Raw genomic sequence first — 71235 nt, 5'->3', positions numbered from 1 at the left:
ACTCGCTTCCCCTCACGCTGCACCAGGACTCACTTCCTCTCACGCTGCTCCAGGTCTCGTTCTGCCCACACTGCAGCGGGATTTGCTTCCCCTCGCACTGTTCCAGGTCTTGTTCCCCTCATGCTGCACCGGGGCTGGCTTCCCCTCGTGCTGCACTGGGGCTTGATTCCCCTTGCGCTGCACTGGGCCTCCCTTCCCCTTGCGCTGCACTGGTGCTCGCTTCCCCTCGCACTGCACTGGTGCTCGCTACCCCTCGTTTTGCACCGGGGCTGGCTTCCCCTCGCGCTGCACTGGGGCTCGCTTCCCCTCGTGCTGCACTGGTGCTCTCTGCCCCTCACGCTGCACCAGGACTCGCTTCCTCTCACATTGCACCACGACTCGGTTCCCCTCACACTGCACCAGGATTCACTTCCCCTCGCGCTGCTCCAGGTCTCGTTTCCCTTGCACTGCAGCGGGACTCACTTCTTCTCACCCTGGTCCAGGTCTCGATCTCCCCACACTGCAGCGGGATTTGCTTCCCCTCGCACTGTTCCAGGTCTTGTTCCTGTCACGCTGCACCGGGATTCGCTTCCCCTCGCGCTGCACTGGTGCTCGCTTCCCCTCACGCTGCACTGGGACTCGCTGCCCGTTGCGCTGCACTGGGACTCGCTTCCCTTGTGGTGCACTGGTGTTCTCTGCCGCTTGCGCTGCACTGGGACTTGCTTCCCCTCACATTGCACCACGACTCGCTTCCCCTCACGCTGCACCAGGACTCACTTCCCCTCACGTTGCACCTGGACTCGCTTCCCTTCACGCTGCACCAGGACTCAATTCCCCTCACGCTGCTCCAGGTCTCGTTTCCCTTGCACTGCAGCGGGACTCACTTCCTCTCACACTGCTCCAGGTCTCGTTCTCCCCACACTGCAGCGGGATTTGCTTCCCCTCGCACTGTTCCAGGTCTTGTTCCCCTCACACTGCATCGGGGTTCGCTTCCCCTCCTGCTGCACTGGGGCTCGATTCCCTTCGTGCTGCATTGGGACTCGCTTCCCCTCATGCTGCACTGGGACTCGCTTCCCTCGTCCTGCACTGGTGCTCTCTGCCCCTCGCGCTGCACCGGGACTCGCTTCCCCTCACAGTGCACCACGACTCGCTTCCCCTCACGCTGCACCAGGACTCACTTCCCCTCACATTGCACCAGGACTCGCTTCCCCTCACGCTGCACCAGGACTCATTTCCCCTCACGCTGCACCAGGACTCACTTCCTCTCACGCTGCTCCAGGTCTCGTTCTGCCCACATTGCAGCGGGATTTGCTTCCCCTCGCACTGTTCCAGGTCTTGTTCCCCTCATGCTGCACCGGGGCTGGCTTCCCCTCGTGCTGCACTGGGGCTTGATTCCCCTTGCGCTGCACTGGGCCTCCCTTCCCCTTGCGCTGCACTGGTGCTCGCTTCCCCTCGCACTGCACTGGTGCTCGCTACCCCTCGTTTTGCACCGGGGCTGGCTTCCCCTCGCGCTGCACTGGGGCTCGCTTCCCCTCGTGCTGCACTGGTGCTCTCTGCCCCTCACGCTGCACCAGGACTCGCTTCCTCTCACATTGCACCACGACTCGGTTCCCCTCACACTGCACCAGGATTCACTTCCCCTCGCGCTGCTCCAGGTCTCGTTTCCCTTGCACTGCAGCGGGACTCACTTCTTCTCACCCTGCTCCAGGTCTCGATCTCCCCACACTGCAGCGGGATTTGCTTCCCCTCGTACTGTTCCAGGTCTTGTTCCCGTCACGCTGCACCGGGATTCGCTTCCCCTCGCGCTGCACTGGTGCTCGCTTCCCCTCACGCTGCACTGGGACTCGCTGCCCGTTGCGCTGCACTGGGACTCGCTTCCCTTGTGGTGCACTGGTGTTCTCTGCCGCTCGCGCTGCACTGGGACTTGCTTCCCCTCACATTGCACCACGACTCGCTTCCCCTCACGCTGCACCTGGACGCGCTTCCCCTCACGCTGCACCAGGACTCAATTCCCCTCACGCTGCTCCAGGTCTCGTTTCCCTTGCACTGCAGCGGGACTCACTTCCTCTCACACTGCTCCAGGTCTCGTTCTCCCCACACTGCAGCGGGATTTGCTTCCCCTCGCACTGTTCCAGGTCTTGTTCCCCTCACACTGCATCGGGGTTCGCTTCCCCTCCTGCTGCACTGGGGCTCGATTCCCTTCGTGCTGCATTGGGACTCGCTTCCCCTCATGCTGCACTGGGACTCGCTTCCCTCGTCCTGCACTGGTGCTCTCTGCCCCTCGCGCTGCACCGGGACTCGCTTCCCCTCACATTGCACCACGACTCGCTTCCCCTCACGCTGCACCAGGACTCACTTCCCCTCACATTGCACCAGAACTCGCTTCCCCTCACGCTGCACCAGGACTCATTTCCCCACACGTTGCACCTGGACTCGGTTCCCCTCACGCTGCACCAGGACTCACTTCCCCTCAGGCTGCTCCAGGTCTCGTTTCCCTCGCACTGCAGCGGGACTCACTTCCTCTCACACTGCTCCAGGTCTCGTTCTCCCCACACTGCAGCGGGTTGTGCTTCCCCTCGCACTGTTCCAGGTCTTGTTCCACTCACGCTGCACCAGGGCTGGCTTACCCTCGTGCTGCACTGGGGCTCGATTCCCCTTGCACTGCACTGGGACTCCCTTCCCCTTGCTCTGCACTGAGGCTCGCTTCCCCTCGCGCTGCACTGGTGCTCGCTAACCCTCGTTTTGCACCGGGGCTGGCTTCCCCTTGCGCTGCACCAGTGCTCGCTCCCCCTCACGTTGCAGCGGGACTCACTTCTCTCACACTGCTCCAGGTCTCGTTCTCCCTACACTGCAGCGGGATTTGCTTCCCCTCGCACTGTTCCAGGTCTTATTCCCCTCACACTGCACAGGGGCTCACTTCCCCTCGTGCTGCACTGGGGCTCGATTCCCCTCGTGCTGCACCAGTGCTCGCTACCCCTCGCACTGCAGCAGGATTCGCTTCCCTCGTGCTGCTCCAGGTCTCGTTCCCCTCGCACTGCAGCGGGACTCACTTCCTCTCACACTGCTCCAGATCTCGTTCTCCCCTTACATTGCACCAGGACTCTCTCCCCGTCACGCTGCACCAGGACTCACTCCCCTCACCTTGCACCAGGACTCACTCCCCTCACCTTGCACCTGAACTCGCTTCCCCTCACCCTGCACCAGCACTCACTTCCTCTCACACTGCTCCAGGTCTCGTTCTGCCCACACTGCAGCGGGATTTACTTCCCCTCGCACTGTTCCAGGTCTTGTTCCCCTCGCGCTGCACCGGGACTCGCTTTCCCTCACATTGCACCACGACTCGCTTCCCCTCTCGCTGCACCAGGACTCACTTCCCCTCACCTTGCACCTGGACTCACTTCCCCTCACACTGCACCAGGACTCACTTCCCCTCACGTTGCACCTGGACTCGGTTCCCCTCACACTGCACCAGGACTCACTTCCCCTCACCTTGCACCTGGACTCGGTTCCCCTCACACTGCACCAGGACTCACTTCCCCTCACCTTGCACCTGGACTCGCTTCCCCTCACACTGCACCTGGACTCGCTTCCCCTCACACTGCTCCAGGACTCACTTCCCCTCACCTTGCACCTGGACTCGCTTCCCCTCACACTGCACCAGGACTCACTTCCCCTCGCGCTGCTCCAGGTCTCGTTCCCCTCGCACTGCAGCGGGACTCACTTCCTCTCACACTGCTCCAGGTCTCGTTCTCCCCACACTGCAGCGGGATTTGCTTCCCCTCGCACTGTTCCAGGTCTTGTTCCCCTCGTGCTGCACCGGGGCTGGCTTACTCTCGTGCTGAACTGGGACTCCCTTCCCCTTGCGCTGCACTCGGGCTCGCTTCCCCTTGCGCTGCACTGGGGCTCGCGACCCCTCGTTTTGCACCGGGGCTGGCTTCCCCTTGCGCTGCACCAGTGGCCGCTACCCCTAATGCTGTACCGGGAAATGCTTCCCCTCGCGCTGCACCGGAACCCGCTTCACTTCACACTACACTGGAGCTCGCTTCCCCTCGTGCTGCACTGGGGCTCGATTCCCCTCGTGCTGCATTGGGACTCGATTCCCCTCATGCTGCATTGGGACTCGATTCCCCTCATGCTGCACAGGGACTCACTTCCCCTTGCACTGCACAGGGACTCGCTTCTCTCGCGCTGCACCAGTGCTCGCTGCCCCTCGCGCTGCACCGGTGCTCATTACCACTCGCGCTGCACCAGTGCTTGCTACCCCTATTACTGTACCGGGATTCACTTCCCCTCGCGCTGCACTGGGACTTGCTTCCCCCTCGTGCTGCACTGGGACTCCCTATCCTTCGCGTTGCAGCGGTGCTTGCTACCCCACACGGTGCAGCAGGATTCACTTCCCTCGCGCTGGTCCAGGTCTCGTTCCCCTTGCACTGCAGCGGGACTCACTTCCTCTCACACTGCTCCAGGTCTCGTTCTCCCCACACTGCAGCGGGATTTGCTTCCCCTCGCACTGTTCCAGGTCTTGTTCCCCTCAAGCTGCACCGGGGTTCGCTTCCCCTCGTGCTGCACTGGGGCTCGATTCCCCTCATGCTGCATTGAGCTCACTTCCCCTCATGCTGCACAGGGACTCGCTTCGCCTTGCGCTGCACAGGGACTCGCTTCCATCGTGCTGCACTGGTGCTCGCCGCCCCTCGCGCTGCACCGGCACTCGCTTCCCCTCACGCTGCACCAGGTCTCACTTCTTCTCACGCTGCTCCAGGTCTCGTTCTGCCCACACTGCAGCGGGATTTGCTTCCCCTCGCACTGTTCCAGGTCTTGTTCCCCTCATGCTGCACCGGGGCTGGCTTCCCCTCGTGCTGCACTGGGGCTTGATTCCCCTTGCGCTGCACTGGGCCTCCCTTCCCCTTGCGCTGCACTGGTGCTCGCTTCCCCTCGCACTGCACTGGTGCTCGCTACCCCTCGTTTTGCACCGGGGCTGGCTTCCCCTCGCACTGCACCAGTGCTCGCTACCCCTCGCGCTGCAATGGTGCTCATTACCACTCGCGCTGCACCAGTGCTCGCTTCCCCTAATGCTGTACCGGGATTCACTTTCCCTCGCGCTGCACTGGGACTTGCTTCCCCCTCGTGCAGGACTGGGACTCGCTATCCTTCGCGCTGCAGCAGTGCTTGCTACCCCTCACACTGCAGCAGGATTCGCTTCCCTCGCGCTGCTCCAGGTCTCGTTCCCCTCGCACTGCAGCGGGACTCACTTCCTCTCACACTGCTCCAGGTCTCGTTCTCCCCACACTGCAGCAGGATTTGCTTCCCCTCGCACTGTTCCAGGTCTTGTTCCCCTCACACTGCACCAGGGCTCGCTTCCCCTCGTGCTGCACTGGGGCTCGATTCCCCTCGTGCTGCATTGGGACACAATTCCCCTCATGTTGCACAGGGACTCGCTTCCCCTTGCGCTGCACAGGGACTCGCTTCCCTCGCGCTGCACCAGTGCTTGCTACCTCTCGCACTGCACCAGGACTCACTTCCTCTCACGCTGCTCCAGGTCTCGTTTCCCTTGCACTGCAGCACGACTCACTTCCTCTCACACTGCTCCAAGTCTCGTTCTCCCCACACTGTAGTGGGATTTGCTTCCCCTCGCACTGTTCCAGGTCTTGTTCCCCTCACTCTGCACCGGGGCTCGCTTCCCGTCGTGCTGCACTGGGGCTCGATACCCCTCGCGCTGCACTGGGACTCGCTTCCCTCGTGCTGCACTGGTGCTCTCTGCCCCTCGCGCTGCACCAGGACTCGCTTCCCCTCACATTGCACCACGACTCGCTTCCCCTCACGCTGCACCAGGACTCACTTCCCCTCACGTTGCACCAGGACTCACTTCCCCTCACGCTGCACCAGGACTCACTTCCTCTCACGCTGCTCCAGGTCTCGTTTCCCTTGCACTGCAGCAGGACTCACTTCCTCTCACACTGCTCCAGGTCTCGTTCTCCCCACACTGCACGGGATTTGCTTCCCCTCGCACTGTTCCAGGTCTTGTTCCCCTCACGCTGCACCGGGGCTCGCTTCCCCTTGTGCTGCACTGGGGCTCGCTTCCCCTTGTGCTGCACTGGGGCTCGATGCCCCTCGCACTGCACAGGGACTCGCTTCCCCTCACACTGCTGTGGAGCTTGCTTCCCCTCACGCTGCACCGGGACCGCTTCCCCTCACACTGCTGTGGAGCTTGCTTCCCCTCGCGCTGCACTGGGGCTCGCTACCCCTCGCGCTGCAATGGTGCTCACTACCACTCACGATGCACCAGTGCTCGCTTCCCCTCATGCTGCATCTGGACTCGCTTCCCCTCGCGCTGCACCGGGACCCGCTTCCCCTCACACTGCAGTGGAGCTTGCTTCCCCCCGCGCAGCACTAGGGCTCGCTAACCCTCATGCTGCAGCGGGATTTGCTTCCCCCCGTGCTGCACTGGGACTCGCTTTCCCTCATGCTGCAGCGGTGCTTGCTACCACTCACGCTGCAGCGGGATTCGCTTCTCCTCGTGCTGCTCCAGGTCTCGTTTCCCTCCCACTGCAGCAGGATTCACTTCCCCTCGCACTGTTCCAGGTCTTATTCCCCTCACGCTGCACAGGGGCTTGCTTCCCCTCGTGCTGCATTGGGGCTCGATTCCCCTTGCGCTGCACTGGGGTTCGCTATCCCTCGTTTTGCACCGGGGCTGGCTTCCCCTCGCGCTGCACCAGTGCTTGCTACCCCTCGCACTGCAACGGTGCTCATTACCATTCGCGCTGCACCAGTGCTCGCTACCCCTATTGCTGTACCGGGATTCTCTTCCCCTCGCGCTGCACTGGGACTTGCTTCTCCCTCGTGCTGCACTGGGACCCGCTATCCTTCGCGTTGCAGCGGTGCTTGCTACCCCTCACGCTGCAGCAGGATTCGCTTCCCTCGCGCTGCTCCAAGTCTCGTTCCCCTTGCACTGCAGCGGGACTCACTTCCTCTCACACTGCTCCAGGTCTCGTTCTCACCACACTGCAGCGGGATTTGCTTCCCCTCGCACTGTTCCAGGTCTTGTTCCCCTCATGCTGCACCGGGGCCCGCTTCCCCTCGTGCTACACTGGGGCTCGATTCCCCTCGTGCTGCATTGGGACTCGATTCCCCTCATGCTGCACAGCGACTCGCTTCCCCTTGCACTGCACAGGGACTCGCAGCCCCCCGCGCTGCACCGGCACTCGCTTCCCCTCACGCTGCTCTGGGACTCGCTTCCCTCGTGGTGCACTGGTGCTCTCTGCCGCTCGCGCTGCACCGGGACTGGCTTCCCCTTGCGCTGCACTGGGGCTCGCTTCCCCTCACGCTGCACTAGTGCTCGCTACCCCTCGTTTTGCACCAGGGCTGGCTTCCCCTCGCTCTGCACCAGTGCACGCTACCCCTCGCGCTGCAACGGTGCTCACCACCACTCGCGCTGCACCAGTGCTGGCTTCCCCTAATGCTGTACTGGGACTCGCTTCCCCTCGCGCTGCACCGGGACTCGCTTCCCCTCACACTGCACTGGAGCTCGCTTCCCCTCATGCTGCACAGGGACTTGCTTCCCCTAAGGCTGCAGCAGTGCTCGCTACCCCTCGCGCTGCATTGGGACTCGCTTCCCCTCACGCTGCACTGGGGCTTGCTTCCTCTCGCGCTGCACCAGGACTCGCTTCCCCTCACGCTGCACCGAGACTCGCTTCGCCTCACGCTGCACCGGGACTCACTTCCCCTCATGCTGCACCAGGACTCTCTTCCCCTCGCGTTGCACCGGGACTCACTTCCCCTCACACTGCACTGGAGCTCGATTCCCCTCGCACTGCAACCGGGCTCGCTTCCCCTCGCTCTGCACTGTGGCTTGCTTCCCCTTATGCTGCACCGGTGCTCACTTCCCCTCACGCTGCACCGGTGTTCGCTTCCCCTCGCGCTGCAGCAGTGCTTGCTACCCCTCACGTTGCAGCGGGATTCGCTTCCCCACGCGTTGATCCAGGTCTTGTTCCCCTCGCACTGCAGCGGGACTCACTTCATCTAACACTGCTCCAGGTCTCGTTCTCCCCACACTGCAGCGTGATTCACTTCCCCTCGCACTGTTCCAGGTCTTGTTCCCCTCGTGCTGCACTGGGGCTCACTTCCCCTCGTGCTGCACTGGGACTCACTTCCCCTCGCACTGCACCGGGACTCACTTCCTCTCGCACTGCACCGGGACTCACTTCCTCTCACACTGCACCAGGTCTTGTTCTCCCTAAACTGCAGTGGGATTTGCTTCCCCTCGCACTGTTCCAGGTCTTGTTCCCCTCACGCTGCACCGGGGCTCGCTTCCCCTCGCGCTGCACTGGGGCTCGATTCCCCTAGCGCTGCACTGGGACTTGCTTCCCCTCGCGCTGCATTAGTGCTCACTACCCCTCGTTTTGCACCGGGGCTGGCTTCCCCTCGTGCTGCAGCAGTGCTCGTTACCATTCGCGCTGCAACGGTGCTCACTCCCACTCGCGCTGCACCAGTTCTAGCTTCCCCTAATACTGTACCGGGACTTGCTTCCCCTTGCGCTGCACCGGGACTCGCTTCCACTCACACTGCACTGGAGCTCGCTTCCCCTCGCACAGCATCGGGGCTCGCTTCTCCTCGCGGTTCACTGGGGCTTGCTTCCCCTCATGCTGCACAAGGACTTGCATCCCCTCGCTCTGCACTGTGGCTCGCTTCCCTTCACTCTGCACCGGTGCTCGCTTCCCCCCGCGCTGCACAGGGGCTCGCTTTCCCTCACGCTGCACTGGTGCTCGCTTCCCCTCGCGCTGACCGGGGCTCGCTTCCCCTCGTGCTGCAGTGAGGCTCACTTCCCCTCACGCTGCACCGGTGCTTGTTTCCCTCGCACTGCACCGGGGCTCGCTTCCCCTCGCGCTGCACCAGTGCTCGCTTCCCTCCGCACTGCACCGGGGCTCGCTTCCCCTCACGCTGCACCAGGGCTCGCTTTCCCTCGCGCTGCACCGGTGCTCGCTTCCCTCCACGCTGCAACGGTGCTCACTACCCCTCGCGCTGCACCCGTGCTTGCTATCGCTCGCGCCATACCGGGTCTCGCTTCCCCTCGCGCTGCAATGGCGTTCGCTACCCCTCGCGCTGCACTGGGATTTGCTTCCCCTAAGGCTGCAGCTGTGCTCGCTACCCCTCACGCTGCAATGGGACTCGCTTCCCCTCCGCTGCACTGGGGCTTGCTTCCCGCCGCGCTGCACTGGGGCTTGCTTCCCCTCGCGCTGCACCAGGACTCACTTCCCCTCACGCTGCACAGGGACTCACTTCCCCTCGTGCTGCACCAGGACTCACTTCCCCTCGCGCTCCACCGGGACTCACTTCCCCTCGCGCTGCACCGGGACTCACTTCCCCTCGCGCTGCACCGGGACTCACTTCCCCTCGCACTGCACCGGGACTTACTTCCCCTCGCGCTGCACCGGGACTCACTTTCTCTCACGCTGCACCGGGACTCACTTCCCCTCGCGCTGACCGGGGCTCGCTTCCCCTCGTGCTGCAGTGAGGCTCACTTCCCCTCACGCTGCACCGGTGCTTGTTTCCCTCGCACTGCACCGGGGCTCGCTTCCCCTCGCGCTGCACCAGTGCTCGCTTCCCTCCGCACTGCACCGGGGCTCGCTTCCCCTCACGCTGCACCAGGGCTCGCTTTCCCTCGCGCTGCACCGGTGCTCGCTTCCCTCCACGCTGCAACGGTGCTCACTACCCCTCGCGCTGCACCCGTGCTTGCTATCGCTCGCGCCATACCGGGTCTCGCTTCCCCTCGCGCTGCAATGGCGTTCGCTACCCCTCGCGCTGCACTGGGATTTGCTTCCCCTAAGGCTGCAGCTGTGCTCGCTACCCCTCACGCTGCAATGGGACTCGCTTCCCCTCCGCTGCACTGGGGCTTGCTTCCCGCCGCGCTGCACTGGGGCTTGCTTCCCCTCGCGCTGCACCAGGACTCACTTCCCCTCACGCTGCACAGGGACTCACTTCCCCTCGTGCTGCACCAGGACTCACTTCCCCTCGCGCTCCACCGGGACTCACTTCCCCTCGCGCTGCACCGGGACTCACTTCCCCTCGCGCTGCACCGGGACTCACTTCCCCTCGCACTGCACCGGGACTTACTTCCCCTCGCGCTGCACCGGGACTCACTTTCTCTCACGCTGCACCGGGACTCACTTCCCCTCGCGCTATACCGGGGCTCGCTTCCCCACTCGCTGCACCAAGTCTCATTCCCCTCGATTTGCTCTGGGTTTTAATTCCCCTTGCACTGCACCATGTCTCATTCCCCTTGCGCTGTACCGGGGCCGCTTCCCCTTACATTGCACTCGGGCTCAGCTCCTCTCGCGCTATTCCAAGGTCTCATCACCTTGTGCTGGACCAGGTCTCTTTCCCCTTGCGCTGCACCTGGTTTCATTCCCCTCACACTGCACCAGGGTCTCATTGACCTTGTGCTGGATCAGATCTCATTCCCCTTGCGCTGCTCCATGTCTCATTCCCCTTGCGCTGCGCTGGGGCTTACCTTGTCTCACACTGCTCCAGGTCTCATTCCCCTCATGCCGCACCAGGTCTCGTATTGCACTGGGACTCGCTACTCCTTGTGTTGCTCAGGGACTGCTTCCCTGCACGTTATTCCAGGACTTGTTTCCCCTCATGCTGCCCAGGGACTAGAAACAGAGAGAAACAAAGGAAAAGTACAGGCGGAGTAGAGGAGCTCCGAATGGAACATTCTAGTCTGCTGCCACTTTGCCAGAAGAGGTCCTTGTCGAGGATTTTATAAAATCATGAGGGACATAGATAAGGTGAATAGCAAAGACCTTTTCCCAAGGGAAGGAGAATTCAAAACTGGAGGGGATAGTGTCAAGGTGAGAGATATAAATGGGACCTGAGCATGTGGAATGAACTGGCAGAGTAAGTGGCAGTTGCAGGTACACTTTCAACATTTAGAAGACATTTAGACACATACACAAATAGGAAAGCTTTAGAGGGATATGGACCAAACTAGAAAAATGGGATTAGTTTAGATTGGGAAACCTGCTGGCATTGATGAGTTGGACTGGGGTCTCTTTTCATGCTGTATGACTCTATAAGTCAAGAAATCTCCAGATTTGCCACACTGACTTGGGAAAAGCGCCTTTTGCTTTGGGACTGGGACAGGAGGCTGCAGCCCTAGGTGCAGGCTTGAATTGTCTTTTTCTATGCCATAACATTTCTATGATTCTGTGGAAATGTCCACAAGAGTTGCAGGGTGGTGTGCGCCAATGGTTTCATTCCCTTTACTTCTTTGACTTCCTCTACACATTCACAATGCCCCATCTATTGCAGTTCATTCACCCCACAATTCTCCATGCCCCACCGAATACGCCATGATCCTTTATAGTCTCAAGAAATATAGTTGAAAAGTGTAGTGCTGGGAAAAGTACAGGTCAGGCACCATCCGAGGAGCAGGAGAGTTGACATTTTGGGCATAAGCCCTTCTTCGAGAATGTCATCACGAAACATAGTGCCAATTTGCACCTCTACAAACCCCATCCCCCCATTTCCCTCTACCCTTCATACCGACTTGAGCTCCCACACAGCCCTCTAGCCTTTTACACAGCAATGCAGAAGATAGGAGCAGGAGGAGACCATTCGGCCCTTCGAGCCTGCTCTGCCATTCATCACAGTCATGGCTGATCGTCCAACTCAATAGCCTTACCCTATTCTCCTTATAACCTTTAATCCCATTCACCCAAGTGCTCTATCTAGCCGCACCTTGAATATATTAAATATTTTGGCATCAACTATTTGCTGTGCTAATCAATTCTGCAGGCTTGTTAGAATATTTTCCTTAGATTCTTACGCACTTGATGCAACTACAATACACCAACTTTTGTGAACAGCCAAAATTTGTTAAGCAAGTACAAGCTTTGGAGGATCACTTAAGTCTCTTCGCAATGATTGCGAAGCGTGTCAAGAGAAGCTCTCTGAACAAGGCACCAGTTCTTCCTTTGTACAAAATTCTTACATCACAGTCAGTACTGCCCACCAGACAACACCCAGCCACTCCCCCACAGTCACATTTACCATAAGACCATAAGACATAGGAGCGGAAGTAAGGCCATTTGGCCCATCGAGTCCACTCCGCCATTCAATCATGGCTGATGGGCATTTCAACTCCACTTACCCGCATTCTCCCCGTAGCCCTTAATTCCTTGTGACATCAAGAATTTATCAATTTCTGCCTTGAAGACATTTAGTGTCCCAGCCTCCACTGCACTCTGTGGCAATAAATTCCACAGGCCCACCACTCTCTGGCTGAAGAAATGTCTCCGCATTTCTGTTCTGAATTTACCCCCTCTAATTCTAAGGCTGTGTCCACGGGTCCTAGTCTCCTCGCCTAACGGAAACAATTTCCTAGCGTCCACCCTCTCCAAGCCATGTATTATCTTGTAAGTTTCTATTGGATCTCCCCTTAATCTTCTAAACTCCAATGAATACAATCCCAGGATCTTCAGCCGTTCCTCATATGTTAGACCTACCATTCCAGGATCATCCGTGTGAATCTCCGCTGGACATGCTCCAGTGCCAGTATGTCCTTCTTGAGGTGTGGGGACCAAAACTGGACACAGTACTCCAAATGGGGCCTAACCAGAGCTTTATAAAGTCTCAGTGGCACAACAGTGCTTTTATATTCCAACCCTCTTGAGATAATTGACAACATTGCATTCACTTTCTTAATCACGGACTCAACCTGCATGTTTACCTTCAGCGAATCCTCAACTAGCACTCCCAGATCCCTCTGTACTATGGCTTTACGAACTTTCTCACCATTTAGAAAGTAATCCATGCTTCTATTCTTTTTTCCAAAGTGCAAGACCTCGCATTTGCTTACATTGAATTCCATCAGCCATTTCCTGGACCACTCCTCCAAACTGTCTAGATCCTTCTGCAGCCTCCCCACTTCCTCAGTACTACCTGCCTGTCCACCTAACTTTGTATCATCGGCAAACTTCGCTAGAATGCCCCCAGTCCCTTCATCCAGATCATTAATATATAATGTGAACAGCTGCGGCCCCAACACTGAATTCTGTGGGACACCGCTTGTCACCGGCTGCCATTCCGAAAAAGAACCTTTTATCCCAACTCTCTGCCTTCTGTCAGACAGCCAATCCTCAATCCATACCAGTAGCTCACCTCTATTACCATGGGCCCTCACCTTGCTCAGCAGCCTCCCGTGTGGCACCTTATCAAAGGCCTTTTGGAAGTCTAGGAAGACCACATCCACTGGGTTTCCCCGGTCTAACCTACTTGTCACCTCTTCAAAGAACTCCAACAGGTTTGTCAGGCACGACCTCCCCTTATTAAATCCATGTTGACTTGTTCTAATCCGACCCTGCTCTTCCAAGAATTTAGAAACCTCATCCTTAATGATGGATTCTAGAATTTTACCAACAACCGAGGTTAGGCTAATTGGCCTATAATTTTCCATCTTTTGCCTTGATCCTTTCTTGAACAAGGGGGTTACAACAGCGATCTTCCTATCATCCGGGACTTTCCCCGACTCCAGTGACTTTTGAAAGATCTCAACCAACGCTTCCGCTATTTCGTCAGCCACCTCCCTCAGAATTCTAGGATGTAACCCATCAGGGCCAGGAGATTTATCAATTTTAAGACCTTTTAGCTTTTCTAGCACTTTCTCTTTTGTAATGGCAACCATACTCAACTCAGCCCCCAGACTCCCTTTAATTGTTGGGATATTACTCATGTCTTCCACTGTGAAGACTGACGCAAAGTACTTATTAAGTTCTCCTGCTATTTCCTTATCTCCCATCACTAGGCTTCCAGCATCAGTTTGAAGTGGCCCAATGTCTACTCTTGCCTGTCGTTTGTTTCTTATGTATTGAAAGAAACTTTTACTATCACTTCTAATAGTACTGGCTAGCCTACCTTCATATTTGATCCTCTCCTTCCTTATTTCTCTCTTTGTTATCCTCTGTTTGTTTTTGTAGCCTTCCCAATCTTCTGATTAAACTCAAGACACAATGCAGTGACCTGATTATCTCCAGAAACAGTAATTTGTTAATGGCAAGATCTGGTGTAAATCGCTTTTTTAAGCTGCAGGGTGTAGTCAGACTTTTAACTGCAATGTTCTTACTGACTCTGAATAGGAGATGATAATTTAAATTTACTCTGAATAGTAGAAGATGATAATGTAAATTTCTGCTGGATAATAGGAGATGGCAGTGTAATTTTTTTTACACTGTACCTGTAATACCACCCTACCCCCCCAAATACATCCAATTTCCTAAAGGTCAGCTGAGCAAATTAACCCCTTAACATCTCAGGCTCACCAATCTTTGGGTGAAGAAATGTCTAAACTCCATCCTATGTGGCCCACATTGAATCCTCAGATTGTTAGCAGAGATGTGATATTCCTGATGGTGGTGTGTCCAGACTTATAACCTTTTACACCACTTTTCTCTATTTCTCCACCACTAACAACAGTCTTCTCTTCGGTCAACAGTGTACATTAAAAAATTAACATCTTTCAATTCTGAAGTGTCATACTGGACTCGAAATGTTAACTCTGTTTCTCTCTCCAAAGATGCTTACAGACCTAATGAATTTCTCCAGCACCCTGTTTGTTCTGATTAAGATATCTTTCACACAATATCTATCCAAAAATAAAAACAAACATTCACCAAGGTCCAGTTTCTCCAACCCACATTCAGGGATGGAGAAGGCGGGACGTTGTTTCACCTCCCAGGCTGTGGTAAGAGGGGTGGCGCTGTTTCACCTCCTGGACTGAGCGTAGCGTGGTGACGCTATTTCACCTCCCAGGCTGTGATAATAGGGGTGGTGCTGCTTCACCTCCAGGACTGGGCGGAGCGTGGTGACGCTATTTCACCTCCCAGGCTGTGATAATAGGGGTGGTGCTGCTTCACCTCCAGGACTGGGCGGAGCGTGGTGACGCTATTTCACCTCCCAGGCTGTGGTCAGCGGGGTGGCGCATGTTTCACCTCCAGGACTGGGCGGAGCGTGGTGACGTTTTTTCTCCTCCCAGGCTGTGGTCAGCGGGGTGGCGCATGTTTCACCTCCAGGACTGGGCGGAGCGTGGTGACGTTTTTTCTCCTCCCAGGCTGAGGTGAAGTGGGGTGGCGCTGTTTCATCTTCCAGTTGGGAGGACTGAACAATCTGGACCATCTTGTCGCCATTGCTCATGGGCTCCTCCTCCTCGTCCTCTCTCCCGGTGCGGAGTGGCGGGTCGCAATGGCGCTTTACAACTTCAAGAAGATCACGGTGGTGCCGTCCTCCAAGGCAGGTCGTGGCGGTTCGGGGGGCTGCGAGCGACCGGGTGACTGGCTTGTCAGACGCTACACATTGAAAGGCCGGGTTTGCGTCCGAGTGGCGAGTAACTGGGCTGAGGGCCCTCGGGCACGTGTTCCCCCGTCAATCCCACATTCCCTCCCCTTTCCTTAGGGCTGAGTGTCACCCCTGGGCCCGCGGTGGATTTGGTCATTATTAATATGTTTGATGTTTATTATTATGTTAATTATTATGTCTGAACCCTCCATTCCCCCTTTTTAAAAATCTTCCCCAGAGGAACCGGTTTGTCAGTCTTGCACTGGCCAGCTTTGGGACAGTGGTTTAAAATGTCACCGTGTTACTGATTACAGTCGTGAAGGGAGTGGAGAATTTCCCAGGACTGCAGCAGAACTTTCTCCTCTTCTCCCCTTTCTTCCCCCCCGCCGCCCCAGTTACGTGGAAGCGATGAGTTTTGTCGAAGGCTCCTCCTCCTCCTCCATCTCACTTGCTCCCTCCGCCTCCTGCGGATCATCTCCACTTTGGTGTCGCCAGCTGCTGATTTGTGGGATTTTGATTTGGTCTCACTCCTTTTCAAAACCTAAGTTTGGAACTTGACACTGATGTGTTGTTTTTCCGGCAGAAGGCAAGTCATTTGGGACCGAGATGAGCAAAATGATTTCGCTCAAAAGGTTGCAAATCCTTAGATTCTTCTCGTCCACTGCATAATTGAGTGTACTTCAACTGTACTTGAGAATGCACCTGGAGTAGATAAACTTTTGCATTCTCGTAGAATCATGGAATATGAGGAATAGGTAGAAAACTGGAGTTAAAGCCAAAGGTTAGCCATGAGTAAATTCAGTAGACAGCGTTCAAAGTCCTTAAGAAACAGAAGTCGATCGTATGTTGCGTCTTCATTATTCAAGCAAAGAGCTTAAGCTTGTCAGTGATTTTCTGTCTTGAGAATTTTATGCTGTGTATTTCCCTCAAGTGATGTTGAAGTCATTAGTTTAATATACTTATCAATTCAAGTATTGCTAAAACACACGTATTCAAAGCCTTTTATCTTGTACTCATTGGGATAATTCACAGAAATACCAATGGGAGACGTGGGAGGGGAGGAATTGACTGATTGCAAGATGAGAAGGTTTAATAAAATTTCTCTTACTCAGCAATAATCAATTTCACAGTTCACTTGTACAATGCTATTAACCCAAAAATGTCCTGAGTGCTAAATATGAAAATTATAAGACACACAGATTTTGTGTGTCTGTCAAACCTGGAAAATAATTATGGTGATGGATGTCTATTATATCTAAACTGCTGAAATGTAAATTTTACTTTGCTTTTATGAATTTATAAATCAAGGGCAACTTTCATTGTCACAGGCACACAATGTAGTTTGTAACTCCAGTTAGGAATGATTCAGTGATGAAAATCTGAGGAGAGAGTTTCACACTTGGATTTTTGGAGACAGGTAAAGGAAGTTGGGTGTAGTTTAGTGGCACTCGGTTAAAGAACTGGAGGTCAAGGTGTGAGGAGTGTGCTAAGATTGGAAAGACCATGCAGGAAGATGTAAGAGAAACTGGAGAAATACTTCCAAAAAATGCTCCACAAACTTCATCTCATCCAAGGTCCTGATAACCGGGTATTGTACAGCAGCAAGATTTTCTCACCCATCACCCTATGTAGAGGCTCTGTAACACTACCTTAAATTTAAAAAAAACTTATCTTTATTTTTTAAAATGCCTGTCTCCGATCTCTTAAAAGATTGTGTTTCATTTCTATAGCAACATTAGACGAAGTATTGAATATACATGCGCAGATATAGCATCTTTTAAAGTGAGTTCTGTTTAACGTCATTGAATAGTGCAAATGGTTAATTTACAATAGTCTCCTTTACAACAAAATCAGTTCCCAAAAACAAAAGTTGCATCTAATCAGAGAGCAATCATTTTAACTGTCATTTTGTTCACAATGACTTCTAGATTCTTCTGCAATCTATCAACATTTAACTAATAAGCTTATTTTCTATTCTTTCTGCCAAAATAAACAATTTTATGTTTTTTCACTGTACACTCCATTTGCCACGTACTTAATCTGTCTGTTCCTTTTTGTCACCTCCTTGTTTCCTCTTTACAACTTAATTTCCTACCTATCTTTGTGTCATTGGCAAATTTTGCAACCATATCTTCCTGTCCCATCATCCAGTTCATTAATATAAGTTGTAAACTGTTGTGGAACCAACATTAATCCCTCTGGCACGATATTCGTTACACTTTGCCAATCTGAAGATGAGCCATTTGTATCTACTGTCTGCTTCCTTTTGGCAACCCAACCTTCTGTCCCCACGAATGTGCTATGTGCTTTGCTGAGAGCTTTATTTTCTGCAAGGAGAAAGTGAGGACTGCAGATGCTGGAGATCAAAGTTGAAACTTTATTGCTGGAACAGCACAGCAGGTCAGGCAGCATCCAGGGAACAGGAGATTCGACGTTTCGGGCACAGGCCCTTCTTCAGGAATGAGCAGAGAGTGTTCAGCAGGAGAAGATAAAAGGTAGGGAGGAGGGACTTGGAGGAGGGGCGTTGGAAATGTGATAGGAGGAAAGAGGTCAAGGTGAGGGTGATAGGTCGGAGTAGGATGGAGGCGGAGAGGTCAAGAAGAAGACTGCAGGTCAGGAAGGCGGTGCCGGGCTGGAGGGATCCGGCTGAGACAAGGTGGGGGGAGGGGGGATGAAGAAACTGGTGAAGTCCAAGTTCATCCCCTGCGGTTGGAGGGTTCCCAGTCGGAAGATAAGACGCTCCTCCTCCGACCGTCGGGTTGTTGTGGTTTGGCGGTGGATGAGTCCAATGACCTGCATATCCTCGGTGGAGTGGGAGGGGGAGTTGAAATGCTGTGCTACAGGTTGGTTGGGTTGGTTCGTCCGGGTGGCCCAGAGGTGCTCTCTGAATCGCTCCGCAAGTAGGCGGCCTGTCTCCCCAATATAGAGGAGGCCACACCGGCTGCAGCGGATGCAGTAGATGATGTGGGTGGAGGTGCAGGTGAATCTGTGGCGGATATGGAATTTTCCTTTGGGCCTTGGAGAGAAGTGAGGGGGGAGGTGTGGGCGCAAGTGTTGCACCTCCTGCGGTTGCAAGGGAAGGTGCCGGGAGTCGAGGTTGGGTCGGTGGGGGGTGTGGATCTGACAAGGGAGTCGCGGAGGGAGTGGTCTCTACGGAAAGCTGATAGGGGAGGGGAGGGAAATATATCCTTGGTGCTGGGGTCTGTTTGGAGGTGGCGGAAGTGACGGCGGATGATGCGCTGTACATGGAGATTGGTGGGGTGGTAGGTGAGGACCAGTGGGGTTCTGTCCTGGTGGCGGTTGGAGGGGCGGGGCTCAAGGGCGGAGGAGCGGGAAGTGGAGGAGATGCGGTGGAGGGCCTCCTTCTTCAAGGACCGCAATTTCCCCCCCGACGTGGTCGACAGTGCCCTCCACCGCATCTCCTCCACTTCCCGCTCCTCCGCCCTTGAGCCCCGCCCCTCCAACCGCCACCAGGACAGAACCCCACTGGTCCTCACCTACCACCCCACCAATCTCCATGTACAGCGCATCATCCGCCGTCACTTCCGCCACCTCCAAACAGACCCCAGCACCAAGGATATATTTCCCTCCCCTCCCCTATCAGCTTTCCGTAGAGACCACTCCCTCCGCGACTCCCTTGTCAGATCCACACCCCCCACCGACCCAACCTCCACTCCCGGCACCTTCCCTTGCAACCGCAGGAGGTGCAACACTTGCGCCCACACCTCCCCCCTCACTTCTCTCCAAGGCCCCAAAGGAAAATTCCATATCCGCCACAGATTCACCTGCACCTCCACCCACATCATCTACTGCATCCGCTGCAGCCGGTGTGGCCTCCTCTATATTGGGGAGACAGGCCGCCTACTTGCGGAGCGATTCAGAGAGCACCTCTGGGCCACCCGGACGAACCAACCCAACCAACCTGTAGCACAGCATTTCAACTCCCCCTCCCACTCCACCGAGGATATGCAGGTCATTGGACTCATCCACCGCCAAACCACAACAACCCGACGGTCGGAGGAGGAGCGTCTTATCTTCCGACTGGGAACCCTCCAACCGCAGGGGATGAACTTGGACTTCACCAGTTTCTTCATCCCCCCTCCCCCCACCTTGTCTCAGCCGGATCCCTCCAGCCCGGCACCGCCTTCCTGACCTGCAGTCGTCTTCTTGACCTCTCCGCCTCCATCCTACTCCGACCTATCACCCTCACCTTGACCTCTTTCCACCTATCAAATTTCCAACGCCCCTCCTCCAAGTCCCTTCTCCTGCTGAACACTCTCTGCTCATTCCTGAAGAAGGGCCTGTGCCCGAAACGTCGAATCTCCTGTTCCCTGGATGCTGCCTGACCTGCTGTGCTGTTCCAGCAATAAAGTTTCAACTTTATTTTCTGCAGTAACCTTTGGTGTGGCACTGGATCAAATTCCTTCCAGCAGTTTAAGTACAGTACATCCAATGGTTCCCCCTTAGCCACAGCGCATATTACTTCCTGAAAGAACTCCAGTAAGTTGGTTAAACATGATCTCATATTCACTAAAACTGTGTTGATGTCTGATTACCTTGAATTTATTGAACTAACCTATAATGATTTATTTAAAATTTTCTTCAAACATTTTCTTGTGAAAGATGTTGAGCCAGCTGGAGTATAGTTTCTTTCTTTCTATACCCCTCCGTCTTTCAATGAAGAAGTTACATTTGCTATCCTCCATTCCATTTGGACTGTCCCAAATCTTGGGGTTTTTGGAAAATTAAAACCAGAGTGTCAACTATCTCACGAGCCATATCTTTTAAGTCCTGAGATTGAAGTCTATATCAATTTCCACGCACTTGTCACCCAGCATCTCGAGCAATTTACTTCGTAGTTTGTCAAGTAATTTAAAAGAGAAATATTGTTTAGTCATTGAAGTTGCAGTGTTAAATTGGGGCCTCGGAGCAAAATGACATGCACGGAAATTTGTGCATGCACCAGACATACGTTCTGTTCACTCATGTTGCAGATTCACTTCTAGTCAGCAATGGAAGAAACCGTGCTCCTAAACGTCCATGTCTCAAACTTGTTCCCCTGACTTTGGACTCCTTTTGTTTCAACCCACCAAATGTCCCAATTTCAGCTGCCAAATTTCCACTCATGACAATGAATTGTGTAAATTCTGCCACCTCTCCTCCTCAAAACATACAGTGCTTCTAATATGGTTTTGATCACCAACTTCTAATTTTTGCTTTGGTATCTTTTTTCCTGATTTCACATCTGAAGGTCTTGGGATGGTTTGCTATATTAAAACATTGAATACAATATAAAGCTTTCTGTATGTGACCATCGTTGGGTGTTCAGTTTTAATATCATAGTCATGGTATTCCCTGCTGTCACTCCAATAGTAGCTGAACATGTCAGTATCAGGTGATTTTTTTTTTTCTCTCTCTTCTCACATAGGACTTAACAGATGAGTTGCCTTTGGCGACATCTGATACAAAGCATACAGCATTGGCTGTTGCAAAATGATAAGGCCATATATGAAAACGTATATAGCACACATTGAGTTGTTTTCATCCTGTTTCAGAGATGGAACTTTACATTCCATGTTAGAAGTGATAGTAGTGGATTTCAAACCGAGCATCCATAACTCCAGAAGGTACTGACATCAAGTTAATGAGACAATTTTATGAACCAATATACCTTGCCCTAGTGTGTTGATTTAAACAAAAGAGCATTATAAAATTAAATCAAAAGACCATAAGAGATAGGAGCAAAATTAGGCCATTCAGCTCATTGAGTCTACTCTACCATTTGATCATGGCTGATAATGTTTCTCAGCCCCATTCTCTTGCTTTCTCCCTGTAACTCATATTTGCCCCAAGAAAGAACTTTTGCAGATGTGGTAAAACCAAATGATTTAAGATTTACAAAAATATGGCTTGTTGTTTGGTCAGAAACTCTACAGATCAAAACTTCTGTCTGTTTCTTTTAGGATTTCATTGACTTGACCTTGTCAAAAACTCAACGGAAGACACCAACAGTGATTCATAAAAACTATCAGATCAGCCGAATTCGTCACTTTTATATGCGCAAGATCAAATTTACCCAACAAAACTATCATGATCGTCTCAGCTTGATTCTAACTGATTTTCCAAAACTTGACGTAAGTTGCTGTGTGGCAGATTTCTTAAAAACTGCAAATCTCATCATATTTCAGTTTAACGTAAATTATTTATATTTACTATACACAGCATTTGCTGCTGAAATTGATGTATTGGTATTTAGGTTTTCATTCAGTCAAGAGAAACTAAACATTCAAGAACTGGCTGAAGAGGTTTGTGTTAATCTTTGAAATAAAATGGCTTACTTTTGGGAATCTTAAAATCTTGCACATTCTTCTGTTCCATATAATCAAAATATTTTGTGCAAGTCCTTGCAAATGTTTGCATAGTCATGCTTAATCTTGTACTAGCATGAATGTGATGGGGTGAAAGGATTCCTGCTGTGTTGTTTGAGTATAATATAATGATATGGAATGAATAAATAAATAGATTTAATTTTGATTCCATTAACTCTTCAGCCATTTCCTGTTTAAGTAGTTTTTCAAGTCTTGTTCACAGTGTTTACTCTTCACATTTGATGGTTTCTCCTAAATGCAGCTTTAAACAAAATAAATGTCATTGCATTGTCAGTTAATGATCATCAGTTGGTACTGATGCACAGCCTAGACACAATACAAGTGATTTCCAAAATCTGTTTCAAAATTTTGTTTAAATACAGGAATATGTTAAATGCATTGTTCTTGGATGGAGCAGGCATGCATCTTATGCAAAACGTGTCAGCATGAAAGATGCTTAATTCTACTTTTAAATCATGTATGTAATTTTATGATGCTTATTAAACCTTTCACCAGTGAATGATATGACGAGCAGTGTCAGTGATGAGAATACGTTTTGCTTAGTCATGATGATAAATTTCAACATAACTCAAATCGGTTCTTGAAACTAGCAATGAAGGAAAATCTCCGGTCTTTCAAAACATGCATCAGCTAATACCAATTGAAAATTATCTTTTAAATAAGTGTAAAATATTGGAAGTGAATTGGACTATAAAGAAATGACAAACCTTTTGTTTTTGTAGGACATACACCCTTTTTATGCTGATTTGATGAATGTGCTTTACGATAAAGATCACTACAAGCTGGCATTGGGGCAAATTAACATTGCAAAGAACCTCATTGACAAGTAAGATTGGTACTAACTTCTGTTTATTTAATGCAAATACTATGTCAAAACTTAGTATTGAAAATATTTGAATTGCTGTGATGAGTACCACAGAACCTGGACTGAAATAAATGTAGAATAATATGGTGCAGGGCTTCAATCTTGAGCACTCAAGATTAATTTCTTGAGTCATGATGCTTGAAATCTCTGTCCCTGAAAAATGGATAGCAACATCATCAGTATTCCATCTCAACAAAGCAATTGCTGAGTTTTCCTGCTGGTCGATTTATTTTTGAGGGGAGCTAGCGGTAACAAGGGTATAAAATCAAAGTAATTTTGAAACCTCAGTTCTTCCAGTGCTTGAGATCAGATGCCCCATCTCATGTTTGAATAAATTATGTCCAAAAACTGATTTGCTTGCATCTGTGATGCAGTTTTTTCCCCTTTTCTGTTCTGCTCTGTCAGAAAAGGTTTTTTTTTGCTGAAAAGAGGCTTTTTGGAAATTTTGCCTCACTCCAAAATGGACTGTAGTAACAAGCAAGAAGAAAAATATATACAAATTAACGTTGCAGATGTATGGTCTCTCAAGCTAGATAGAAAACAAGTATAGAAATTAGTTTTGTACATACATAAGCATTAAGCATAAATGACAATTGGTTATTTTTGCTTACGCTGATCAAAACCACTGAACCGAAAATTGAGTAATTATGCTGCATTTGTGTTAAGGTAACAAAATTACATGAAGGTATGATGTAATGCAAGATGCTGTAAGCAATACAGTTATGCGTTTGTTTTTAAATGTCAGCTTTTTGCTCCATGTCTAGATGAATTGTATTTCACAACGACCAACTCCAAAGATTGCCTTTATTCCATCTTCGATATTTTTCTCGAGACTTTTTCTAAGTATTGTTATGCCTAATGTTCAGTAGAACCTAAACAAAACTGTAATTTTCAACCAGTGTTGCCAAGGACTATGTGCGTCTGATGAAATATGGTGATTCTCTGTACCGTTGCAAACAACTGAAACGTGCAGCACTTGGCCGCATGTGTACTATTCTCAAACGACAGAAACAAAGTTTGGAGTATTTGGAGCAAGGTAAGTGATAGTTTCATAAATTTGTGAAAGTTTAGGAGTAGTTTGTCAGATTTTTGAGAGGACTTTCAAAATCCATGAGATCTGTATCTCAACATTTCTTTCTCTTTCAGTTCGGCAACATCTTTCTCGTCTGCCATCTATTGATCCCAACACAAGGACGTTGTTGCTTTGTGGTTACCCTAATGTTGGAAAATCCAGCTTTATTAACAAGGTGTCTTTTTATTATTTAAAATAATATGTAATAAAGGTGTATATAACTTGCAATGAAATAATTAAGTAAATGATTATAATCATCGTTCAGAAGATCCTGTCTTCTTGCTAAGTTAATTTGTCTTTCAGGGATTGTTTATTGTCCATGGAGTTTTGGTTATATTGTAATCATACTGCACTCACTGGATGAAGTGCTATTATTACAAATATTACATATTTTGTTTGCTTGGCAGGTAGATTTACTTGAATGTTATGCATTGTTTGATGGGACTGTCAACCTCTTGTTCCAATGACATTATCACAAAAACAAAGTGCTGAAAGCAGATCTGGCAGCACGTGGAGAGTAAAAAACAGTTAATGCTGTGAATCCAGTGACCCATTGCTGGAACATCCATTAGTATCATTCTGTCTTACTGTGTGTATTCATTTGTAGCTCTTTGACTCAGCATATAATCTTTTCCTCCGTATGTTTGCTAGTTTCCAGTCATAAGTTTGATTTAGGTTGTGCGATTTCAATCCAAGTGAGAAAGTTGAGTGGTCAAATTCCATTTCTAGGCTTTAATGTATTTACTTGGTCTGGCACTTGGCTGCAGAACCGAAGGAGTATATTAAGCAGCTGTTAAGTTCGACAGGTGGGTCAATCAACCAAGATTCTATCTGCCTTGTTGTGGTTCTGTTCACCGAGCTGGAAGTTTTTGTTGCAAACGTTTCGTCCCCTGGCTAGGCGACATCATCAGTGCTTGGGAGCCTCCTGCGAAGCGCTTCTTTGATGTTTCCTCCAGTGTTTATAGTGGTCTGTCCCTGCCGCTTCCGGTCGTCAGTTTCAGCTGTCCGCTGTAGTGGTTGGTATATTGGGTCCAGGTCGATGTGTTTGTTGATGGAGTTTGTGGATGAATGCCATGTCTCTAGGAATTCCGCATACATGAACATCAACTAGCCACAAAACGACACGACCAGCTATCCTTGGTAGCCACACACACACAGACAACAAGCAACATGAATTCGACTGGGACAACACTACTATCATAGGTCAAGCCAGACAGAGAACAGCCAGGGAATTCCTAGAGGCATGGCATTCATCCACAAACTCCATCAACAAACACATCGACCTGGACCCAATATACCAACCACTACAGCGGACAGCTGAAACTGACAACCGGAAGCGGCAGGGGCAGACCACTATAAACACCGGAGGAAACATCAAAGAAGCGCTTCGCAGGAGGCTCCCAAGCACTGATGATGTCGCCTAGCCAGGGGACGAAACGTTTGCAACAAAAACTTCCAGCTCGGCGAACAGAACCACAACAATGAGCACCCGAGCTACAAATCTTCACACAAACTCTATCTGCCTTTTCAGGTACTTCTGGCAAACCACCAGAAAAGTGACCAGATGTTCCTCCTTTATTTTCTGTTTGTGGCAAGTGCTATTTCACTTAGCCATCCAATTTTTGAATCGAAAGCTTAACTGCGCTTTGAAAGACTTTCGTTCTTTTTAATCTTGGGTCACCTCAAAGGCACTGAGGCGAAAATATTTATTTGTATTACTACAGACTTTCTTTTATTCCAGGTTCTTGTACTAAAATGTTGTATTAAAATCGTAGATTCATTATTTTGTTGCTTGTTTACAGATTACTCGGGCAGATGTTGAAGTGCAACCCTATGCTTTTACCACAAAATCATTGTTTGTGGGACATATGGATTACAGGTACCTGCGCTGGCAGGTTAGTGTCACCAACTTTTACATTTTTATTTGTAATGAATCTTGTGTTAGAAGCAGGTAGACCTAGTCTTTACACAAATTGAGCTCACCAGTCATTTTCTGATCTCGAGAAGGAGCTAGTCATATGTAAAAGCTGCCAATCTGAAGAGAAACAACATCCCTCTCTTTGATTTTGGACTGTGGCTCTTTACAGAAAATCAACCTTGAGGCCTCAAAGAGGCAGAACTCTGTCTCAACTGCAGCAGAAGTCATTGGTCTGAATTTAGGAAATGACATTGCAATAATACAAGAGCATTGATCACACTATAAAATTGGAAGATTCTAATGTTTCCCAGGTTGACAGATGTATTGGACCAGTTATCAGTGGGCAAGAATGGTCAGATGTGAAAATATCCAACTGAAGAAGAACTCATTTTAATGAATTGAGAAGGCATGTCTGACAGGTGATTTGTTATCTAAGAATGATGGGTAAAACAGCTGCCATGCAATGGGAGACCCATCAAAGATGAGATATTTCGGATAAAGACAAATTTCCACCAATGGGAAAGGAAATGCATCCTAGCATAGAGCTCACAGATTATAAAAGCTATGAAGATTAAAATGAAAGAGGAAAAATAAGCCTATGAAAATGGAGCATACTGCAGTAGAGTCATAGAGATGTACAGCACGAAACAGACCCTTTGGTTCAACTCACTTATGCTGACCAGATATCGTAAATTAATCTAGTCCCATTTGCGAGCACTTGACCCATATTCCTCTTAAACCCTTCCTATTCATACGCCCATCCAGATACCTTTTTAAATGTTACAATTGTACCAGCCTCCAACACTTTCTGTGGCAGCTAAGGAACATAGCTAAATGTGGAAAGTACAAAAGAGAATTAAGGAAGGAAATAAATGGGGGGGGAAAGAATGTGAGTGAGAATAGATTACTGGATAATATTTTAAAAATCCTTTTTTTTTTAATGAGCATATAAATAATAAAAGGCTAGTCAAAGGAAAATGAGCTGCTTTAGGGACCAAAAAGAAACTTGAGTTTTAAAACAGGGAAAGAAGCCTATCACATCCAGGCTAGTTTTTTATAACTATTTAGATATTCTAATCTCATTTAAATGTCTTGACCTGGAGGCTTATATTTTATGATATTTAAAAAGTTAATTTAAATGCACCTTAAATGTTGAGAGAATTCCAGTGTCTTAACACCCTTTCAGGAAGTAACTTCCAGATCTCCTCCTGCACCACCCACCCAAATTGAATGGGTGAAAAAAAATTTCCTCATTCTCACTGAGCCTCCTGGCTCTTATTTAAATACATGTTTTGGTTTACTGACCCCTCTAGTAAGGGAAAAGTTATTCCTATCTTCCCTAATTGTGCACCTCTATTTTATGCACCTAAATCAGGTCATCTCTCAGCCTTACTTCTTCTTACCTGAAACGTTGCAGCTCTGGGAATATCCTTTGAATGGAGAGGTGATAGTCTAGTGATATTGTCACTGGTCTCACATCTCAGACCCTGGTAATATTTTGTCCTAGGTTTTAACTTCATCCTGACAGATGACAGAATTTGAATTCATTTAAATGTCTGAAAGTAATGAAGAGGTGACAAGGTTGATTTGATGAGGGAAGGAATGTAGATGTCATATACATGGACTTCAGTGAGGCATTTGATAAGGTTCCCAATGGTAGGCTGATGAAGAAGGTGAAGTTGTATGGGGTCCAGGGTGTTCTTGCTAGATGGATAGAGAACTAATTGGGCAACAGGTGACAAAATAGTAGTGGAAGGGAGCTTCTCAAAATGGAGACCTGTGACCAGTGGTGCCCCACAGAGTTCCGTGCTGGGTCCACTTGTTTGTGATATACCAAATGATTTGGAGGAAGGTGCAGGTTGCCTCATTAGCAAGTTTGCAGATGACACTAAGATGGGTGGAGTAGCAGGTAGTGTAGGGTACTGTCAGAGAATACAGCAGATTGGAGAAATGGAAGATGGAGTTCAATCTGGACAAATGCAAGGTGATGCATTTTGGAAGATGCAATTCCAGATGCAATATGGTAAATGGAAAGGTCCTGGGGAAAATTGATGTACAAAGAGATCTGGGTGTTCAGGTCAATTGTCCCCTGAAGATGGCAACGCCGGTCAGTAGAGTGGTCATCAAGATATACGGCATGTTTTCATTCATTGGACGGAGTATTGAGTACAAGAGTTGCCAGATCATGTTACAATTGTACAAGACTTTGGTTCAGCCACATTTGGAATACTGCGTCCAGTTCTGGTCACACATTACCAAAAGAATGTGGATGCTTTGGAGAGGGTGCTGAGGAGGTTCACCAGGATGTTACCTGGTATGGAGGGTGCTAGCTATGAGGAGAGGTTGAGTAGATTAGGATTATTTTCATTAGAAAGACGGAGGTTGAGGGAGGACCTCATTGAGACCTACAAAATCATGAGAGGTGTAGACAGGATGGATAGCAAAAACGTTTTCCCAGAGTTGGGGACTCAGTTACTAAGGGTCACAAATTCAAAGTGAGAGGGGAAAAATTTAGAGGAGATATATGTGGAAAGGGTGGTTGCTGCCTGGAATGTGTTGCCAGCAGAGGTGGTAGGGGCAGGAATGATGGTTTCATTAAAGATGTATCTAGACAGATACACAATGGGCAGGGAGCAAAGGGATACAGATCCTTAAAAAAATAGATGGCAGATTGAGATAGAAGATATAGATCAGCGCAGGCTTGGAGGGCTGAAGAGCCTGTTCCTGCGCTGTAATTTTCTATGTTCTTTGTAATCATAATGCCATTTTTGATTGTCATAAAAATCCATAAGACCATAGATATAGGAGCAGAATTAAGACATTTGGTCCATCAAGTCTGCTGTATCATTCAATTATGTCTGAGACGTTTCTCAACCTCATTCTCCTACCTTCTCACGGTAACCCTTAATTCCCTTACTGATCAAAGATCTATCTATCTCTGTCTTTAAAATACTTAATGACTTGGTCTCCACAGTCTTCTGTGGCAATGACTTCCATCTGGCTGAAGAAATGCCTCCTCATCTCAGTTTTAAAAGGGCCATCACTTTACTCTGAGGCTGTGACATTGGATCCTAGTTTCTCCTAGTATGAAAACATCTTTTCCACGTCCACTCTATCCCAGCATCTCCCTATCCTTCTATTGAATTCAACATTGACTCAGGAGGAAACAATGGTATTGGTGAACAGAAATTTTGTTACTGGAAGGCTGGTTCCATTGGATTTCTGCAGGATAGAATACCATTTCATATGCTCTAAATTTTTGTTCTGTATATCAATGCTTTAGTTTTTAGTGTAAGGTGTTTTACAGATGAGACAAGAATTTGTATTTGATACTGAGGAGGAAAACTGTTGCAACCAAAACAAATCAGTGAAGTGGTTATGTGGATAGAAACATGAGAAGTGAGTTGCCGAGGAGTCTTCCACATGGAGTCTGGACCCATGAAGCCTCATGGTGTCAGGTCAGGTGACGGCAAGGAGAACTCATGCTGATCACCATGTACTCCCTCCCTCGCATAAGTTGCTAAATCAGTAACCTTCCATGCTGAAGACTACTTGGAGGGCACAGTGACGGTTGCAAGATGCAGAATGTTCTCTGGGTGGAGAGACTTCAATGTCTCGTGACTTTGGCAGCACCACTGCTCAAGTGCTAAAGGACTCCTGTTGGACTGGGTCTGTGGCAGATCATGAGGAAACCAGAGAGAGGGAAAAGCATACTTGATGTCATCTTTATCAGTCTACTTGGAGCAGATACAGCTTCACATTCCTTTAGAGTTAAGTTTTGCCTTCACATCATCAGTCCCGTTCATCATGTTGTATGGCACTGTCACCATGATAGATTCAAAACAGATCTAGCACCTTGAGCTTGGGCTTTTATGAGGCTACAATTCATCAGCAAAATTGTATTCAAACACAATTTGTAACTTCATGGCTTGGCATATCTGCCACTCCACCATTACCGCCAAGTCAGAGTATCACCTGGGTTTGAAGAATTCAAGAGGGCATGCTAGGGTCACCAGGCGTACTTAAAAATAGGTTTTGAAACTCAAAGCTATAATACAGGGCTTCTTGCATGTCAAGCAAGCATGTAGCATGCAACTGATAAAGCTAAGCAATCCCACTATCAATGGATGAGACCTAAACTCTGCAGTCCTTCCACAACCAGTCTTGAATTGTACAATCAAACAATTCTGCAGAGGAGGATGACTCACAAACAGCACCATTCTTGATGAGGAAGCCCAGTGTATCAGTGCAAAACAAGTATTTGCAGACATCTTCAGCTGGAAATGTGGAGAGGATGATCTGTCTCAGTCTCTCCCTGTGGTTCGCAGCATCACCGATGCCAGCCTTCAACCAATTCGACTACCTCAACATGGTATTGAGAAACAGCTGAAGGCTGCAAAGGGCCTGAGCTCTGAAAACATTACAGCAATAATACACAAGACCTACTCCAGAACTATTCACACCTCGAATCAAGCTATTCCAATTCAGTTACAATGCTGGCATCTTCCTGAGAATGTGGAAAATTTATTTAGCTATGTCCTGTGTTTAAAATGTAGGCCAAATCCAACCCAGCCTGTTCTAACCCCAAAAGTCTAACTTTTGGTTATCAGTAAAGTATTAGTAGGTGTTGCCAATTGTGTTATCAAACAGCACTTGCTCAGCAATAATTTGCTCACTGTTGCTCAGTTTGGGTTCTGACACATGGCATCTAACCTCATTTACAGCCTTGGTCCAAATACAGACAAAAGAGTTGAACTTGAGAGGGGCAGTGAGAACTAAAAGTGCTATCAAGGTGTATGAACAAAACTGGAACCAATGGGAACTGGGAGGAAACTGTATTTGCTGGTTGGAGTTGTGCCGAGCACAAAGGACGATGGTTGTGGTTGTTGAAAGTCAATCATGTCAGACCCAGGATATGACTGCAGGAGTTCTTGGCATTGTGTCCTCAGCTGTTTCATCATTGACCTTGCACCCTTGTCAGGTCAAAAGTGGGAACGTTTGCGATGGTTATGCAATGTTCAGTGCAATTGTTTCTCCTCTGACATTAAAATGCTAACAATATCCAGGTTTTGGGTTGATATTCTGCTTGTTCTGGTTCACAATGATCAATCCTGACAATACTCTGTATAAGTCAGTGTGAAGCTTAGACATTTTCCTGACATCATCCTTTTCTAAAGGGCCAGAATCTTATTTTCTTAACTAATTTCGTGTTCTTTGTGGTGTCTGTCTTAAGTGTCTTTACTGGCTAGTGTAGCATCAGTGTTCAATGCTTTATTCAATTCTTAAATGAAAAATATAAAATTGAAGAAAAGGCTAAACTGAAGGTGATGATTTTTCTGCATTAGGTAGTTGATACGCCTGGAATTTTGGATCATCCATTGGAGGAGCGGAATACCATTGAGATGCAGGCAATCACTGCACTGGCTCATCTCCGTGCTGCTGTTCTATATGTGATGGATGTGTCAGAGCAGTGTGGCCACACTGTGGAAGCACAGCTGGAACTCTTCAAAAATATTCAACCTCTTTTTGCAAATAAGGTAAAATTTTGTGTTTTGAACATGGGAAAATTTTATTTTAACTTTTTAATAGTAATGTCATTGCTGTTTAGATAACTTTGCTGTTTTCAAATTGGTTGCCTATTTCCTACATTACACCAAAGACACTATTTATGAAGTAATTCATTGGCAGTAAAGTTATCAGGATTATGGAGTTGCGAAGACGCTATATAATACAAGCCTACCTTTCCTTTTAATCTTATTCTCATTTGAATTTTCACTTTATCACAACACCTATGATATGCTTAGTTTTGAGTCAGTTTGGTGCGATAGCATTTTGATGATAGACAGTTCTGTGGTTGAAGGCATAATTATGTTTAAATGAAAGATTTAGAATGGCTAACTTAGTTTTGATGTTGTGGAATACACAACCATAATTAGTGATTTGTTAACTTTGATTTGTTAAAATTAATACCGTAGTGGTTGAAGAAAAGAGGATTAAAATTATTTGCAGGGGAATAGGGTTAAGACTAACACTCCCAATGAGGTTAAGTATGGTCACCACCATTCATACCACTTAGAGTGCAGTGCATTAGTGGTTATATTACTGAACTAGTAATTTGAAGACCTGAACAATTAATCCAGAGTCATGAGATAAATCCTACCAGGAGGCTGGGGAATTTAAATTCTGTTAATAAATTAATTGGATTTAAAAGGTTGGGAGAGAGAGAGAGAGAGAACCTGCATAGTTACTGACTTTGCTGTTTTTGAATTCGTGTGGTCGCTGGACATTGGAGTGCATCTGAGAAAATTAACAAACAGTGAGTTTCACAACTAATCTTGGAGGAACAGGTTTGAGCGAAGTTCACAACACAGAATCAGATAAGTTAATTGTTTTAAGTCTGTCCAAGAGAGAGGCTGTATTAGTGAGTACTGTGGGTTCTTCCTTGATTATGTTTTTGGAGATAAGACTCTTGATTAAACTTAAATGTAAGCCATAGCTATTAATTTAACCTGGTGCAGTGTTTTATAGAGGAACAGGACGGTATTATTTTCTGAGTCTGTAGATTGTGAAGGAGCAAAAATGGCCTTTAATAGAGTGATATGTACTTCTTATCAGATGTGGGAGTTTAAAGATTACTGCGGATTATATCTGCCATAAATGCTGTTGGATGCGAATCTTATCAGATCGAGTGGATCGGTTGGAGAGACAGAAGCCGTGAGGAATTTGCAACAGTAACAGTATGTGATGGATGGCAGTTATAGGAAGGGGGGAATCGTCTCAGATACAGTCACATTGATGGGTTAACTCCAGGAAGGGTAAGAGGTAGGCACCTAGGGCAGGAGTCTTTTGTGGATATATCCATTTTAAACAGGTATGCTGTTTTGGAAAATGTAGGGGGTGATGGATTCTCAGGGGAATGTAGCACAAACAGCCAAGTTTCTGGTATTGAGACTGCTGTAATGCAACGAGGGGTACATCGGCTTCCAAGAGATCAATTGTATTAGGGATTCTGTAGTCTGAGGTACAGACAGATGTTTCTCTGGCCAGCCAAGAAAAAGCAGAATGGTGTGTTGTTTCCCTGGTGCCAGGATCAAGGATGTCTCAGAGGGTGCAGAATGTTCTAACGGGGGTAGAGGGGCCAGCAAGAGGATATTGTCCACATTGGAACCAACAACATAGGAAAGGAAAAGGTTGAGATTCTGAAGGGAGATTACAGAGTTAGGCAGAAATTCATAAAGGAGGTCCTCAAGGGTAGTAATATCTGGATTACTCCTAGTGCTACGAGCTAGTGAGAGCAGATGAATGCATGGCTGCAGAGCTGGTGTATGGGAGAAGGATTCACATTTTTGGATAAAAGCAAATTACTGCGGATGCTGGAATCTGAAACCAAAAGAGAAAATGCTGGAAAATCTCAGCAGGTCTGGCAGGGAGATAGTGAGGAAAGAGATCAATCTGAGACTGGTATAGTTGAGAACAAAGACGAGTCAAACAATCAGGGCAGGCAGGGACAAGGTAGGACTAATAAATTAAACTGCATTTATTTCAATGCAAGGGGCCTAACAGGGAAGGCAGATGCACTCAGGGCATGGTAAGGAACATGGGACTCGGATATCATAGCAATTACAGAAACATGGCTCAGGGGTGGGCAGGACTTGCAGCTTAATGTTCCAGGATACAAATGCTACAGAAAGGATAGAAAGGAAGGCAAAAGAGGAGGGGGAGTGGCATTTTTGATAAGGGATAGCATTACAGCTGTGCTGAGGGAGGATATTCCTGGAAATACATCCAGGGAAGTTATTTGGGTGGAACTGAGAAATAAGAAAGGGACGATCACCTTGTTGGAATTGTATTATAGATCCCCTAATAGTCAGAGGGAAATTGAGAAACAAACTTGTAAGGAGATCTCAGCTATCTGTAAGAATAATAGGGTGGTTATGTTAGGGGATTTTAACTTTCCAAACATAGACTGGGACTGCTATAGTGTTAAGGGTTTAGATGGAGAGGAATTTGTTAAGTGTGTACAAGAAAATTTTCTGATTCTCTAGTAGGTACATCCACATACTGAAGGTGCAAAACTTGACCTGCTCTTGAGAAATAAGGCAGGGCAGGTGACTGAGGTGTCAGTGGGGGGGCACTTTGGGGCCAGTGACCATAATTCCATTAGATTCAAAATAGTGATGGAAAAGGATAGACCGGATCTAAAAGTTGAAGTTCTAAATTGGAGAAAGGCTAATTCTGACGGTATTAGGCAAGAACTTTCAAAAGCTGATTGGAGGCAGATGTTCGCAGGTAAAGGGGCGGCTGAAAAATGGAAAGCCTTCAGAAATGAGATGATAAGAATCCAGAGAAAGAATATCCTTGTCAGGGTGAAAGGGAAGGCTGGTAGCTATAGGGAATGCTGGATGACTAAAGAAATTGAGGGTTTGGTTAAGAAAAAGAAGCAAGCATATGTCAGGTATAGACAGGATGGATCGAGTGAATCTTTAGAGTATAAAGGAAGTAGGAGTATACTGAAGAGGGAAATCAGGAGGGCAAAAAGGGGACATGAGATAGCTTTGGCAAATAGAATTAAGGAGAATCCAAAGGGTTTTTACAAATATATTAAGGACAAAAAGATAACTAGGGAGGGAATAGGACCCCTCAAAGGTCAGCAAGGCGGCCATTGTGTGGAGCCACAGAAAAAGGGGGCAATACTAAATGAATATTTTGCATCAGTATTGACTGTGGAAAAGGATAGGGAAGATATAGACTGTAGGGAAATAGATGGTGACATCTTGCAAATTGACCAGATTACAGAGGAGGAAATGCTGGATGCTTTGAAATGGTTAAAGGTGGATAAATCCCCAGGACTTGATCAGGTGTACCCAAGAACTCTGTGGGAAGCTAGAGAAATGATTGCTGGGCCTCTTGCTGAGATATTTGTATCATCGATAGTCACAGGTGAGGTGCCGGAAGACTGGAGGTTGGCAAACGTGGGTGCCACTGTTTAAGAAGGGGGGGTAAAGACAAGCTAGGGAACTATAGACAGGTGAGCCTGACCTCCGTGCTGGGCAAGTTGTTGCAGGGAGTCCTGAGGGACAGGATGTACATGTATTTGGAAAGGCAAGGACTGATCCGGGATAGTCAACATGGCTTTGTGCGTGGGAAATCATGTCTCACAAACTTGATTGAGTTTTTTGATGAAGTAACAAAGAAGATTGATGAGGGCAGAGCAGTAGATGTGATCTATATGGACTTCAGTAAGGCATCTGACACGCTTCCCCATGGGAGACTGATTAGTTAGATCCCATGGAATACAGGGATAATTAGCCATGTTAGTAGCCACACACGCAGATGACAAGCAACATGAATTCGACTGGGACAACACTACTATTATAGGACAAGCCAAACAGAGCAGCCAGGGAATTCCTAGAGGCATGGCACTCATCCACAGATTCAATCAATAAGCACATGGACCTGGACCCAACATACCGGCCATTGCAGCGGACAGCTGGAACTGACAACCGGAAGCGGCAGGTACAAATCACTATAAATGCCGGAGGAAAGATCACAGAAGCGCTTCACAGAAGGCTCCCAAGCACTGAGGATGTCACCTAGACAGGGGACGAAACATCTGCAACACAAATTCCCAGCTCAGAGAACAGAACCACAACATATCTGGTCGGCATGGACGGGTTGGACTGAAGGGTCTGTTTCCATGCTGTACATCTCTATGACTCTATGACTAAGTAATGACAGCGATGCAAATATCTTACGGTCATAAAGACCCACCTAATTTGCTAATATCTTCTAAGGAAACATTCCATCCTTATTGGTCTGGCTTGTGTGTGACTCCCAACCTTCACATTCTGGTTGACTCTTAACTGCCTTAAAATGGTCTTGTGAGACATTTAGTTGGGCCGAATTATTATAACAAAGAAAACAACGCACCATATCATCTGCAGTTGGTCAAGACGGTGGCTGACCACCTGCTTCCCAAATTATGAATGGGTATTAAGTGGTGACCTTTGTAGTGCATATTGTGTGGATGAATTAAAAATAAACAAATGATTCATTCTTTGTTCTAAATCATTGCAGTTCTATACGTGATCTTTCAATCAATGTATCTGTATCCAAGAAAGATCGTTTACTTTGTTTCACTAACTTGCTTTATTGTTTCAGCCCCTTATTATCGTTGCAAATAAATGTGATGTAAAGAAGATGGACGAACTTACAGAAGAACAGAAGGTCAGTATCTGATAGTGTGCAACATGTACAATTAATAAATTAACTGGATTTAAAGCCACTGTCAAAATCAACATTTGCTCCATATTTGCATCTTTTCTGGATAGGAGAAAGTGAGGACTGGAGATCAGAGCTGAAAATGTGTTGCTGTAAAAGCGCAGCAGGTCAGGCAGCATCCAAGGAGCAGGAGAATCGACGTTTCGGGCATGAGCCCGAAGAAGGGCTCATGCCTGAAACCTCGATTCTCCTGCTCCTTGAATGCTGCCTGACCTGCTGCGCTTTTACAGCAACGCCATTTTCAGCTCTTTTCGGGATAGCAAATTTCAATCATCAAAAGTAAATTCTTTTAAAATAAAAACACCTTTGTAAAGGTCTTGTCCATCCTTAGATAATATTTATGTCAGCCCGTTTATTTCAACAGATCTAATTTTCTAAGAAAGCTTTTTGATTAAAATTCATCTTTTTAAAAGTTGGAAATAAGTGGCTGTCAATCATGTTGATGTAAATGAATTGGCATAAAAATTGAACTAGTTCTGTCATGTTCTTTAAGAAATTAAATTAGTCCTGCATTAGTCTGGTTTATATGTGACCTTGGACCTCAGCTGGGGTGTGCCATATATGACGTACACTAGAAATTCAACAGACTCCATAGTATTTTCCAAACTGATAACTGCTACCACTAGAAGGACAAGGGCAGCAGAATACACCACTTGGAAGTTCCTCTCCAAGTCATACACCACCTTGAGTTGAAAATATGTCACTGCTCCTTCAGTACTACTGGGTCAAAATCCCTGAATAATGTCTGTAATGGCAATTGTGAGTTTGCCTGTACCAAATGGACTGCATCTGTTCAAGAAGGCTGCTCACTAATACCTTCTCCAGGGCAGTTAAAGGTGGGCAATAGATGCTGGCCTGGTCAGTGATGTCCACAACACTGGAGTGAATAATAAGCAAAGTCAGTAAGTAGCACCTTCCAGATTTGAGACCGTTTCTAAGATGTGTTTGTCTGGTATTTATTATGGGATCTTTTGAATGTTTTTTCAACATTTGTGAAGCTGTCACACGCTTTTGTGTCCAGTTTCTACTTAAATGTGCCTCAGGCCTCTTGAGTTGATGAGGCATGGTGTGAGATCTCACTGAAGTACTGTGACTATTCAATCACAATTATGCTTTATCTTTTCTTACAGAAAAGCTTTGCAGATTTAATGGCAGAAGGAATCATTGTAACAGAAACAAGTACTTTGACAGAGGAGGGGATCATTAAAGTTAAAACTGAGGTGTGTTTTTTCTTTTGTTTGAATTTCTGTTTTAGGGGTATAACGTATACACACAGAGCAGAAAGATTAGCTTCATCGTTTATTTTCTACAAGAATGATACATTCAACCTTGTTACTGTATGCTAATTTACTGAATGAAGCTGAAGGGACATTTCCAAGCAATTCTAATTGAGTACTCTGTTTGGTAACTTGTTCTGCTTGGTCTTATCCATAGTTATTGCAAACTAAAGAAAGTGACTTGCTACCCTCCTATCTTTATTGTGAGGAGGGTAAAATGAACAAACCTGGGAGGTGAATAGAAGTTAGGTCTGTTAAACTTGACTAGGTTGGATAGAGGCAGTAGAATTGGAAGAAGCAGTTTCAGGAGTTCCTTTTTTGGGAAACTGTATTTGATATTTTTAATCAACCTGTTTAGACAGTTTTCGACACACCTCTGGAGCAGATGGGACTTTGCAAGCAGACCTTTTGGTCCAGAGGTTGGGGGCCACTACACTTCACCACAATAACCCTTGGATACTGGATTAAGCTACATTCAAATATCTGATCTATCCAGTTATTTCAAATTATTCGTCCAAAGGTTTGCTACATTGAGGATTGAGTTAACATGTGTTTATTTAGGTTTCCTTTGAAGACTTGGCTTTTGAAAGAGCAGCCTTCGTAAATCAGTTTTAACAAACCTATTTACTTCATGTTATTAGGCATGTGACAGCCTCCTTGCTCATCGTGTTGATAGCAAAATGAAAGGCAAGAAGGTGAATGATTTACTGAACAGACTCCATCTAGCTGTTCCATCAAAGAGAGATGAAAAGGTGAGATAACATAGCTTATTTTTTGTTTATGTTGCAATCAATAAAGATTTCTTAATCATGTGTTGGGCAACAGCCATTCAACATGACTTTTTAAACAAATGGTTTGATCTCCAAGACATGACTTGTGATTCCTCCCCTCCCCTCCCTTTGTCCTGATTGATATTTGGATTATTCAAGTTTTTCATCTTGTTGATTATAAAAGTGGGATTTTTGATGTTTGCATGATTGAAAATGGAATGCCAAAGCAAAACCAAGTTAATTTGTCCATTCAACACTTTTTTCCTGTCTGAGCTTGAATGGTGAATGGAATGCAGTGTCCTTGTTCTCATTTGTGTCTTAATTTAATGTTCACTCTTGGGTCTTTCTAACAGGGATTACTTTAGAACAAACTGTAGGAGATAAGTCGTAGGAGCCAAAGTAAGCCATTCAGCTTATCAAGTTTGCTCTGCCATACAGTGAGATCATGTCAACCCCAGTATCCTGCCTTTTCCCATTATCCCTTCCTGATTAAAAATCAGTTTATCTAAATCTTAAGAATACTTAATGACCCATCCTTGATAGCCCTCTGTGGTAAAGAACTGCACAGATTCACAACTTTCAAGAGAAGAAATTCCTCCGAGTCTCTATATTAAATGCTTAACCTGAGATCATGCCCTCTGGCCCTGGATTCTCCTGTGAAGAGAAACAACTTTTTAAAAGTCCCTTAAAAATGTGTCAATGCCTCTCATTCTACAAAGATCCATTGAGTACAGCTCCAAACAACTCATTGTCCTTTCATATGACAGTGCCACTATACCTAGTATCAGCCTTGGCTTGGTTTGCCTCGAATGGCAGTATATCTTTCCTTTGATTAGTGGTTCAAAACTCTTTACAGTATTCTAGCTGTGGTCTGATTAGTGCCATGTGTAGTTTTAACAAAACTGTCAAATATTAATACTGCATTCTGTTTGAATTAAAGAACAACAGTCTGCTTACCTATCCAGTTATCTTATATGCTAGTTTTTTGAGATTTCTGGCTGAGGACTCCCAAATCCCTCTGTCCTGCCAGTTCTTGCAGTCTTTCTCAATTTAAATAATATTCAGCACCTCTATTCTTCCTGCCACAATACAAACCTCACATTTTCCCACATTTTATTCCATCTGTTAAGTTTTTATCCCACTCGCGTAATCTGACCGTATGCCCATGAAGGCTGTTTGTTATCCTCACCACTTCCCTTCCCACCTATTTTTGTGTTATCCACAAATTTGCTTGTAGTGCATTCACTTTTTTGTCCAAGCCACCACTGATTACTGTGGTACTCTTCTAATTACAGTTTGCCATTGTGAAAATCCCCTCAGATCTCAACTCTGTTTTCTATTAGATGGCTAATCGTCTACCTATGCTTGTACCATTTTGCTTAGTCACATTAAGTAACGTAATGTGTGTTATCTTACCAAAGGTGTTGTGAAAAACCAAACATATTACCTCCACTGCTTCCCCTTTACCTATCCTTCCTGATACCACCTCAAAGAATCCTAGTAAATTTCAGATATGATTTCCTCTTAATGAAGTCATGCTGACTCTGCTTGACCGTATTCTATATTTTTAAATGTTTTGCTGTTACATCCCTTATAATAGAGTCTAACATGTTCCCAAAAACAGGCGCTAAGCCAACCGGCCTAGTTACCTGATTTTTGTTATTCTGTTTCCTCTTTTAAACTAAAGGTGTTCCATTGTCAGTTTTCCAGTCGTCTAGGACTTTTCTTGAATCTAAGGATTCTTGGAAGATTGCTACCAGTGCATCCACTATTTCTTTATCTACTTCCTTTTATTATTCTAGAATCCATCCCATGAAGTTCAGGGGATTTATTGATCTTTAGCCCAATTAGCTTCCCTTAATCTTGTTCTGCAGTGATTGATATTGTATTTATTTCCTCTCCTCCTTGGCCCTATGATTAGTTAGTAATTTTGGAATGTTATTAGTAGTGTCTAATACTACGAAATATGATGCAAACTCTTCATGCAACTTCTCTGCCATTTCCTGGTTCCACACTATTATTTCTCCAGCCTCGTTCTTTAAAGGGGTTATAGTCACTTTGGCTTCTTGCTTCCTTTTTATATATTTAGAGAATTCTTGCTGTCTGTCTTGCTATTACTTACAAGTTAGCCTCAAAGTTTTTTTTGTTTTTTTTAGTATAATTTTCCCAATCCTCTGGCTTAGATCTTTGTCTTTGTCACCTTGTATTTTTTTCTTTCTATTTGATGCTATCTTAACTTTCTTGGTTAGCCATGGTTGGTTTATCCTCTTTCTAGAAGCCTCCTTCCTCACTGGAATATATCTTTACTGTGGGCCATGAAATTGTTTTCTTTAACATCTGTCATCGTTCCTCAACCATCTTTACTGCTAAACTCTTTTCCTAGTGCAGTCTTGCCAACTCACCCTCGTTCCTTTGTAATTAATTACTTAAGCTTAACACAGTTGTTTCTGATCCAAGCTCCTCCCAATCAAACAGAATGCCAAATTCTACCATGTTATTGACAATATTTCCAAGGGAATCTTTTACTGTAACATAATTTGTTAAATTTGCTTCATTACACATCACCAGGTTCAAAATAGCCTGATCCTTGGATGGACCCTTTTCACCCATGCTTAACTTTATTGACCTACGCTAGTTTCCTCATGGCTCAGATAGCAATCCAGCTATTATTAACTCAGCAGTTCACTTGTTTAACTTAGTTCCCTTGTCTCCTTCCTATCTGAAAGATGTTGTGAAACTTGAAAGGGTTCAGAAAAGATTTACAAGGATGTTGCCAGGGTTGGAGGATTTGAGCTATAGGGAGAGGCTGAATAGGCTGGGGCTGTTTTCTCTGGAACATTGGAGGCTGAGGGATGACCTTATTGAGGTTTACAAAATCATGAGGGGCATGGATAGGATAAATAGACAAGGTCTTTTCCCTAGGATGGGGAGAGCCGGAGTTTAGGGTGAGAGAGCAAAGATATAAAAGAGACCTAAGGGGCAATTTTTTCATGCAGAGGGTGGTGCGTGTATAGAATGACCTGCTAGAGGAGGTAGTGAAAGCTGGTACGATTACAGCGAAAGGCATCTGGATGGGTATATGTGTAGGAAGGGTTCAGAGGAATATGGGCCAAATACTGGCAAATAGAAGTAGATTAGGTTAGCATGGACAAGTTGGACCGAAGGGTCAGTTTCCGTGCTGTATATCTCTGATTGTATGACACTGTTAAAAATCTTTAAGCAAATCTTCCTTTCTAGTCTCAGCAATGTTATTAGAACCAATGTGGTCAATGGATGCTGGATCACTCCATCTACAAGTTTTTCTTTAGCCCTATGGTGATGTGCCTAACCATGGTAAATGGCAGACACCACAGCTTTTGGAATAGCTGCAAAGAATATTATGTGTCACCCTAATTATACTGACCCATACCACAACATTGTTATTTCCATTGCCCTCTTAAATTCTTCCATGTGCCAAGTTGGCTCATCTTGCCTCCTATCTGTGCAGCTTGCACATTGTTGGGATGATTGCAGGGACTGATGGTCCTCAATTGCCTTACCTGGAGTTACCCCCTCCTATCACTGATCATAGGCTGGTCTTGAATTACCTAGTCTGAGGGATGTGACTGGCCTCTGGAGCAAAGAATCAAGATAGCTTCCTCCTTTTCTCCTCTTCCTTCAACAGCCCCCTCCAAGTCCTCAGTTCTGATCTGAAGCCCCTCAAGCCGCAGGGGCTTAGTTACAGATGTGTCCACTCTGGATCACATTGGTGCCCAGCTGTAATGTCTTTATAAACCGAAAGAAAAATCAATATCGATCTAATACTTAAGCAGTATCTTTGCAAGAGAGAGAGAAAGAAACACTGGAGACCTAATCACAAAATGAAGACCTCACTTTTACTTTAAAGAGTAGAAGTATTCACCAAATTCTTTCCCCGCATGTGTGTAATGCTTAGCATTATTTTACTTGGGTTGTTTTTGCTCGCTGAGTTTTGAGGTGCCACGTCACACTGTAACGTCACCCTGGCTGATGTTTCGTGAACTAAGGCATTGTGGCTTGTACTGTCCTATTGAGTGCATTGGCCTTTTGATCTTGTTTGACATTTATATTATTTGGTTGACAATATAAAAGGCATAGTTAGCACGTTTGCAGACAACACCAACATTGTAATCAGTGAAGAAGGTTTTCTAAGATTACAAAGGGATCTTGATGAAATTGATCCATGGTCTGAAAACGGCAGATGGAGTTCAAGCTGGATAAATGTGAGGTTATTGCGTTTTGGTACAACAAACGAGGGCTTATACAATTAAAGGTAGGGCCTTGTGTAATGTTGTAGAACAGAGGGACCTAATGGTACAGGTGCATAATTCTTTGAAGTTTTCATTGCGTATAGACAGGGTGGTTAAAAAGGCATTTGGCACGGTTGCTTTCATTGCTCAGTCCTTTGCGTGTAGGAGTTGGGAACTCATGTTGAGGTTGTACTGGACATTGGTGAGGTCTCTTCTGCAATACTGTATCCAGTTCTAGTCGCCCAGTTATGGGAGGGATATTATCAAGCTGGAGAGGGTTCAGAAAAGATTTACGAGAATGTTGCCAGGTATAGAAGGTTGAGTATAAGGAAAGTCTGGGTAGGTTGTGGCTTTTTTCACCCGAGTGTAGGAGCTTGAGAGGCGATCTGATCAAAGTTTTTGTAAAATAGTAAGAGGTGTGGATAGAGTTAATAGATAGTAATTGATTTGTTTTTTTTCCCTAGAGTAGGGGGTTTCAAGACTAGGGGTTACATTTTCAGGTGAGAAGAGAGATTTTAAAAAAGATGAGGCAAACTTTTTACACGGTGGTTTGCATATGGAATGAATGCGGGTACAATTACAATGTCTAAAAGACATTTGGATGAATGCATGAATAGGGAAAGTTTGGAGGGATATGGCCCAATGGCAGACAGGTGGGACATTTAGTTTGGCTTTATGTTTGGCATGGACTGGTTGGACCAAAGAGTCTCTTTCTATTCTGTATGACTCTACTATAGCACTTCCCCTGTTTACAGCGCACAAGTTAGTGTTTTGGATGTCTCGAGTTAAATTTGCATTGAAGAAGATTTGTTTTGTCCTGTCTTCTGCTATTTTAGGAAAGGCTGCCTTGGATACCTGAAGGAGCTTCCAAACGCAGAAAAATGGAAGTTGATGCTCCAAAACGTAAAACGGTTAGTGACAAAGTGGATTGTAACAATTATTCCAAATTTCTGTCAGGATTTTATCATGACTGCTGTTTCTCTGACAGGAGCGGGACTTGGAGTTGGAGTTGGGTGATGATTATGTCCTGGACCTGCAGAGTAAGTAATTATTTGAAATGTATGTTTTTTGTCATCATCCACATAATAAATAGCCACAGTTAAAATTATAATTGATGTTTTGAACATTTGACATTACTCTTACTAAAATCTGTATATTGTGCTGTCTTAAAAGGTCACCCTGCTCGATATATCATTAGACTGACAGGCATACAGTTTTAATTAGAAGCAAATGTAAAAGTTAATTTTCAATATTGAGTATGGCAAGATATAAGAATTTGTGAACAAAGGGAATCGGGAAGAAGAACAAGGTATCAAGAAAGATAACTTTTATCTCATTTTCAATGCAAACCTGTAATAACTAATTTATAATGTTGTAATTATAACAGCACTAATGCCTACTGACTGGGAAAGTGTCAGATAGAGTTGTACATACATGACATGTCCTGGTACCTTTTCCATCCAGCAGCAGTAGATTAGAATTTGTGCCTCAAATGAGTTTGTTCTGCATTGTTGTTGTTATTTAATGTACGTTGTATCAATTGGGTGTCCATAAGCTTCACCCATGCAACTATAGTCTTGAATATGAACTGTGTCTGTGGAAGGACTTAGTATGTGGTTGATTAGGTCATTTGGATTGCAAATGGGGCTTGCAATCCAAGGATTACATATTCACGTCCCACTCTGGGTAATGAATTTTTAAAAATATTTTCAAATTGCTTACTTTATTGATTTTTATGAGAAACTATCCTTAAACTAAATATTATAATCAGTTTTTCTTTTGAGTTAATTGAATGTTCAGAATCTAGTTTCTTAATTGTATGACTTCATTTCCTGAAACGTCAGAAGCATGATTTGCAGCAGGAAGCCTTTGATTAATCAGCGCGTAATCTAGATTCAAGAAGTTGCAATGTTTAAGGACTGAACATACCTAAGTTAGTAGGTAACATGATTTTGTTGTCAGCCTCTGTCAAGCCAGCTTGTTTGTTTTAATGCAAGCAAATGACTTGGTCAGAGACTGGAACGGTATCTGGGTATGAAGTGCTCCCTTTGTATTAATTCATACATAATAACAATCTTGTCACCAACTCGGAATTGAATGAAAGTTTCATAGCAGTTTGTCTTAAGCTTGGGCCCCTATTGTGCTAGTTCATATCTCCACCGCCTTACCTTGATGGTAAGATGATCATCAACCCATTGCATCATTAAAAGCTGCTATTTAGTCAATGGAATCTATGTAAACTGAGTAAACTAGCCACTTGCCTGCACCTAGTCCATGGCTTTGCAGGTTTTCGTGTTTAAGGTATAAATCAGATATCTTGAGGGTCCCTTGATGATTGATCTCAGCCAACTTGATATTTCCATTGACAGTTTGGCTTAGTGTACATTTAACTAGCTTTAGTAAAGATATATATGAAGCCTTGGAAAGGAGCTACCTGTGGACATTGTTTATTGGTTATTTCATTTAAATGTCACATGCAGGTAGAAATCCTTTCCAGATGTACTGAACGGGAGTTTGAGCCTATGATTTGTCCATTCGCCAATAATATTTGTGTGGCAGTTTCACTGCTAATTTATCAAATACTTACACCTCAGTAAATAACATCTGTTCATTCTTTAGAACACTGGGATTTAATGAATGAGTCTGAGAAGCATGATCTGATTCCTGAAATATGGGAAGGTCACAACATAGCTGATTACATCGACCCTGAAATTATGCAGGTGAGTCAGGGTTATCTTCTACCTTTTTAATGTTATTAGTTTTGTGATTTGAGAGAGTAATTTTATGAAAGACATCAAGACAGCACAACGATAGCTTATAGAGTCATTCAGCATGGAAACAGACCCTTTGGTCCACCTTATCTGTACTGACCACACATCCCAATCTGACTTAGTTCCCTTTGCCAGCATTCTAAATGTTTCCTATTCATATACCGATCCAGATGTCCTTTAAATGTTGTAATTGCATGCAACTCCACTACTTGCTCTAGCAGCTTTCTCCCTACCTGTGCCACTTTGTGTGGAAAAAGTCATCCCTCAGGTCCTTTCTAAATCTTTACCCTCTCATCTTAAGTCTATATCCTCTAGTTTTGGACTGCCCCACCTGAGGAAAAATAGATTGATTATTCACTCTATCCATGTCCCTCATGATTTTATAAACTTTTGTCATGTCATCTATCAGCCTCTGATGATCCAGGGAAAGATAGCTAACCAATTCAGCCTCTCAGTATAACTCAAACATTCCAGTCTCAGCAACATCCTTGTAAATCTTTTCTGCATCCTCTCAATATCTTTCCTATAGAAGAGTGATCAGAATTGTATGCAGTATTCTAAAACTGGCCTCACCAATGCTCTGCACATCTGCAACATTACGTCACAACACCTATACTCAGTATTCTGACAAATGAAGGCAAATATGCCAAACACCACCTTCACCACCCTGTCTATATACAACTTCACTTTAAGGAATTATACACCTATAACCCTAGGTCTCTTTGTTTTTCCCCGGACTGTCAGAGGCTGAGGGGTGACCTTATGAGGGGCATGGATATTTGCCAGGGTTGAGGGAGTCCAGAACTAGAGGGCATAGCTTTAGGGTGAGAGAAAAGTTTTGAAAGGGACCTCTGGCAACTACTGCACGCAAAGGGTGGTGCGTGTGGGGAGTGGGCTGCCAGAAGAAATGGTGGAAGCTGATACAATTACACCACTTGAAAGACATCTGAATGGGTATATGAATAGGAAGGATTTAGAGGGATATAGGCCAAGTGCTGGCAAACGGGAGTAGATTAAATTAGGATATCCAATCGGTATGGGTGAGTTGGACTGAAGGGTCTGTTTCCATACTGTACATTTGACTCACCAGGATCCTACCATTAAATGTACACTCTAAGTCCTGCCTCTTGGTTTGCCTTAACAAAATGCAACACCTGACATTACCTATATCAAACTCACATCTGCCACTCCTCAGCCCATTGATCAAGGTCCCATGGTACTCTGAGACAATCTTCACCGTCCACTACACCACCAATTTTGGTGTCATTTACAAACTTACTAAATATGCCTCCTATATTCACATCCAAATTATTTATACCAAATGCTAAAAAGCAGTGGTCTCTGCACTGATCTTTGTGGCATGCTTCTGGTCACAGGCCTCCAATCCGAAGAGTAACTCTTTACCACCACCACCACCTGTCTCCTAACTTCAAGTCAATTTTGTATGCAGATGGTTAGCTCCCACTGAATTCCACATGATTTAACGTTACTAACCAGCCTATAAAGCGGAATCTTGTCGAACGCTTTGTTGAACTTCATTTAGACAACGTCTACCACTCTGCCTTCATCAGTCTTAGAGTCATAGGGATGTACAGCATGGAAACAGACCCTTCGGTCCAACCCGTCCATGCTGACCAGATATCCCAACCCAATTTAGTCCCACCTGCCAGCACCCGCCCATATCCCTCCAAACCCCTCCCACCCATATATACCCATCCAAATGCCTCTCAAATGCTGCAATTGCGCCAGCCTCCACCACTTGCTCTGCTAGCTCATTCCATACACACACCACCCTTTGCGTGAAAAAGTTGCCCCTTAGGTCCCTTTTATATCTTTCCCCTCTCACCCCAAACCAATACCCTCCAGTCCTGGACTCCCCCACCCCAGGGAAAAGACTTTTGTCTATATTTATCCCATCCATGCCCCGCATGATTTTATAAAACTCCTATGAGGTCACCCTTCGGCCTCCAACAGTCCAGGGAAAACAGCCCCAGCCTGTTCAGCCTCTCCCTATTGCTCAAATTCTCCAACCCTGGCAACATCCTTGTAAATCTCTTCCGAACCCTCCCAAGTTCTTTGTCACTTTCTCAAAAAACTCACTCGTGTGCATGAGACACAATTTTCCAAGCCATGTTGACTTTCCCTAACAGTCCTTGCCTTTCCAAATGCATGTAAATCCTGTCCCTCAGAATCCTGTCCACCACTGCTTTAAGGCTCACTGGTCTGTAATTACCAGGGTTTTCTGCATAGGGTTCTCTGTAAGTCAAACTGCCTGTGTTACTGTTTGTTGAATTGTCCTTAGAATATGGTTTGAATCAGCCACCTGGGTTTTGAGGAGTAAAATACAAACAAATGCCTAGTGATTTATAATGCTTTTTTTATTTCCAAAAACTGCATTTCGATGTAATTTTCTAATGTGTGTCAGCTCTCCTATTTGAGATTTGGTGTCAGATTTAAAAAAAAACGTACACTCATCTTTTCAGAAATTGAAACAGTTGGAAAAAGAAGAAGAATTGAAACAAATGGCAGGTGAATATGATTCAGATTCTGAGAGTGAGGATGAAGAAATGAAAGACATTAGGAAGTTGGCCTCTCAAATTAGAGAAAAGAAAAAGATGCAAATCTTGATATCCAGAGAGAAACAAACAAAAAAGGGTCCCAAGATGCCAAGAACGGCGAAAAAGGTTGGTACTTTTCGTGTGTACTATTTTCACGAATGGGTTCTTGTGCAATATCTTCGATCATAAACTTCAAAATTAAATTTATTCCAGTGTATCAACATATTGGTGATATTTATTGTGGTCATCTAGGTTTACGTGACAAGTGGAATTGCTGTTCCAGACTTCTCACTTCGATTAGGATCCACAATCACCTTCTGGTAGTCATTCTGGTCAACCCAAAACTGTTGCCTCCTTTTGTCATACTTGCAGTCTTTCCAAGTGTGCTTGCCAATATGAAATAAATTCTGTGCGCTTTTGAGTTTGAAATATGTAGCACTTGATAGCCAATTGAGATAACCAACACAACATATTGCCCTTAAATACTGTCACATAGTAAAATTGTAAAATGGGGGAAAGTATTGCAACATCCCTTTAAAAGAGTGTTTTTTTTGGTGCTTAGAGATTTAAAAATGGATGTCTGAACAGTTAAAAGTGCAGGTGCACAGAGAGCACCTGAATTGAAACATATATTATATCAAACAACCTAACATAGCAGCATTATTACCCAGCCAACAGTTTAAATTCAGCCAATTAATTTAAAAAGACACTTGGAGACTAAAGACTAATTGAATTTAAAACTGTTTTGACACATGGAACCCAATCAATCAGATTATAAGAATTTGATGCATCATGGGGGTATATAAAACCAGGAATTTTGAAAATCAGCAGAGAGCCAACTGCCATATGAAGAAATAAACATCTTACTCTCTCAAGAAATCTCTAAGAAAAAAAAGTACTATCTATCCATCTATTCATAAACGGTACCACAGCACGGTCAGCTAATATTCCAGACTTTGGCAGACTGAGAAGGTATTTCGGGCAGACGAAGACAGCAGAGAAGACAGAAGAACATTCAGGAAGACACATCCAGTGTGAACTTTGAGAAATTAAGTTTTAATTTATTAATTTCTTATTAATTAGGTTTATACAAGTGGGACTTGTGTTTATTTGCACAGCATTTATTCCAGGAGAATTTAGTTCATTTCAGGAATAGTTAGTACTTGGGGGGAATTGTCCGGTCTGATAGTAATTCTGCTAAATTGTTTACTGTTGGAGTTGAATAAATAAATTGTTATTTGTTACATACAAAGTGGAGATCAGAGATTTTCTTTCCTTTTAACCCACTTTAACAGATTTGAAGGGAGAGGCGAATCTTCTAGGTATTTTGGATATAGTGAAAAGTAGAAGGGAACCTCTGCTTCCATCAGGACCGATTGGTGTTGATGTGTCGGTGAATTACCGGAGGAGTTGGACCCCCCACCCCAAATAACAATATGTTCAAGATAGTTATGATAGTGGAGTTCTAAATTGTTTTGCAAAAGTCAGTATTATAGTCTGATTCATTACATGTTTCTTTGACCATTATAATAATAATATTTTCTAAACATAAATATGAATCCAGATGGATATATTGGATGAGATGGTAGAATCTTCTTAAAGAACCTTGACAGCAAAAGTTCTAACTTTTTTTTCCTGTTTTTACAGATTGAACGAAAAACTTTGGAAAAGGAGATGGGATCACTTGGTTTAGATATGGATGACAAAGATGATGTAAGTTTTTTTAAAAAAATAAAGATTACTTAAAATTGTTCAGTTCTGATGAAGGGTCACTGGACCCAAAAGGTTAACTCTGCTTTTTTTCCGTAGATGCTGCCAGACCTGCTGATTTTTCTTTTCTAGAGATTTCTGTTTTTGTTTCAGTTTTCCAGCATCTGCAGTTCTTTGTTTTACTTAAAGTTGAATCATTCCGTTCAGAAAGAGAGATGGCTGTGGCCCAGGACCAATGTATATATTCAGTTTCTTTGCGTGGCTGTGTTCTTGTAGTGATGCTTTGTGGAAAACGCATGCTTCCTCCCAAGAAGGCAGGATGAAAAAAGATGTGGGAAAAAAGATGAAGAATCTTTTCCTTTTAATCCTTCCCCACTTCAGGCATATGATTCAGCCACTGATGTAAACTTGTCAGCAGTTGATGCAAGGTGCTGTTGAATCACATGCCTCCCACACCATGCGGGTTGTATTCTCCGTTAGTTTGTGGCAACTTTCTAAAGCGTACTTTAAAATTGTGCTCAAGTTCTACAATAAAGAGCGAAACTCCAATATCATTGTTTTGCTTTGAATTAAGCATAAGTAATATGACACTATACAATGTTGTCCTCTATACTTGTATGTTGAGTTTTAATTGCATGAACTGATTGCCAAATTTAGGTATTTTTATGCCAAGAGTGGCAAGCAAGTTAATGTGTAGATTAGATTCCCTACAGTGTGGAAATAAGCCCGTCGGCCCAACAGGTCCACACTGACTCTCCAAAGAGTAACCCACCTAAACCCATTTCCTCCTGACTCATGCATCTAACACTATGGGCAATTTAGCATAGCAAATTCACCTGACCCGCACATCTTTGGACTGTGGGAGGAAACTGGAGCACCCGAAGGGAACCCACACAAACACTGGGAGAATGTGCAAACTCTACGCAGACATTCACCCAAGGTTGGAATTGAACCTGGGACCCTGGTGCTGTGAGGCAGCTGTGCTAACCACTGTGCTGCCCCAAGGTCAATTATGCACAGGCCTGCAGGAACTATGAATTTTCCTAGCTGTTACTCAAACTATTATCCTCTCATAGTCAAACATTAATATTAAGCTTCAGGAATTCAATAAATAGATTGAAAGCTGTTTTGACATGCAATAGTTTGATTATAAACTGCCTTTCCTTGGAAGGTATGACAAATTTACATTCTTAAACTGTATTACAAATGTACTGATGTTCACAACTTTTAGAGTTTTTAAACGCATTGAATTATCATATATTTTAAAATAATTGTGAGCTGCTTAAGTGTAAATTTTACCTTTTCCTCACATTGTTTAGGCACACTATGCTTTGCAAGCTCGACGATCTAGAAGTGTCACCAGAAAGCGTAAGCGTGAAGAATCCCAACCACCAACATCTAAAGTTCGAAGTCGGAGTACTTCTCGCACTCCACGTGATCTTTCTGGTGTGCGTGATGACAAGGTTTGTTCCCAATACACAATGCACTGCACTGTTTTGAATAGCATTTTGATGTTTTTCAATAATGCTATAACTCATCTCAATTCCATATATACAAAAACATTGATGACTGTCGCAAACTGACAATTTTGCTTACATTTCTCCAAGAGAAATTTTGAAAACTGAAAATGCTGGACAACTGTGATCTAGTTGTGGTTTGCTTCTTGGATGAAATTTGATTGTTTTGGATCCTTGTGCTTTTAACATCCCTTGATAAAATTTGGGATGGTTTATTTGTTGTATAAGAGTGGCATTTTTGTTCACATTTTGTTTGGAAGGAAAATAAAGGTTTGGGGAGCTGATGTCTGCTGCCAGTTCCAAATCAATGACCTCCTCTTCCTATTTCTTATATCCTTGTATTTAACTAACTTGCTTGAGTCTTTAGGTACTGGAGGAGATTGATGAGGGTATTGTAATGCAATGCTATACAATAGGCTTGTGAACAATGATAGAGCTGTGGAATAGGAGGGATGGGGTGGGGGGGTGGTTGCTGAGTGAAATCTGATGGCTGAGGAAGAGTGATCCTAAAACAAAGGAATGTTGCCTCGATGCACAGTCAATAAAGAGATGATGAAAAATGAATTCCATGGGATGTGGAATTCTGTACCACAAACGTATGTTGAGACCAAGTCTATGAATATTATTTGGAAATAAATGGATACATTTCTGGAGGAGTATAGGGAGAGAATGGGTGTATAAATGGGGTCAGTAGTGATGTTGAGGGGCAGAATGATCTATTTATTGTGTTTCAAAGAGGTGACTTAATTAAAAGATAAAAGATTCTGAGGGATTTCGACAGGCTGGATGTGGAAAGGATGTTTCTGCTTTTATGGGAGAACTTAGAATTATGTGTTACTGTTTTAAAGTCAAGGATTACCTATTTAAGACATTTAAGGCTAATTGTTTTCTCTAAGGGTCATGAGTTTTTGGAACCTCTGCTCCAGAAAAGGTTATCGAAGCAGAGTCCTTGAATATTTTTAAGATAAAGATAGATTCTTGTTAAGTAAGGGGATGAAAGATTATCTGGAATGGGTGGGAATGCAGAGTTGAGGCTGCAATCGGGTATATGAACTGAATGGTGGAGTAGGCACAAGGAGATGAATCATCTCATTCCTAATTCTTTTGTTTGTCCATGCTCCTGTACATCCTGGTCAACGTTGCCTCCAATTTAAGCAACACTTTGATTTTTAAAATACTTAGTATGTGTTTTCAGATTCCTCCATGGCCTCACCCCTTTCTATATTTGTAATATCCACTAGATCACAACCATCCAAGCTATCTGTGATCATCCTATTCTGGTGTCTTGAGCAGAACTGCTCTTCCTGTCTCATTTTTGCCTTAATGTTCCTGTGAAACACCATAAAATGTTCTATCATATTTCAGATGCTATATAAATATAAGCTGTTAACACTGTCACCTTTTTCTTTGCATTTTGACTTAAAATATTTTTGTTCTGCTTAGATGTTGAAGAAGGTTAAGAAGATGATGAAGAACTCCCAACAGGATATGAATCGCATGGGAAAGAAAGGAGAAGCTGACCGACATGTATTTGATCTTAAACCAAAGCATCTGTTTGCTGGCAAGCGAAAAATGGGTAGAACAGACCGTCGGTAAACTAAAAAGAAGTTAATCCACTCTCGATTGCAGGACTTGGTGTTTAATTTGCAACCCCTCAGAAAAAAGCTAAAGCATCTTGATTTACATGTGATGGAAGGGCTGAGTGAGCGAAATCTTGCACAATGGAGATATCTCATCAAGAATATAATTGTGCTTTTGGAAAAAAAAATGAATTTGAATGTTAAATTTGAGCTTTGTTGTTCATTCAAGGACATGATTCCCGAACTCAAGCAATAATGTGTAAGAAGCATTTTTCGAAACTGAAATAGAGTTTTGGAACGTCTGACAGAATCCTACTTTGAAAAGTTGCTGAATGCTACCAAATGTTTGCAGATGATGGCAATTTGATATTCTGAATAGAATTTTAGCAATGTGCATTGTAAACAGAATGATCAGTTCTTATTCGTAAACAAGATTTAATTTGTGTTCATTTAAATGGATGAACTTTAAAAGTGGGTTTATTATTTGGTTCATAATTGCAATGTTATAATCCTGACTGCCTCTAATCCAGAAATGTCAGATATTTTCAATTTCTTAACTTTGCTATCCTGTTTATTACAGTTTTTGTGTTGGTTGAGAATTTTTTGAGATCTCATCTTCCACTGGTTTTAGAACTGTGCAGTACATTATTTTGTATTCTTTAAGCTATAAGCAGATCTAGCCTTATACTGTTTGGAGGATTTTTTTTTCCTATACTTTAGGAAAAGTATATGCTTTAACTTATTTCGTTTCGTATTCTCAAGTATTTTGTCTGTAATGATTTCTGCAGCATGAAATGAGATTGCACCAAAATGCTAAAACCCTTTTCTTTTAAAAGATAAGGTCATTTATTTGGTATTTCTAGTGCATTTCCAAACATCTAACTAAGTAATAAAATTAATTTTTAAAAAAGCTACGTGTAATATATTTTAAAACAAATAATTCCTAAAATATGTTTCACGTTTTTCTAGTACAAATACTTGATAAATTCTGTAGATAATTAGTATTAATGTTGGTCTTTGAGCTTGTATTTGTGTTTTGTTAGAAGTGTTACAAGAAATATTATCTTCTGACTGAAGTAATGATACTGAAAATGTGCAGTCATGCCATGTTTCTAAGATGGAAGATTACTTGGATATTGTGTAACCAGTGGATTCTTTATTTCCCTCCATTTTTCAGTCTTCGCCCACGAGTGCTCATGCACCATTCTATCTCTGAAATAAAGGTGTCACTCAAAGTTCGAGTTTGTTGTATTTATTGGCTCTTCCCTCATGTTTCAGATCCCCAAGGTATCTCCGGTTTCTGTTGGCAGACTTCAACTTTGTGGGCGAGCTGCTACTGTCCAAATGGTGAATGGAACTTAAAAGAGAGATGTGGAAAGTAAATGGAATGCTTGCCTTTATATCTAGAGGACTGCAGTATAAGGATGCAGCGGTTATGCTGCAGTTATGCAAAATCCTGGTTAGATCCCACTTAAAGTACTGTGTACAAATCTGTACACTACACCTTTTAGAAGGATGTATTCACTCCAAAGCTAATATAATGTAAGTTTACAACAATGATACCAAGACTTCAAGGATTACGTTCTGAGGAGAGATTACACAAATTAGGTATCTTTTCTCTAAGATTTAGAAGGTTAAGGGGTGATTTAATCCAAGTTTTATCTATCCTAATGGCACTAGTTAGAAATTTTAGAACTAGGGGCTAGATTGAGAATTATGTAATGAGCTGCCAAAGGAAGTGTTGGAGGCTGGTACAATTACAACAATTAAAAAGCATTTGGATGGGTATATGAATAGGACATTACTGTTTCAGATCTGAAAAAGGGTCAGTAGATCGGAACGCTATCTCGTGGGTGGCACAGTGGTTAGCACTGCTTCCTCACAGCGCCAGAGACCTGGGTTCAATTCCCGCCTCAGGCGACTGTGTGGAGTTCGCATATTTTCCCCGTGTCTGCATGGGTTTCCTCCCACAATTCAGAAAAATGTGCAGGTCAGGTGAATTGGCCATGCTAAGTTGCCCGTAGTGTTTGGTAAGGGGTAAATGTAGGGGTATGGGTGGGTTGCGCTTCGGTGGGGACTTGTTGGGCCGAAGGGCCTGTTTCCATACTGTAAGTAATCTAATCTAATCTCTTGACAGATGCTGTCAGACTGCTGAGTTTTTCCAGCAATGTCTTTGTTTGTTTTACAGCAGCCATAGTTCTTTCAGGTTTTATTTTGAAAAGTAAGTTTTTTTTTCAATGGAGAAAATCAGTTATTGCTTAACTGGGAGTGCAGTAATTTCTCATTGTTTTCACTAACTGTTGCATGCTAATTCTCCATGTTTTCCTACATTACCCTTTTTAAAAAGCTATAGGTTAGTTATTTAGCTAAAAGGAATACTGATAAGAAATGTTTAATCTCGTGGCACAAACATTTGGCTGAAACCAAACTGCTTCAATGGAAAATTACTGAGGCAGCAACCACACTAACACCTCTGCAGGTCAAGCAAAAATACAGTAATGGAATTAAGCAATGATATTATAACCTATAATACATTCTGCAGACCTTAGTTATTAATTTGGCACAATTTCTATTTATCTGGAGCCCCTCCTTGCCTGCTGACTATAAGGATCCTGTAAGAAATAATGAATTTGTTCAAGTGTGGGTCGAGATCTACATCTAATGAAAACTGCGTTTAATTTTATATCCTCCAAAGATCCCAATCATTACACTTCACTGTGCAATGATTCTGGCTTTGGTAGCTGTAGTACGCAATCATTCTACTCTCCATTTCCATGCCTGTCTTGTGATTTGTTATTCCACGGACTTAGTCTGAACGAAGTCTAACATTCAATGATATCCATTATTAGATACTATGGAAAAAAAAGTTTTCATAATTAAGATATTGATCCTAATAGCTTGATGGATATAAACTTGATGTAGGCATAATACTCCACCAACAGTTAAGATACTGCAATGACATTAAACATATGTCTGAAAGGAGGGGACTAGAATTAACTTTAGTTGACTGCATAAATGACCCCCGCTTCTACACTCCAAACACAGCCTTCCGAATTATCTAATAATAATGGTGGCAGGGGGAAAACTAATAACTGTTGAAATGGTAAATTATAATAAATACATGATTTCCAAAATTACACTAGTTAGGCCTGTTCCTTTAGAATCTCTAAAGGTTAAGAGGTGTCTAATCAAAGTCTTCAAGATATTAACAAGACGAAGGGGAGATAAAATTCTCAGAATATGCCATTTTCTAGAGTTCCTGACCAGTGCAAACAGAGGTTAAACTATTCTGGAGAGAGATCAGGTAAGCACTTCACACAATGGTTCGTAGATGGAGGTTTGGAATTCTCTCCCAGAAACAGCAGCGAATGCAGTCAGTTGTCAGATTTAAATATGAGCACTTTTTGTTAAGCAAAGGTATTAAAGGATATGGACCAAAGGTGTATAGAATTAATCAGCTATGATCCCTTTGAATAGCAGAATATACTTGAAGGGTTGAATGGCCTATTCCTGTTCCAATGTCTAAGGAGGCGGCCAAGGACCTGCATGTCTGTGGCGGAGTGGGAGTTAAAGTGTTCGGCCACGGGGTGGTCGGTGCAAGTGTCCCAGATGCAAGTTTCCAGCAACACATTTTTCAGCTCTGATCTCCAGCCCTCACTTTTTCCGTTTCAAGTACCTGAGCGGCTCCACAACACACAATGGGAAAGTTGAGAGGAAATGAAAGCTAAGTTGTTCACTGAAGAAAAATCAATTATTCCTTATCTGAGAATTCAATAATTTCTATTGTTGCATGTAAATTCTCCCTGTTTTCCTGCACTATGTTTTTAGACAGTATAAAGAGCAGGCCAACTTTGAAAGTCTGAAAGGTGTAGCCCAACTTCTGCTTCAGAATGAAGCCATCTTGTCGTTCAAGTTTTAACATTATTTCTTTGCCTTCCAGGATATTAAAGAAGGCAATGAATCCAGCCAAAAGGAATACAGTGTACTGGTAAGCAATATTTTAATATCATGACAAAATTGGCAGAAATCAAAATTCAATAGAAACCATGCCAAAAACTCAGGTCAAGAACAATAGTAATGCAATTAAGCAATGGCTTTATAGCCTATGATACATTCGGGAATCATTATTTATTAATTTGGTGCAATTGCTGTTTAGCATGTTCAGCAACAACCGCCGCCCCCCCCCCCCACCCCCAACTAACTGGCTGTAAGAAACATTGAATTTGTTGAAGTGTGGGCTGATAATAACGATGGTGGCACAAAGAGAACAAGGCCAGCAAATTTTGAAACTATACCTCCTTAAATTATAATAAATTCTTGATTTACTTGTTAAAAACTGGTTTAACAGTTAACATGTTTGAGGAAAAAAAAAATCAGTAATTTTACTTCACAAGTGATAAATAAACATATGCTGTTTTAAGTTGTGCTTCTCACGAGAATTCATTCTCAATTTTATTTTATTAAAATTTTGCACTGCTTGCAATGTATGTGCATAATATTGTGTTATAATGTGCATAAAATTAGTTCTTTAACACAGTTTTGCATGCAGGAAGTCAAAAGTATTCTACATTCGATGAATTTTCTCATGATTGATGAACTGCTTCAGATTATGTAGATTGTCCCACCATGTGAATAGAAACTTCTCAGCAATGAGTTTAAACCAAGGTGTAATTTTCACTTTGTTGTTTTCTGCCTTTTCCAACAGGTTCTGGAGTTCATCTTTAGTCACATAGCAGTAACTCTGTATCTCATTGGGGTCAGGTTTTAAAGTTACATTCTTCTGTATGAAGATTATATAATCAATTTCATGTTCTCCCCAGATTCCATCAGACTGAGCCTTGTAGTGAATACGTGTAAGATAGTTCATCTCTTCCAGAGGAACCTAATGCCAAAAAAAATTTAACAGTTAGCTAATTAAGAAGGGAAAGATATTAAGTGTGTTGGGCAAAAAAGTGAGGAATGCAGATGCTGGAGATCAGCATCTAGATTCCTGATTAAGGGTTTTTGTCCAAAACGTTGATTTTCCTGCTCCTCGGATGCTGCCTGACCTGATGTGCTTTTCCAGCACCACTCTAATCTAGACTATTAATTATATTGAATTGTTCCATGTCCTAAAACATTTTAAAAGGAGGATAAATCTGGACTAAGTCTACAAATTCATTAATGTGTGTTGGCATGCATATGGCTTTTTAGTTCATAGCTAAGAATGCACATTTTGCTTTAGTATGAATATTGTATAATGAGAAGTTGAACTGTTTGAACTGAGGGTACCCACAAGCTACAGCAACATAAGCTGTTCATTAAATGCAGGAAAGCTTTACAAACTCATCTCTCTACCACTGGATCAGGAGGCCCAGGAACAGGTCCCAACTGTTCCAGGTGTAGGTAATAACATTTTATTGAAATATTGATCATCTACTCTTATTTTACTCAACACAAAAATATTCCAATAGAAAGACAGAAAGAATTTGCACACTTATTCAATCTCCGCTAGAATCTTAAAAGGGCAAAATAATTTCTACTTCCTTGGAGTAAACCACAAGCACAATGATGAAACAAAAAAGCCTACTCTGTCAAAGGATCATATGGACAACTTTGTTTTCAAATACAATCTTATAAAATTTTTAATTTAATACTGTTTCTATCCTCATTTAATGAAGCGCTGCCTCTTATGTTTGTTTAGCACAAATCTTCTGACATTTAGCAAATTTTATCCCTTACATTTTGAATTCTCATTTGAAACCCACATTCAGTTATAACGATTAAGTATTTCATTGTACAAAAATCAGTCAATTCAACATTTTACTTAAAATGAAAGCTTGTCATCATTGAGTGGTTCCTTTCATGTAAAAAAGAAAACAGCCAAGTCCCACATTAGAAAATTTGACAGCTCACCATTTATACTAAGTCGAGCGTGTGGTGCTGGAAAAGCACAGCAGGTCGGACAGCATCCAAGGAGGAGATTCAATGTTTAGGGCAAGAGCCCTACCTGATGAAGGGCTCTTGCCCAAAACATCAATTCTCCTGCTCCTCGGATGTTGCCTTACCTGCTGTGCTTTTCCAGCACCACACCCTTGACACTGATCTCCAGCATCTGCAGTCCTCACTTTCTCCACCATTTTTTATGATGCACAGACAATACACACTTCAAGGCTTTTATCATGCCAGTCCACACTACAACTTAAAAATAGCAAGAGGTAGTTTTGAACAGCTGCTGTTGCCATATATATTACAAGTTAAGTTATATGCCTGGAATTGAAATTTCATACCTCAAGAGTCAATTTAAAATTCCTTAAATATTTGCAAGCATCTTAAAAAAGGTCCACAGTCCATCAACTTAAGAATTTCTGATATACTTAAAGTCAGTATGTCTACTGACTCCCTCACATATACTTGGCTTTTAAAGAACTTCCAAGTAAAGAAATTTCTCAGCTTCTTATTCAATTTGTGAACATAAGGTGGACTGGCCTACTCAGCCAATTGAGATGACCATAACCATGATCTTAAGTCCACTTCCCAGTCTATCCACCCTATGAATCTTTATGAAAAATCTGACCCTGGCTTGAATTAATTCAAATGACTTAATCTTACTAATTTATGGGGAAGAGTATTCTACAGACTCCAAAAACATTTGCTCTCAGTTGTCGCAGAATTGAAATTTCTCATTCTTAAACTGTGTTCCCAAGTTCTGCTCACTCCCAAAAGGGAGGGATTTTTGATTAACACCCTGTCAATTCCCCTCAGGCTCTTGTATTTCAATCACATCACTACTCAACTTCTATGTGCATAAGCCCAACTTTGCTTTCTACTAGCTCTGTCTCCCCAATGCGCCCCCCCACAACAATGTGAAATAATTCTTTAGCGTCCATTGTGAATTGAAAGGTCAAAGGTGACTTGAAAGTCATAGTCACATACGCCAATACACAGATTATTCTGGTTTTGATTTGGTCACCACCACTACGACTGGTGAACACATCTGCACAATGCATCTTTTACTCATTGTTATCATGGCACAGGGATATAATGCCAACACTGGATTGAATTTCTAAAAAAAAATACTTGAGAAGTGATTTTAAACATTGAAAAAAATCTAGGATGCGTCATAAGATAGAAGTCATTACTGTGCTGTCCAATGATTTAGGGGGCAGAGGATTTGGCAGGAGTCCATTTTGTGTAGTTTTCAGGCATGCAGTTTACAGCCAGCTGGTGTATACTGTCATTATTAATGCTTCAGTCAATATATGAAAAAATAGAAATTAGTTTTGGAAATGGAAATCTGGCCATAATAGATCTGTTGTACATTTTAAAAATTTGTAAAGTGGTGCATATTTTAAAGCAATCATTTACAATTATCCCCATAAATGTCAGTTGTATTTAGTTTCTCAATCTACATTATAGGAGAAAAATTTTAAAGCTATATAAGATTATTGGATTTGCAGTGAGAAGTCTCATGCATGAGATTTGATCGAATTAGTTTTGATACTTAAATGGAGGTCCTTCACCTGTTGAGGAGGTATTCCAAACTCTTCCTTTAACCTGCGTTGGGCTGCTTGCCTTACACCAAGAGCATCTTTCTCCTCTGTTTCTGTTGCGGTGTTAAGAGGGTGACTGCAGCAAGTGTTTGTAAAACAACCTGGAATAAAAAACCCATTTTTTAATGATACGTTTGAATTTGTTGTTAACCCAAATTTACATAAACATGAGTTACTACTTCCAAAATGACTGGTTGGCAGTCAGCTACATCCACAAACTTCAATTATTCCAATTTAGTACAAATCACCCCCAACAACTTAACATTCTGCATTTGCCTGTAACGAGGAAGAGAGACTTTACAGCTTGCATTCAGTGTGATTCAGTAAGGACAGGAGGGATATGCTTTCAGGATGTGCATCATGCACAAGAGCTAAAGAGTGACCTCCAAACATGTTTACTGGAAAAAAGGCAGGGACACAATTCAGTTAACTTCACATATATTACAATCACACGTTTATGTGTGCCAATGTATTTATACCTAGAAAAACAATTCTGCCAAACAAAACCAAAATGTTATACTTCAACTCATACTCAGTTTTGGTCTATGGCAGTATTCTCCCCCTAAAAGCAGAAAGTCCTGGGTACAAACCTTATTTCATGGAATGAAATCTGCAAACTTTTCTGCTCTAGCCTACAAATTACTCCACACCAATATTATTTTGTTTTTAAAATTGTCTGATTTGGACAGCACGTCACTTAGTTCAATGGAAAATCAGAACTGAACAACAAATGCTGATGACCTCTATATTCCATTAAAATAATACTTTCAAAAATCACATCAGTCATCATCCACAATTCACCTCCAGGCATGTGCTTGGAGGAACTCCAGCAACAGGAAAACACTAAAGCTGGAAGTACAGTGGACACTTCCTGACTAAATAAGAACAAGTTCAAACAAAATGTTAAATTACAAATTCACTACACCTTCATTTAATATATAGTGAAGGATCAATGTAATTGCTTGATATCATACTCTGCAGAGAACAAGTTGGAAGATAGTAAAATTAATTGCCTGCTTCATTCAATTTGAATTAGTCATATTTTCTATATGAAAACTATTAATGCACAAAAAAATTTCATATATTGCCCTTGTAGTTAATATCCTCAATGGTATAGCATAGCAAGATGGCATCTCTGACAGTACAATACTGCAATGAATTGTCAACTTTGATTTTTGCTGTCAGGTCCTGCATTAGGACTTTGATGCCAGAGCCTTCTAACTTAGAAGCCCTGGGAATTCTCATGATTGAAGTAAAACAAAGTGGGGTCAAGAGATGTTTGCTGTCAATGCCCAAGAATCTTAAAGCCAAGAAAATTCTGACTTGGAAAGCACAGCGATCCAAATATACTTTCTTACCTGGGAATGTGATCTTTGCATCAGACCTCTGTTGCAACAAAAGTTTCCCCTCACTGTTGAAGATGAAGACACTGAAAGCTCTGTGGAGTAATCCTGGTAAACCAGAAATTTGTCATTCTTTACACTTGCACACAGTTATAGAGTCATAGAGATGTATAACACGGAAACAAATCCTTCAGTCAACTCATCCATGTCGACCAGATGTCCTAAATGAATCCAGTCCCATTTGCCATCATTTGTCCCATATCCCTCAAGTCTTTTTATAAATATCCATCCAAATGCCTTAGGTCCCTTTTAAACCCTTCCCCTCTCACCTTAAAACCTATACCATCTAGTTTTGTACTTCCCTACCTTGGGAAAGAGCCCTTGGCTATTCACCCTATCCACAGCCCTCATGATTTTATAAACCTCTAAAGGTCGCTCTTCAATCTCCAACACTCCAGGGAAGATAGCCCCAGCCTGGTCAGCCTCTCTACAGCTCACTACCGTCCAACCCCGGCAACATCCTTGTAAATCTTTTCTGCACATTTAGCTGGCTAGATTCAAACAGCTAAAAGCATCAACACAACTTGTGTGCTGACATTCCAGCAGCTGCAATCACATTACCTGGGGGCCAAAGACCATAAAAAATAGAAACAGGAGTACACCATTCAGGCTCACTAGTCCGCTCCATCATGTAATAGGATCACGGCCAATATGCCATTCCTCACATCCACAAATACGTTTAAGAAAACAGAACAGGTCATGAACACTGTTCTGTCCGTAAATATTTTGAACAAATAAATTTGTCTTTTCATTTCATGAGAGATTTAATATACAGAATGCAGATTCTATTTTTAGCAACCTTTCCCCCAAAGACTTCTTGCTTTTAAAAGTAAAATTACAAAGGTCTATGCAACTGAGAATTTTCTTCTCTTGCTCCTCCCAAGTTTCAAAATTTAAACATCCACACCGTTGAAATAATGATACAGCATAACATCCACCCACATTGAGACTGTTTGATTGACAGCAGCTGATCACATCTTGAAATAAGTTGCCTGTTCTTCATTTTCAAGAGTTAAATTACATTAGGACTTTGCTTTCAAGAAATCGTGATCCAACACCAAAGGTCATTATGAAACCCTTAATTTAACTATATCATATGCTACTGGATAGGATAAAGTTTCATCAGAGACCAGCAAGTCTACATCAGTGTTTTCTTCCACAGATTTTACAGTCTCCCATTCTCTGGAGAAGTGGACTTATTTCCTTTCATGTTCAAAATTCGATCATACTCAGGTTATAATAAATCAAGTGACTCCATAGGATCCTGTGATTTTTGATCTAAATTTCACGATTGTAAATCAATCTTTCTAATATTCAACCGGAATCTAGGAGCAGCTTCACCACAAGGACTGTAGCAGTTTCAGAAGGTTGAAGAGATGTAGAGTGATTTTGGAAGCTTCTGCACTGGCTGCTCTGTCTCCCATTTTCTATTCGGTTCTCAAATTGTTGAATGTTCTGAATTGGCCACCCAATGGTGCAGCCACACTGGGGACAGACCATCCCCCTGCTCCAAGTGCAGGAAGGATTCAGTCAGAGGAATCCTTTACTGAAGCTTGCAACTCTTCTGGACTCAGACACTTTGTGACTGCTATAGCAAAAAAAAAAGTCTGAACTGGGAGAACTGGCCATCCCCTTTCATTGTTAAATTGTTTTTTAAAAAACCCAAAGGTCTCTTAAAATCTAGGCTCTTCAGCACCTCTGCCTTTACAACCTCTCTTCAAAAAAAAAAACGAGGACTAAATAACCTTCTCAAAGTGACAGCTTTGTCACATCCATATTTTGGTGAAAAAACACAACTTAGTAAAATATTGAATAAATAGTTGTGACAATAAGAACACAACAGAGATGCTTGGTTGGGAAGAGATTTCCTGAAGAGGTTTCCAGGCTCTATATGTTATCACCATTCTCAACTGGGCTGGAGTACAGAGATGGAGAAGTTAACTAATTTTTGTAATACATGTCAATCTTGAATGACACTCAATACAAAATGGATCTGAAAATACTTCATTCACCTTTATTTATGTTCTGGTTAAGATGACAATTTTTCTTTGTGTCTGCTCCAATTCTTTTATCATTCTCATCAATCAGGATGCACATTTCTGCCAATAGCTGGACCTGCTTTTCATCCAGATTGTCTATGTTTATTTCTGGCATTGTTGCTGTATTCCTATTTCCAACGTACCTGATAACAGCGGATGGAATAAAGCCATGGAATTACATGGAATGACAATGGTTCCAACTTGTGAATTGCAAAGTGTGAATTAAACAAATGTGACAAAATTTCATTTTGTAAAAACTGAGGAGAAGGGGAGAGGGGGGGGGAGGAGAAGGGGGGAAGGGGAGAGGGGGGGGAGGAGAAGGGGAGAGGGGGGAAGGGGAGAAGGGGGGGAGGAGAAGGGGGGGGAGGGGAAGGGGGGGGAGGGGAAGGGGGGGGGAGGGGAAGGGGGGGAGGGGAAGGGGGGGGAGGGGAAGGGGGGGGAGGGGAAGGGGGGGGAGGGGAAGGGGGGGGAGGGGAAGGGGGGGGAGGGGAAGGGGGGGGAGGGAAGGGGGGGAGGGGAAGGGGGGAGGGGAAGGGGGGGGGAGGGGAAGGGGGGGGAGGGGAAGGGGGGGGAGGGGAAGGGGGGGAGGGGAAGGGGGGGGGAGGGAAGGGGGGGGAGGGGAAGGGGGGGGAGGGGAAGGGGGGGAGGGGAAGGGGAAGGAGGGGAAGGGGGGGGGAGGGGAAGGGGGGGGAGGGGAAGGGGGGGAGGGGAAGGGGGGGGGAGGGGAAGGGGGGGGAGGGAAGGGGGGGGGAGGGGAAGGGGGGGGGAGGGGAAGGGGGGGGGAGGGGAAGGGGGGGGGGAGGGGAAGGGGGGGGGAGGGGAAGGGGGGGGGAGGGGAAGGGGGGGGAGGGGAAGGGGGGGGAGGGGAAGGGGGGGGAGGGGAAGGGGGGGGGAGGGGAAGGGGGGGGGAGGGGAAGGGGGGGGGAGGGGAAGGGGGGAGGGAGGGGAAGGGGGGGGAGGGGAAGGGGGGGAGAGGGGAAGGGGGGGGAGGGGAAGGGGGGGGAGGGGAAGGGGGGGGAGGGGAAGGGGGGGGGAGGGGAAGGGGGGGAGGGGAAGGGGGGGGAGGGGAAGGGGGGGGGAGGGGAAGGGGGGGGGAGGGAAGGGGGGGGAGGGGAAGGGGGGGGGAGGGGAAGGGGGGGGGGAGGGGAAGGGGGGGGGAGGGGAAGGGGGGGGAGGGGAGGGGAAGGGGGGGAGGGGAAGGGGGGGGAGGGGAAGGGGGGGAGGGGAAGGGGGGGGAGGGGAAGGGGGGGGAGGGAAGGGGGGGGGGAGGGGAAGGGGGGGGGAGGGAAGGGAAGGGGGGGGAGGGAAGGGAAGGGGGGGGAAGGGGGGGAGGGGAAGGGGGGGGAGGGGAAGGGGGGGGAGGGGAAGGGGGGGGAAGGGGGGGGGAGGGGAAGGGGGGGGAGGGGAAGGGGGGGGGAAGGGGGGGGGAGAAGGGGGGGGGAGGGGAAGGGGGGGAGGGGAAGGGGGGGGAGGGGAAGGGGGGAGGGGAAGGGGGGGGAGGGGAAGGGGGGGAGGGGAAGGGGGGGAGGGGAAGGGGGGGGAGGGGAAGGGGGGGGGAGGGGAAGGGGGGGGAGGGGAAGGGGGGGGAGGAGGGGAGGGGAAGGGGGGGAGGCGGGGAAGGGGAGGGGGGGAGGGGAAGGGGGGGAGGGGAAGGGGGGGAGGGGAAGGGGGGGGAGGGGAAGGGGGGGGAGGGGAAGGGGGGGAGGAGGGGGAGGGGGGGAGGAGGGAGGAGAGGGGGGGAGGGGAAGGGGGGGAGGGGGGAAGGGGAGGGGGGGAGGGGAAGGGGGGGGGAGGGGAAGGGGGGGGGAGGGAAGGGGGGGGGAGGGGAAGGGGGGGGGGGAGGGGAAGGGGGGGAGGGGAAGGGGGGGGGAGGGGAAGGGGGGGGGAGGGGAAGGGGGGGGAGGGGAAGGGGGGGGAGGGGAAGGGGGGGGAGGGGAAGGGGGGGGAGGGGAAGGGGGGGGAGGGGAGGGAGGGGGGGAGGGAGGGGGAGGGGAGGGGGGGAGGGAGGGGAGGGGAGGGGGGGGAGGGGGGGGAGGGGGGGGAGGGGAGGGGGGGAGGGGGGGAAGGGGAGGGGGGAGGGGAAGGGGGGGAGGGGAAGGGGGGAGGGGAAGGGGGGAGGGGAAGGGAGGGGGGGATGGGGAGGGGGGAGAGGGGGTGGGGAGGGGGGAGGGGGGGTGGGGAGGGGGGGAAGGGGGGGGGAAGGGGAGGAGGGGGAAGGGGAAAGGGGAGGAGGGGAAAGGGGAGGAGGGGGAGGGGGAGGAGGGGAAGGGAGGGGGGGAAGGGGAGGGGGGGAAGGGGAGGGGGAGGGGAGGGAGGGGGGGGGGGGAGGGGGGAGGGAGGGGAGGGGGGGAGGGGAGGGAGGGGGGGGGGAGGGGAGGGGGGAGGGGTGGAGGGGAGGGAGGGGAGTGGGGGGAGGGGGAAGGAGGGGGGGGGAGGGGGAGGGAGGGGAGGGGGGGAGGGGGGAGGGGGGGAGGGAGGGGAGGGGGGGGAGGGGGGGAGGGAGGGGAGGGGGGGGGAGGGGGAGGGAGGGGAGGAGGGGAGGGGGGGAGGGGGGGAGGGGACGGGAGGGGGGAGGGAGGGGAGGGGAGGGGGGGAGGGGGAGGGGGGGGAGGGGAGGGGGGGAGGGGGGGAGGGGAGGGGAGGGGGGGAGGGGAGGGGGGGAGGGGGGGAGGGGAGGGGAGGGGGGAGGGGAGGGGGGGAGAGGGGAGGGGGGGAGGGGAGGGGGGAGGGGAGGGGAGGGGGGGAGGGGAGGGGGAGAGGGGGGGAGGGGAGGGGGAGAGGGGGGAGGGGAGGGGGAGAGGGGGGAGGGAGGGAGGGGGAGGGGGGAGGGAGGGGAGGGGGAGGGGGGAGGGGAGGGAGGGGGGGAGGGAGGGGAGAGGGAGGGAGGGAGGGAGGGAAGGGAGGGGAGGGGGGGGAAGGGAGGGGAGGGGGGGAAGGGAGGGGAGGGGGGGAAGGGAGGGGAGAGGGGAGGGGAGGGGGGGAAGGGAGGGGAGGGGGGAAGGGAGGGGAGGGGGGGGAAGGGAGGGGAGGGGGAGGGGGGGGAAGGGAGGGGAGGGGAGGGGGGGGAAGGGAGGGGGGGGAAGGGAGGGGGGGGAGGGAGGGGGGGGGAGGGAGGGGGGGGAAGGGAGGGGGGGAAGGGAGGGGAAGAGAGGGGAGGGGAGGGGGGGGAAGGGAGGGGAGGGGAGGGGGGGGAGGGGAGGGGAGGGGGGGGGAAGGGAGGGGAGGGGAGGGGGGGGAAGGGAGGGGAGGGGGGGGAAGGGAGGGGAGGGGGGGGAAGGGAGGGGAGGGGGGGGAAGGGAGGGGAGGGGGGGGGGGAAAGGAGGGGAGGGGGGGGAAGGGAGGGGAGGGGAGGGGGGAAGGGAGGGGAGGGGAGGGGAGGGGGGGAAGGGAGGGGAGGGGAGGGGAGGGGGGGAAGGGAGGGGAGGGGAGGGGAGGGGGGGAAGGGAGGGGAGGGGAGGGGAGGGGGGGAAGGGAGGGGAGGGGGGGAAGGGAGGGAGAGGGAGGGGGGGGGAAGGGAGGGGAGGGGGGGGGGGGAGGGGGGGAGGGGGGGGGGGGGGAGGGGGGAGGGGGAGGGGGGGAGGGGGGGAGGGGAGGGGGGGAGGGGGGGGAGGGGAGGGGGGGGGGGGGAGGGGAGGGGAGGGGAGGGGGGGAGGGGAGGGGAGTGGGGGGAAGGGAGGCGAGGGGGGGAAGTGAGGGGAGGGGGGGAAGTGAGGGGAGGGGGGGGGAAGTGAGGGGAGGGGGGGGGGAAGTGAGGGGGAGGGGAGGGGGTGAGGGGAGGGGAGGGGGGAGGGGAGGGGAGGGGGGAGGGAGGGGAGGGGAGGGGAGGGGGGAGGGGAGGGGGGGGAAGGGAGGGGAGGGGAGGGGGGGAAGGGAGGGGAGGGGAGGGGGGGAAGGGAGGGGAGGGGGGGAAGGGGGGGAAGGGGGGGGAAGGGGGGGGAGGGGAGGGGGAGAGGGGAGGGGGGAAGGGAGGGGAGGGAGGGGGGAGAGAAGGGGGAGGATGGAGGAGGAGGGGTGTGAGCGAAGTGGGCTAGGCGAGGGGCGAGGGGGCGGAGAGGGGGGGCAGGGGGGGTAAGGGGGGACAGAGGGTGGGAGAGAGGGGTGGGCGAGAGGGGTGGGCGAGAGGGGTGGGCGAGAGGGGTGGGCGAGAGGGGTGGGCGAGAGGGGTGGGCGAGAGGGGGGACAGAGGGGTGGAGAAGGGGGCGGGGGGAGTACATCTTGTGTTTGTCCATGGAACAAATACAAGATGTACTTCCAAACACTATACTCCAAAGATTCAAATTACAGTCCGTGCATTTTCGGCAACTCAAACCCGCAAAGCTAGTGAGAGACCCATAATTATTCCTTTCATAGAAAGGAGATGGACAAGAAATTACTCTGCTTACTTTTAGGGACTTGAAAGCGAACCGAGTTGAGTTACTGGAGAGGCTGCACTAGCTGCCACTTACCCGAAACGCGAGCGCAGAACCACAAATGCTCGGTCCTGAGGTGCTCGCTGTGACAACAAGCTGCCGATCTGCCGCACATGAGCAACAAGAGCCGCCCGCAACATCAATCCACGCGAAAGCCACCAACCCGCGGGCTGCCTTCAGCGATCTTCCGATGAGCCGGCCCAATCAATGGGCAGTGGTTCGAGCGTGGTCCGGGAGGTAGGCGCTTGCGCACTGAGCTCGAATGTTGCCCTGTGTGTTCGAATCGAACGTTGAGACAAGTTTGTATCGAATTCGCAGTCGCCGCGTTCTGATCGTGTATCCAATCCCGTTGGTGGCCCTAAAGCAGCCCGCTTCGCCGATAGTTGTCCTCAGTTCCGCGGTTTGAAGCAGATATCTCCTTCCTCACCGCCGATCTTTCTTCCGGCTGCCTCCACCTTTCGCTGACGTCCCACTGCGTCCCATTGGCCGTCGCAACGTGCATATGACGTGTTATCGAGTTTCCATCTGCTCTCGAGGTTGCGGCCCTTATTTACAGTTATAAGTTCTGAAGAAGTCATTATCGGACTCGAAACGTTAACTCTTGTTTCTCTCTAAAAATACAAACAAAAGCTGAATCATTAGAGAGAGAGATGGTTGGAGGTGTACTTGAGTGCCGTTAGGTGCTGGTGTTGGAGTTAAAAATCAACAGGTCAGGCAGCATCCGAGGAGCGGGAAAATTGACGTTTCGGGCCGGAGCCCTTCATCAGGAATGACCGCTGTGCTTTTCCAGCAACATCAGATTATAGTCCAACAGGTTTAATTGGAAGTACTGGCTTTTGGTGCGCTTTTCCTTCATAAAGTAGCTGTGTCAATGGCTCCCATCAACACCACAAACTGCCTGCTCAAAGTAGAGCAGATCTCCAAGAAGATTGTGGATATAGAGTCATAGAGATGTACAGCATGCAAACGGGCCCTTCAGTCCAACACGTCCATGCCGACCAGATATCCCAACCCAATATAGTTCTATCTGCCAGAACCCAGCCCATATCCCCCCAAACCCTTCCTATTCATATACCCATCCAAATGCCTCTTAAATGTTGCAATTGTACCAGCCACCACCACTTTCGCTGCCAGCTCGTTCTATACACGTACCACCCTCTGTGTGAAAAAGTTGCCCCGTAGGCCCCTATTATTATCTTTCCCCTCTCACCATAAACCTATGCCCTCTAGTTTGGACTCCCCGACTCCAGGGAAAAGACTTTGTCTATTTATCCTAATCATGAGGGGCATGGATAGGATAAATGGACAAAGTCTTTTGTCTGGGGCCGGAGAGTCCAGAATTAGAGGGCATAGGTTTAAGGTGAGAGGGGAAAGGTTAATGCAGAAATGCAGGAAAGATCCCAAAAGGATTACAGATCACGAATCCACTCAAGTCGACCTACAAACATCGATGCAGGAGCAGTGCTCCGAAAGCTAGTACAGAGGAACCTTGATTATCCGTAGTACAGAGGAACCTTGATTATCCGAAGGACATGGGCGGGCAATATTTTGTTAAGTTAATTGAATTCCGGATAATGGAATGCCAGATAATATAGTTTAGCCGAGCATTGGGACCTTGCGATCCTGCCGGATAATCCGATATTTGGATAATCAAATGCCAGATAATGAGGTTTCTCTGTACTTCCAATAAACCTGTTGGACTATAACCTGGTGTTGTGTGATTTTTAACTTTAACTTGAGTGAGTCTCTTATGGTAACTTCAGCTGGTGTGGGAATTAAATTCACTGGCATCACTCTGCATTGCAAAACACAGTCCAGGCAACTAGCTAACCAACCCCTGTCTCTTTTTGCCAGACCTCCTGAGTTTCTTTCGGCTTCTTTGTTTTTAATGCAAGTTTCCAGCATCCACCAGTATTTCGCTTTTATTGATAAGTTACAATCACTTGGATCAGCCCAATGTGGAAGCAGTTTACGCAATGTATTCTGGTGTGCAACCTGATGATAAGTAATTTTTAACTAATGATATTAAGGGATAACGTAGCAATTAAGATAGGACGCATTGAGATTGGATTCCGGATGAAGGGCTGCTGCCCGAAACGTCGATTTTCCTGCTCCTCGGATGCTGCCTGACCTGCTGTGCTTTTCCAGCACCACTCTAATCTTGACTCTAATCTTCAGCATCTGCAGTCCTCACGTTTGCCTAGTGATTAAGATAGATAGACTATAGTTAAATAATTATAATCAGAGGAGGTCCCTGATTTAAGAATGTTCGACTTACAACTAAAAGTTCTTTATATTGACATGGACGATGATGCAATTATTTTTCAAATCCCTATTGAGAAGCAAAACAAAAAAAAGAAACAGAAGTCACTGATGATGGACAAGATTTGGGATGGAAAAGACAGGTTTCAGAGTATGGTCACTTCAATTCTGCCCTCTCATCTATTAGGATCTTGGCTGATATGATCTTGTCCTGAAGCCTACTTGAGACTCCACTAAAGTCAGTGGGGGAGCACTTTGGGGCCAGCGACCATAATTCTAATAGTTTTAAAATAGTGATGGAAAATGATAGACCAGATCTAAAAGTTGAAGTTCCAACTTGGAGGAAGGCCAATTTTGATGGTATTAGGCAAGAACTTTCAAAAGCAAGGCAGCTTTTGTGTGCAGCCGCAGGACATGGGGCAGATACTAAACAAGGTTTTTTCATCAGTATTTAGTGTGGAAAAGTAGGGAAATAGATGGTGACATCTTGAAAAATGTCCATTTTACAGAGGAGGAAGTGCTGATGTCTTGAAACGCATAAAAGTGGATAAGTCCCCAGGACCTGATCAGGTGTACCGTAGAACTCTGTGGGAAGCTAGGGAAGTGATTGCTGGGCCTCTTGCTGAGATATTTGTATCATTGATAGTCACAGGTGAGGTGCCGGAAGACTGGAGGTTGGTTAACGTGGTGCCACTGTTTAAAAAGGGTGGTAAGGACAAGCCAGGGAAGTATAGACCAGTGAGCCTGACGTCGGTGGTGGGCAAGTTGTTGGAGGGAGTTCTGAGGACAGGACGTACATGTATTTGGAAAGGCAAGGACTAATTAGTCAACATGGCTTTATGCGTGGGAAATCATGTCTCACAAACTTGATTGAGCTTTTTGAAGAAGTACAAAGAGGATTGATGAGGGCAGAGCAGTAGATGTGATCTATATGGACTTCAATAAGGTGTTCAACAAGGTTCCCCATGGGAGACTGGTTAGATCTCATGGAATACAGAACTGGCTCAGAGATAGCAGACCGAGGGTGGTGGTGGAGTGTTGTGTTTCAGACTGGAGGCCTGTGACCAAGAATCGGTGCTGGGGCCACAACTTTTTGTCATTTACATAAATGATTTGGATGTGAGCATAAGACGTACAGTTAGTAAGTTTGCTGATGACACCAAAATTGGAGGTGTAGTAGACAGCAAAAAAGATTACCTCAGATTACAACAGGATCTTGAGCCGATGGGCCAATGGGCTGAGAAGTGGCAGATGGTGTTCAATTCAGATAAATGCGAGGTGCTGCATTTTGGGAAAGCAAATTTAGCA

At 46.0% G+C, this 71235-nt stretch overlaps 2 protein-coding genes across 4 annotated transcripts; one reads left to right on the top strand and one right to left on the bottom strand.

The window, feature by feature from the left end:
• The first annotated feature begins 15106 nt into the window (after positions 1-15106).
• Positions 15107-53521, top strand: gtpbp4 (GTP binding protein 4). The gene is made up of 17 exons (XM_043690672.2): positions 15107-15261; positions 21270-21440; positions 22418-22521; positions 23460-23596; positions 23707-23807; positions 25435-25527; positions 30896-31087; positions 35712-35777; positions 36962-37051; positions 37750-37860; positions 42983-43057; positions 43135-43186; positions 44766-44866; positions 47401-47601; positions 49123-49188; positions 50505-50648; positions 52146-53521. Exons 1-17 carry the CDS (start codon positions 15214-15216, stop codon positions 52296-52298), a joined length of 1905 nt encoding a protein of 634 aa, XP_043546607.2. The 5' UTR covers positions 15107-15213; the 3' UTR covers positions 52299-53521.
• A 3175-nt stretch (positions 53522-56696) lies between these two features.
• Positions 56697-68268, bottom strand: idi1 (isopentenyl-diphosphate delta isomerase 1). 3 transcript variants are annotated; one of them, XM_043690674.2, is made up of 5 exons: positions 67702-68268; positions 63230-63399; positions 61173-61265; positions 59785-59915; positions 56697-57164 (listed from the first exon to the last, which is right to left on the bottom strand). In XM_043690674.2, exons 1-5 carry the CDS (start codon positions 67803-67805, stop codon positions 56847-56849), a joined length of 816 nt encoding a protein of 271 aa, XP_043546609.2. In that variant the 5' UTR covers positions 67806-68268; the 3' UTR covers positions 56697-56846. The 3 variants fall into 3 exon arrangements, with proteins under 3 accessions (XP_043546609.2, XP_043546611.2, XP_043546610.2); XM_043690676.2 differs by having other exon boundaries at positions 67639-67758; XM_043690675.2 differs by lacking the exon at positions 61173-61265.
• Positions 68269-71235: the final 2967 nt, after the last annotated feature.

The sequence above is a fragment of the Chiloscyllium plagiosum genome, unplaced genomic scaffold (genome assembly GCF_037043375.1).
Source record: "Chiloscyllium plagiosum isolate Xiang-an unplaced genomic scaffold, Cpla_swu_hap1 HiC_scaffold_5, whole genome shotgun sequence".
Classification (NCBI taxonomy): domain Eukaryota; kingdom Metazoa; phylum Chordata; class Chondrichthyes; order Orectolobiformes; family Hemiscylliidae; genus Chiloscyllium; species Chiloscyllium plagiosum.
This window is presented reverse-complemented; position numbering and strand designations above follow the sequence as displayed.

Excerpts from the sequence above, each read along its gene's own strand:
- idi1 (XM_043690674.2), bottom strand. The coding sequence starts at position 67,805 with ATGTTGCGGGCGGCTCTTGTTGCTCATGTGCGGCAGATCGGCAGCTTG. Across the intron at positions 59,916-61,172 it reads TGCAAAGATCACATTCCCAG|GTTGTTTTACAAACACTTGC; the intron begins GTAAGAAAGTAT and ends TTTTTATTCCAG. Across the intron at positions 57,165-59,784 it reads TTGGAATACCTCCTCAACAG|GTTCCTCTGGAAGAGATGAA; the intron begins GTGAAGGACCTC and ends TTTTGGCATTAG.
- gtpbp4 (XM_043690672.2), top strand. The coding sequence starts at position 15,214 with ATGGCGCTTTACAACTTCAAGAAGATCACGGTGGTGCCGTCCTCCAAG. Across the intron at positions 21,441-22,417 it reads CTGATTTTCCAAAACTTGAC|GACATACACCCTTTTTATGC; the intron begins GTAAGTTGCTGT and ends TTGTTTTTGTAG. Across the intron at positions 35,778-36,961 it reads AACTTACAGAAGAACAGAAG|AAAAGCTTTGCAGATTTAAT; the intron begins GTCAGTATCTGA and ends CTTTTCTTACAG.